Source organism: Zingiber officinale, chromosome 7B, assembly GCF_018446385.1.
Source record: "Zingiber officinale cultivar Zhangliang chromosome 7B, Zo_v1.1, whole genome shotgun sequence".
NCBI classification, from domain to species: Eukaryota; Viridiplantae; Streptophyta; class Magnoliopsida; order Zingiberales; family Zingiberaceae; genus Zingiber; species Zingiber officinale.
This window is the reverse complement of record NC_055999.1, coordinates 91930183-92002083: the sequence shown is the minus strand read 5'-3', so window position 1 is coordinate 92002083 and position 71901 is coordinate 91930183. Positions and strand designations below refer to the sequence as shown.

The window sequence follows — 71901 nt, the reverse complement described above, 5'->3', positions numbered from 1 at the left end:
TTGTAGGCGTCGCGTGAAGTTGCTGCTTCACCTCCAGTCGACAAGAAAGCAAGCAATTGGTAGAGTGCGATTGTATTCATATTGTATTGCTTTTCTTACTGCTCTTGTACTCTTTGTTTGCTGTTGCAAACGTTTGTGGCGAGGTTTCTCCACCCACAAGGAGTATATTGTATTAGCCGGTTCTCCGGGGACTCATCCACCGACGGATTGACCGGACTCGTCCACCTTACGGACACGCCGAGGAGTAGGAGCCCTAATCTCCGAACCTCGTTACATCCTCGTGTTAAGGTTTGGTTTTCTTCTCTTTCGTTTCTTTGTATTTTCCGCTGCGACTAACCTAATTGTAGGAAGAAACGAGAGCGATTTGGGGCGGCTATTCACACCCCCCTCTCTAGCCGTACGAAAGATCCTAACAGGCTGAGCATCCTTATGCATGGCCGAGCGGCCTAAGGCAATGATCATTGTTCGACAGATCGGCGGTCCAGTCAGTCGGACTTTGCCTCCTTCGACTAGACTCGAGAGGAAGGCAAGTGATCCGGCGGTAAAAATCCGGAACCCCATAAGGAGTCAACGCTGAGGGGAGGTCAAAGGGTCTAGTGGTTCGCTAGAAAAGGGCGAGCCGACCGGAATCAGAAGAAAGGGAAATCTGATAGTAAAAGGCACCCTGGTAGGGACCAGGGTTCCGACGCTCAAATAAAACAGTGCGTAATGACCGAGCGGAAGGAGGTGCCGCCCGGACGGCGCAAATAATCAAGCCGTCCGGACGACGTTCATCGCCCGCTCGGCGGGCCGGGCACCCCCGTCAGACGGTGGGTAAAAGACGAGGACGTCTGCTGACAGCCGTCAAGTCGTATGGCTATGCCATACTTCTAGTCTGACAACGGGTGGTCCTGCCGTCCCATCAAAGGACATGGTCGACGGTGGCAGCATGGTGTCAGGTAAGCTCTCTGATAAGTGCATACCGTGGTATGGGTTGTTGACACGTACGCACCTCGGTAGGTGTGCATCAGTTCCTTCTCCATCCTATATAAAGAGGCTATTACTTCGCCGAAGGTACGCATAATAAAAATTTGGCAGCCACTTTCTCCACCACTTACCTGACTTGAGCGTCGGAGGGTCGTCGCCGGGAACCCCTTCCCGGCTAGACTTTGGTGCAGGATCGCCGGAACTTCGTTCGACCAGCCGGAGGTTCACTCCAACGATTGGGAGCGTGCCGCGTGCCCAGTGTCCCTTGGTTCAGCGATTCGGACAGGATCATCATGTAAACCACTGAAAGAAAGCCACAACCATGCCTTTTAGGCAAGACCTAACCATAAAATATATTGTTCTAGGAGATGTAAGGCATATGATCATGCCTGGGAGGCATGACTATGGCATAATTGTTGCTGTTGGAGAGGCATGATAATGTCTTGTGGGTATGAACAAACCATGGAAGATGCTAGAGCCTTCAAATGACACGACCGTGCTTGTGTGGCACAACCATGGCTGGCTGATGATGGCACGATCGTGCCTCATATGCACGACCATGGTTTTTTCTCTCGCCCCAGTATTATCCTTTATACTCCATTTTTGCTCCAAATGCATCCTGTCAATTAAAATATTAAAAGAGTAGATCTCTGAATCAAAATAGTAAAAGTATGACATAATAATAAAATAGAGTGCAATGAGTATAAATCATAATCATGAAATACAAATAGATGTGCGTTAAACGATGCTAAAAAATAGCTATAATCTACGGATATCAGACACATAGCAAAGGAAGTCTGGGTGGATCAACATAACCAAAAACCAAATTAACAAGACATGTCTAAGATATAACTTTCTAGTAAATAAGACTATGAGGGAGAGTCCTTGTATCTGAGACGTAGGCAGTGTTGGTGCAATGGACCTTTCATCAAGGTTGATCAGGCTTGAGTTGCCTCGAGTTGAGTTTTGATATTTAATCATATATTTATTGACAAGAGCAAGTGTTAAGTAGAAGAAGAGTTTGTTGGAGAGGGAGATTGTTAGTGTAATTGAACTTGGACCAGGTTGACGAAGATTGATTTGGTTTGGTTGAGCGATAAGTCTAAGTGAGTCACGGTTAATCCAACACTTGGTAGTCGAAAGTCCAATAAGGAGTTGACAAGTGGAGATGTCCAAGTAGATTATAATTGACCAAACACTTGACGGTTGAAAGTTCAATAGGAAGTTAGTAAAGGCAAAGTTCAAGTAGGTCTTGAAGGACCAAATACTTGATAAGGATGAAATCCAAGTGGCTTATAGTTAATCAGATACTTGGTGATTAGAAGTCTAATATAATGTTTGACAATGATGAAGTTCAAATAGGTTAAGGAGAATCAGATGCTTGGCCATGGTGAAGTCCTGATAGGACAAGGTTTATCAAATGTTAGGCATGAAATAAAAATTATAAACAAGTCAAGAAGGATTGAATTTTGGTAATGGAGAAGTCTTGGCAGGTTATGATTGACTTGATGTTAGACATGAGATAAGAAGTTCTAGTATGGATGTTAGAAAAATGAAATCCTAATAGGTCAAGGTTAATTGGATATTAGGCAGGTGAAATCTTGATAAGTTGAAGTCAACTTAATACTAGACAAGGATGATGCCCTAGTAAGTCAAGGTTAACCTATACTAGTGATACAAGGAAGTTCTAAAGATATAGGACTCTCTTGGCATAAGAAAATTTGATGTGAATAGTATTTTCAATGTTGTCAATAGTTTGTCAGTCGATTTACATATTTACATGGACACAACAGTCAACTACTATGAACAGTATTTTCTGTAATAGTATTTTTTAGTCTGAAATCAAATAGAACTTTTTACAGTCGTCTAATATAGGTTTAATAGTCGATTGATGAGCTTGGAATCATGAGTTTTGGATTTGAGGGGGTTTAAAGGAGTTTGTTGTATATTAGTCTACTGTTGAGTATGAGCAATCGACTATGACACTATTGTAGTAAACAAAATATCCAAAATTTATCTAATCAATTTGATTGATCATCATTAGTCGACTGATGAGTATAAGTAGTCGATTGATGCCACTATTGCAACGAACATAATATTTTGAACTTGACGTGACACTTGATTGTTTTGGCTTTAGTCTATTATAATATGCATTTGACTATTATGATTAAAGCTAACTTGAAAAGAGCCATTCTATGGGTGAAACAGTTGAATTTAGAGGGAGCAATCGATTGATGGGTGCATGCAGTCGGCTGATAAGTAAAAAATAGCCATGAATTGAAGCATATAAAAGAGTGTTTTGTTGTAGGATTTGAACATTGGATTTTGGAGACTTTAAAGAGGAATTGCTACTACATCCCATACATTCAGAAAGTAATTTAAAACAACCAAACAACGACTAAAACAAATATCACTTGTGCAAATTATTATTTATATTGTATTTTATTTTTCATCTTTATCTTTACTTTTGTTTGTGTTGCTTGTATAATAATAAGTATTTGTAAGAAGTTTTTCTACCTCCAAAAGGTCTCTGGCAAGGAGAAAGATAGTGATACTAGCGCTAGGACGGTAGATTGTGGAGTTGGAATTGAGGATTTCAAACCATGTAAAATTGGTTTGTGCTTGTTCTTGTTCATTTTGTTTTTTTTTGTTTCCTTTACATTTTAACTCATTGTAGACAATCATGATGATTAAAAACAATAAAAGTTTTGAATTGCTATACACCTCTTCTAGTGACGTTACCGATCCTAACTGTTGGTGCTATAAGTACCAGATAATCGAACTTGATTTTGATGTTAGTAAAGGTTCAAAGTTAAGACTTACTTGTGATCTAACAAGCTTGACTAAGTGTTTGGAAAATCTTAGTTAAGTCTAGGCAAAGAAGTCTTGGTCAAGTGGACTAGGCAAAGAAGTCTTAGTCAAGTAGATCGGGCAAAGAAATTCTGGTTGAGTGGACTAGAAAGAAGTCTTAGCAGATCGAGGATGTTGGGCAGAAGTCTCAGGGGTCAAGGATACTAGGTGGGAAGCTTTAAGGATCACGGACACTAGGCAAAAGTTCCAAGGATCGAGGACACTAGGTGGGTAGCCTTAGGGGTTGCAGACACCAGGCAGAAGTCTAGGCGAGTCGAGGATCGTACGTCTAGTGGGAAGTCCCGAAGGTCAAGGTCGGATGCTGAGCAAAAGTATGAACAAGTCAGGAGGACCAGATGTTTGGAAATAAATAAATTCTCTAAAGAGGACTAGGTGAGGACGCCTTCCCCATTGAGAGAACAGTAGACGTCGATTTGACCTAGGGTTTCAATAAAATTTAAAAGTCAGGACCGAATAGTCTAAACACTGTCAAAATATTTTATTTCATATTATTATTGTGCTTTTTGTGCTAATTTTGTGATGCAAAAATAAAAAATCCTAGAAATGTTGATAAGGCACCCTAAGCTGATCCATGCACTGGAAGGGATCTAAGTGCCTTGATCAATTAGGCTCGCGGTAGGATGAGGTGTCAGCCTCTAACTAGTTGGTGCACATCAACATCTAGGCGCCTAGAAGGGATCTAGGAGCCTTGGATAGGATAGACTCGACTAGGATTGAATTTTGACAAGATGCTGCCACGTCAGTAGTCTAGGTAGGGGTGGGCATCGGCCGGTTTGGTCCGGTTTTACCCTACTACGGTTTTATTTTTTCGGTTTCGGTTTTAAAGATTTTTGATCCAAAACCAAACCATTTTATTACGGTTCGGTTCGGTTTTTATGTAATACGGTCCGGTTTATACGGTCGGTTATATACGGTTTATACAATGAATTAAATTGATTTTGTGCTACTACAAATATTAGTTTAGAGACAAAGAAAAAGTATCAATTTATTAAAATAATTATGAATTTAAAGTAATATTAAAATTTTGTTATCCGGTAACAATAAGTAAATATAAATATATAATTTGATTATGCTATTATATTATAAATAATTAGAAATTAATCCACTTGTATGATCAAATATCTATAAAAATAATGTTTTAGGTAAAATACGGACGGTTCGGTTTTTTCGGTTTTTTGGGAGTCAAAACCGGAAACCGAACCGAATAACCGAATTTTAAAAAACTTAAACCGAAACCGGCCGAAACACCGAAAAAACCGAACAAAAAAAACCGAAAATTTTCGGTTCGGTCGGTTTTTCCGGTTTGAACCGAATTATGCCCACCCCTAAGTCTAGGCGTCTGGGAGTGGTCCAGATGCCTGTAAGTGGATAAGTTGGTGACGAAGGTGGATCGGATAGACCTCGATGGAAGTTCTTGGAAAGGATCCAAGTGCTTGGAATGACCTATAAAAGAGCCTTTGACCAATAGCTCTAAACATCATTCTTCTACGATCAAATGACTCTTGCACTGTTCTAAAACTCTGTTACAATGTCAGAATGCTACTCCGACAACAACCTCTAAGTCTATACTCTTTTCAGGTTGTTGGTATAATTGTTCTTTTTATCAAAGCTTCACTTCCTCATCTGTATTTTGTATTCTGATCGAGGTCTTAGTGAATTATCCAATGAAAGCACTCAATGAGTGCCAACCTTGGATTAACAGTACGAGCTATGAACCAAGTAAAATAAAGTGTTAGCATTATTTTTATTACTTATTATTCCACTACTTTAACTCATGTTTTCTAAAAAAGTAAAAAAGTGATGCGTACTATTCACCCGCTCTCGGGCTTCTTTTGATCCTACACTAACAAGTAGTATTAGAGGGATGATCACCAAAGGAATACAAAGCTAGAGGAGGAAGAAAGACTTATAAGTTTAAATCCTCAGATACCTAACAATGGTATCAGAATGGATCTCAAAGATGTATTTCAATATGACATTCTAGCTCCACCACCCTTTAGATTAGGTGGCTTTGTTCAATGGAGCGCAAGAATGGAGATCTTCTTCCAAATGGACATAGAAAATTGGTTTGTTATAATGGAAGGATTTGAAGCTCCTACAGACAAAAAGAAGTCTTCTTAGAAGGAGTGAATGGACTAAGGAATAAGTCAAGAGATTCGAGGCACACAATAATGTAATTAAGATTTTGATTAATTTGGTGCCTAATAAGATTTTGTACAAATTAGATGAATACAAGAATACATGTGACTTATAGAGCAAGTTAACTAAACTTCATGAAGATTCATCATTAGCACAAAATGATGAAAAGTCCAAGGAGGGAAGCTCGTTGGTTCAAGAGACAAAGATTTTGGATGTCTAAGGGTGCTTAACATCCAAAATGGAGGAAGATAAAGAATCCTCTGAAAGATCAGAATAGCAATAGAGAGGGGGATAAATATGACTTGTTACAAATCTTTTCTTTTTTGTATTAAGGCAAAATCAAAGTATAACAGTGGAATTAAAATACACATAGAGACTTATGATCCTTGATAGTACCGTTGGGTAATTCACTAAAATTCTTATAATGATGTTTACAAAGGATTATGCAAGCTGAAAATAAATATACCTACAATGAAGATATAAGATGAAGATTGTTGGAGCTCTTCGGCGTTGTAGCTTGTACACAGAGTTAAAACGTAGAACAATAGCATGAATAGAAGGATAGAAGATTAGAAGGTTGCATGGAAATTGTTGTATGTTGACTCGAATCTCGAGGTCTTTTTATAAGCTGCATTTGGTCGATCGAAAAAACCTTTGATTGATTGATCCTTTTGGTTGACCGATCTCTCTATTGGTCGACTGATCAACTATCCTTCCTTCTTCATCGAAATATGATCTTCGTGTCATTAATGTTATTTAATGTTCAGTCGACTGATCACCTTGATTGGTCTACCAATCCCTATGTTTTCCAACTTTATGGAGATCAATCGAATCTTCCTGTTTACCAATTTAGGTTGGTCGATCGATTCTCAGGTTCGGTCGATTGATCCGCCTGACTTTTAAGTTTGCTCTGCCGGATCTAAACCCTGCCACATCAGTTAGGTTCGATCGAGTGAAACTCTTATTCGGTCGACCGATCCTTTGAATTATATAAAACAGAGTTAGTTCTACTTTATAAAAAGTATCCCTACAATATAAAGTTAGCACAGTAGTATAATGCTGCATGAGTAAGAATAGACAGTAAGATCTAAACTTAGAAACCTCGTAATTTTTTAGTTGGATCAATGACCTAGAGGTTATTCCTTTTCGAGATACGTGATAACTATCATTTGGTCATGATATTTTGATTCATATAAGCATACCATTTGATCTTCTCATGTATTAATTCCATATTTTTATCACATTTCATGAGTTGTATTCATTTATTGACTTAATTACAAATTATCTTATATTTACGGTATTTGATGCTAATATTTAGATATATTCTTTGTAGGCATCAAGGGATCATGGATTGAGTCAGATCAGACCAAGTTGGACTCAAATCTGTGTTTAGATGAGAAGATCAAGTTCTGGAGTAATTTAACTGTTCATTCAAGATCCGAGGAGATCTAAGCCATCCATTAATAATATGTTTCATCCCAGTTAAAGAGAGGGTAGATCAGGGCCATTGATCAAGATCTGGAGCTTTTAATCTAGACCTAATGTGATCCAGCCGTTAAATGAGATATGAGTTGATTAGAGCCGTTAGTTCAGATCTTGATCAGATTTAAAAGGGATGAGAAACTACAGTGTTCGTTTGTCAATTTTCTATAGTGGAGGGCGATCGCGCAAAGAAGAGGAGGGGCGATCAGCTTCCTTCCTACCCATCGTCGGTCACCGGAGTTTCACCAAGGTCAAGGGTTCCCTTGTCCATCCTTAGGGCTGTAAATAAACCAAGCGTTCATGAACAAGCTTGGTATTCATCTTTGTAAGAGCTTGTTTATGTTCATTCAATATACATAAGATTAATTAAACAAACAAGCTTGAAAAACTTGTTAAGCCAAATAAATAAGCTTGAACACATATGTGTTTAGCTCGTTAACGTTCGTGAACAACGTTCATGAACAATGTTCATGAACCATATTCATTAATAAAACTCTTTTCAATATGCTAAATAAATAATAAAATAAATAAATAAATAAATAAATATTAAATTATTAAGCTTAATAACCAATCAAACAACTAAAAATTTTAAACAATCAAACAAGTTTGAATTGAGAGCTTGATAGCATCTAAATGAACCAACCTCGAACTAAGCTCAAGTCAAGCTCAAACCAAGCTCAAGCCAAGCTTGAATTGAGAGCTTGATAATATCTAAACGAACCAAGTTCAAGCCAAGCTTCAAACAAGCTCAAGCTCATAAAAAATAAGTCAAGCCAAGCTTGAACACTCATTTCAAAAGCTTAGTTCATTTTAAGCTCGGCTTGGCTTGGTTACCTTATCAAACAAGCTTGAACACCCCAAAGCTCGGCTCGGCTCGGCTTGGCTTGTTTACAGCCCTACCCATCCTCATCTCCATCAGAAGCTCCGGCCACCATCTTCCCCACTCGATCCACTTGATGCCCCTCCATTCAATCTGACTGTCTGTTCCATCAATGCCAACCACAGGCCATCCCATTTCTTCCCTGATCAGTTCTGAGATGAGAGGAAGAAGGTCGGAGTTATGATGAAGATAGGAGTTTACCATTTCCTTTGGAATTCTTTTTCCGTCATCCCATCCATTTCGCCTCCATCTACAACAGAGCTTCCATTTTCCAGCTCCGAGCGTCTCCAAGATCAACCCAATAATAACCCCTCAAGCATCCAACAACAACCTCTTCATCACCAAGATTAGTCTACTTCTTCGATTCAATGTGTTGGTTTGACTGTATTGCTTGTATGAGTCTTGGATCTTCTGTGCTATGAATCTTCATGTTTGATTGATTGTAATTGATGCTAGTTCCATGTTAAAGATTCCATGTACTTGGATTGATTCGGTTGATGCCTATTAAGTGCTTGATGAAATTCCCCATTCATTCACTTGATTTGGTTTATGTAATTTAGATGCTCAAAATTTTGCATTGTTAGTTAATTTTTAGTTGCTTGTTATTTTTTTATTCTATTCAATCAGTGAGTGCTTGTAGGTTAGTTTATAATAGTTTGCTTATCATTCATTTTAGATTGTTTCATGCTTAGTATAGTTTCCTTTATATTAGTGATGTTTGTTACACATTTCAATTGGATTGCAAGTAGTTTAGATTAGAATAGAATACTTTTCATTTATTAGTGTTAGCACTCAAAATCCAACCCCCTTTGAACTCAAAAACCTCAAGCAATAAATGAATCATAGGATTATCAACCTACAGTTACATTTGTTGTGAGAGACGACCCTAGTCATCTCTATGCTACATTAGTTAGAAGGGTTCAATACTTAATATTATTTGTAATGTGTCACAACAACATGTTCTATCAATATGACATTCCCGCCTCTCCACTCTAATTTCTTACTTCAACCTACCTTCCAAACATCAAGTCCTTTAGACCTGCTTGGACTTCAACTCAACATTGGATCCACTCGCCAGGGCTTTTCCTCAATATCAGGTCCTCTAGACCTATCGAGTCCAACTGCCAAGTGTTAGGTCCTTGACCCATTTGGACTTCTTGCCTGACTTCCATGATCTGCTAAGACTTTCTTGCTTAGCCGTGACTATGACTTTTTTCGGTTGAGTAAACATCTTGCACACTTAGTCAATTCATCAGATTACAACAAGACTTAACTTGAACCTTTGATAATATCAAAACTCAGGTTCAATTTTGGTTCACCCTACACCAACAACCTCTACCTCAAGGATTGAGGAGGAGGATAGATCATTAACACCGAAACGAGAGGAACCCTCAACATTCTAAGCCTATGAGGAGGAAACTCATGCCCCCCAGTAGCATGGAAGGTATATCAATTTAATACAATAAATATAAAAATCATATCATATGTTTTAAATATAGGGAGAAGGGACACTATAAGAATAAGTGCCCAAAATTTATTAAGAACAAGTCTCAAGTGACACCTAAGGAGAAGGAAAAGTCAAAGGAAGATGAACATGTGGTACGAAAATGTAAGGATCACATAGTGTGCTTTTTATGCAACCAACGAGCATTACCGGAATCAAGTCCAAGGGGGAGGCATAAAAATAACAACATGGGAGGAAACTCTAACCTATGGAAGCTTATAAGTTAAAACCCAAGGTATCACAATTTAATAAAATTCATTTATTTCATGATAAAAGTCATGTTTGAGTAAATTATTATGATTTAAGTGATTGCTATCATGAAATTAGAAAATATAATAAACCTAAGAACAATTTTAGATTGTCTCATGATATACCCACTTTACCCAAGGATAGGAAGGATCTAGGCAAGAATCCTAAGAAGACTAGATATATTTCTAGAAAGAGAAATAACAAAGGCAAGCACGGAAAATCAAGAATTGATGATGGAAAATCAAGTCTTAAGGTCAACACTTAATCAATTTGATAAGATCCTAGGGTTAGGTAGGCAAGAAATATCTAAGGACAAAAAGAGTTTAGGATACAAACCAAAGTTTAAGGATAGTGTGCCTTCATAACATAGAGTTTTATATAAATATGGAATTAACCCTAGGTCTATAGATAAATTCATGGTTACAAGGGAGGTCATCTCTAGTATTGACCATGATAAAGATAAAATGACTAAAGCTTCTAAGAAGCTCAATAGGTATTGAGTTTTTAAGAGTGTGATCCCTTCACACTAGATGAGTATAGGGTGTGCCAATCTAGATTGGAAGGATAGTTAACCCAATTACAATAAAATTGACATTTTAGGACATTTCAAAGTATAACAATATCTGAAAATGAGACTTAAAATCTTAGAGGATTTTAGAGCGTGCTAATAAGATTTGAGTTCTTGAGTTGATCAAAATTGACATGATCTACAATGTGCCAAGTTTGAGATTTTTGGCACATTCAAGGAAGTTTTTTCAGTTATGTTAAGTTTTACATAATATTAGATGATGACGTTTAGATTGACGATCTAGGTATTTTTATATTATTCGTCTATACTTTCCATGCTTTGTGTGCCATGATACATGTCATGTCATCTCATACATGCATTAGATCTTGTCATGATATCGATTATTTAACTTCATACATGGATGTGATAGTGTCATGCCATGTCACACATGCATCATTCAAATGTGTTAAATTTCTTTTGAAATCTATGCATTTGATATATGTCATGCTCATTTATATGCATTGATTTAATTCCTTACAATTAAGGATAAATGACATTCTTCGACATTCTAGGTAAGATTCAAATTAGTAATACTTAGATAAATATACATGATCTCTTAGTTTCAAGAATACCTCTTTTACATCTTATAAGAATTATAGGATAACTTATGTGTATTGAGATGCACTAGACACAAGTGAGATGTTAAGATGATGAGCTAAGTTTAAGATATTGATTTGATGTATCTAAATGAGTTAAGTTTCATTAAATCACACAGATTTTATGTTAACCAATCATGGTGAAAGCTAATATACAAGTCATATGCATTTAACCTATAGATCATGATTGAAAATTAATTTTCAAAAAGATGTTAAAATTATTTTAAAAAATTGGTGAACTTTATTTATTGATAGAAATCACCATTAATTAGGTTGATACAAAGTTAAAGTGAAACATTAAAAGTTTAGATAGTTTCTAAATTTATGTCATTCTTTGAAAATAAGAGGTATTTTTTTATAAAAAAATTATTTTTCCATGATAATATTTGATATAAGTAATGTCTATATACTTTTTTATTTCAAAAATCATAGAATTACTTATGTATTTCTGAATTTTAATTTGTAAAATATTTATATTATCATATAACAGTCAATTGTTGATGTTATAAGTCAACTATTGGTCATTATCAATTGACTGTTAAGAAGGATTTTAACTGATTTAAATTATTTTAGTCATCTAAGTTTACTCCTAGGTATTTTAACTATTATTAATCCTCTGATATGCTTGATAAGCATTCAATGGAAAAAATTAGTAATAATAAAAATGAGGTGTTAAAATGGAGATGAATGAAGAATTGAGAGGGAGGTTAAGATTCAAGGTTGAATTTTTAACCTCATGACATAGAATTTAAAACTTTCTAAAGGTTTAAAAAGTTCAAAACATTATTGGTGCAATGATTAAATGGAACCATAATTTGAGGGAGAGGTTCACTATAAAGGAATATGAAATGACCTATTATGAGGAGATGGTAGAGTGCTGAAGGCTTAGCTTTTAGAGAAAATGGAAGGTAGGGAACCTCAATTGAGGTGTTGGAATGAGTTTGAAATGGTGGAAGAGAATGAATTTCGAGAAGAGATATTTATAGTGTATGCCAAAGGGGGAGAATGATGAATTTAAGTTAGGAAATCTTCATCTATGTCTTGGAATAATAAGTTGGATGTTGGGCTAATGGGCTAGCCTAACTTAACATAAAAATGAAGGATTATTGGTACAGTCGACCTTTAGTCAAGATTGACCAAGGTCGAGTTCGTTTGAGTTAAGTTTCACTGTTTGATCAATATATTTATTAACGAGAGCGAGACATCAAGTAGCAGGAGTGTTTGTTAGAGAGGAAGATTATTGGTGCAATCGACCATGAGTCATGATGACCAAGATTGATTTGGTTTATTTGAGTGAGAAGTTCAAGTGCATCACGATTGACCAGACATTTGTGTTGGATTTAATTACACATTGGGGGGGGGGGGGGGGGGAGTGAATAACGTTTACAATTTTACGAGGTGATAAATTGATAAATGAAAGTAATTCTAAACCAAAACACGAGTGTGCAACAGAGATTAAACTTGGAACAAGCAAGAACAAAACCTAACTTAATTGTGCAAGATTTGTAATTAATCAATTATTTGAACAAACTTAGCATGCAAGGATTTGTAAAGTACTGAGTACAGATATGTAACAGATCAAGCAATTACTTGACCAAACTTAGCATGCAAGAATTTGTAAAGTATTAGCACAGTAAACATACTTGATCAAAGAAATGCTAAGTAAAGACTAGTACTCAAGATTTTAAAACAATATTTTTATTTTAAAAAATTATTCTTTCTAGAAAATCTTTAGAGGTGGAGAAACCTTTTAAAAGAATCTCAAATTAAAAAGGTAAACACAAAAATATAAAAGATGTACGATAGCTAATAATGAAAATAATTTACATTTTGAGTTGTTGATTGAAGTTGAAGTTCACGAGCGCACCACGTCACTGTAGGAGCATTAGAATGACACATTTTTGAAAGCAGAAATAGAGATTTTATATATGAACAAGTGCCTCGAGCCTCCTTTTATAGAGCCCAAGTCGATGTTGACATGACACTATTTCGATCGACTGAAAGTCGATTCTAATCCTTTTGGCATTATTTTCCATGATGATAATCAAAAGTCTGGATATGATGTGATAGTCAAAAGGAAAATTATCAACACTCGCTATATGGATGACGATGTTTTGATGACCTTGAGACTTAGGGAGGATATTAATTGGATGCTGATCGAGTAGGATGGACTAAGTTTCTGAACATGAAGTACCCTACCTACCTTATAATCACTCTCAAGTTTCTAAGTTCTATTGAAGTGAATATCTTGCAAGGGGAAGGATGTGCTGAAGGACTTATTACATTTTAATTATTTAATGATTAGAATAATTGGACTTTGATAAAATTTAATTCTATTCATGCAGTAAAATATGATAACCCTTATCCTGGGTCCTTCCAGGACTGCCCCACATGATCTGAAAGGGAGATAAATCACAGAGGACTTTGCCCAGCACAAGGACCCTTTGTGTGCTTACAAATAAATTTAATTCTATTTATGAGTTACCATTAGGTGGGGAAAGGTGGGCGCCTAATAATTTTCAAGATTATAATTTTTGGGCAGAACTTACAAATGAAGGGAGATATGATGCTTCTAGGGCAAAAGTGACTGACCTCTGGAATCCATGTTTTTGCTACCTTCACTGTGTTATGGTACATATGATTTTTGGACATGGAGATAGCAATGGGGTAGTATGCCAAAGTGAATTAATATTTTTGTGGGCCATGTTATACAAGTTCAAATTTAGTGAAACACCTTGTCAAGATTGATAGAATCTCGCCAAGGGTGGAGAGCATTTTCAGAGAGGGAGGAGTACTACTGCATGATGGAGGGATACCACCAGTAGATGGAGACATGTATCACAAGGTCATTTTCCTCCATTTCCTACTCCTCTATAATAGATTTTTTTTGTTCTTTTTCTTTTTTAGTTGACATGACCGTGTTCAACATTGTGGTTGGATTGTACCAGCCCATGAGCAACATGTCCGATAGTGTTCTCCAACACGACTGTGGCACATGTGGTTGCCTACCTGGTCCATGACAATAACCCTAATTTAGGGAGCTGCCTTTAAGAAGTCGAGATATTTTGCTTGCCAAGGAGCACATGGAGTTCTTCCAGAAGCATCGAGATCATCTACAATTGAGTTCTTTCTAAACTACATTCTTATTTCAAGTTACAGAATGATTTTCTCTATGGTGATGAATGGTATGTAACTCCATTGTTATAGAGTAGTCTCCCCGATTCTAGGATTAGAGAGTAACTTAAAATTTATTTGATAGTATTTATGCATTGTTCCTCTTCATATTTGTGATGCGTATGATACTTGATTGGTTCTATCTCGCTCTCTTTCTTCCATCTTTGTTGCTGGGTTAACTTACACATTAACCTCTTTGGGATAAACCGAGTGGTCAACCCTAATCCATAACCAAGGCATATAAACATACGATTGCATTCATAGAGAATACGGGACAGACCTAACAGTGAACCCTAATCTTTGACCTATAGAATCGACTTGAGAGTTTCTCACACTAAGTAAGGGTAGTGTCTAGAGGATTGATGTGTGTAGAATATACCTATTTTAAGCATCATTTAACATATATCTTGTTATATTTCATGAGCATGATTTGCATTTGCATATCCTATTTCTATGTGATTTCATTACTTTTATTCTTTTAGTTCAGAGAATTACTCTTTGCATATTTTTATTGACAAGACATATTTTAGAATAAAAATAGAGTTAATCGGACGTTGGAGCAAGTTTGAAAGAAAAGCATCACACACCGGTGTGCCTCATAGGCACACGATCGTGTGTTCCATAGGCAGACTGTGCCTCTAAGGCATAGTTGTCTCTAAGGCTTGAACATGCCTTACATCTCCTAGGAGAAGCATGTTTTATATTCAGGTCGTGCCCAAAGGCATAATTGTGCCCCTTTTTAGTGACTTATATGGTTTGGCCGTGCCTCCCTAGAACGACTGTGCCTCCTCTAGAGTAATTTCCCATTAGAAGGTTGTGCCCAAAAGGCACGACTAAGCCTCACATCCAAGGGCTCTTATTCCACAACCCTGCCTAAAAGGCACAGCCGTGCCTCCACTAGAGGCTCTTATGGCACGGTCATGCCCAAAAGGCACGATCATGCCCAAAGGCATGACTGTGCCTTCATTCCAGTGGCAATTATGCCATGGTCGTGCCTAGGAGGCATGATCGTGTGGCGTGATTCACACGCCTTTGTGGGCCTATAAAAGGGTCAATAAGCCCTTCTTTTGGGGTATCTTGGGTTTGGGGCTCTGCCCCTTTCCTTGGGGAAGGGTTCTCCCCTTGTGGGGAACCCTAGATCTACAATCCAAGAGCCGTCGCGATGATTCATCTACCTCCAGAGCAAGGAAACATCCCGAAGATATCGACAATCTCCATGTAAAGTATTTCTTCTCCTCCATTCTCAGATTTGGGTTGTAAGAATACTTTCTTTCATGTCTTTGGTTTGTTCTTCCTTCTCCATGGAGTAAACCTCCAAACTCTAAGATGTAGGGAGTAGTTGTGATGTGATGTGGTGCATAAACTATGAACTTGTCTATTTCCTTATTCTATGATATGTTTATGACTTAATCTATTATGTTGTGCCTTGTTTGTGTTTGCTTAAATATTTGTGTAGTAAATGCATATGGATGTAAAGAATTTGTCACCATATAGAAGAGGTGCTTTGGATTGTATGACCGGGGGCTCTTAGTGACAGAGGGTATCATTTTAACCAGACTTTCTAGAATATTGCTTGAAGTGGGGGATCATTCTCTACAAGGGATTAGCTAATTAGAGTCTAATGGATTTTCTCCAACTTAATATTAGGAAGTGACTTGTATAATCTAGACTGTATGACCAAAGGACCCTCATGTAACAGGGGGTATCCCTTTAACCAGACTTTCTATGTTAACTCTTTACTTATAACATTAATCTAACGTTAGGAAGTAAATGAGAAAACTCTAGAAAGTAGGACCATGGGGCTCTTAGTGACAGAAGATATTTCTTTAAGTGAACTTTCTAGAGTTACTTCTTTACTTAATGGTGTTGGAAATTAGTGTAAACACTCCGGTGTAACCTTAATAGGTCCATTCTGATAATTTGATTAGAATTCCTACAAGAATATAAGCATGAAGGAAAGGAAATGGATAATGCATAGGAACATTAACTAGCATTATAGTGAACTGAAATCCTGGAATCGCTCCCCAAAGCCAACTTATCTCTTTCTCACTTGCTCTCTCTCTCTCTCTCGTTTGTAACCAACACGACTTTCGATTGTCTAGATATCTTACCATGCGAACTTGGCTAGTGCTTAATCAACAATATCCATAGATTCGATATTTTATTACTTAAAGACTTAACTAGTTAACTGTGCATTTGTGGTGAGACAACATGGATCATAGGGTTCACATGATAGGAGCCTCTCTAAGAAAATGTTCTCTAGTATGGTTACTACAAAAGTAGTTGAACTCTCTTGAGGCTTGCATGATTTGTCTTAAAACTTAAATGGACCATCCTAATTCACTTTATGAGTTGCAATTAGGGTAGACACGTTAGTATTTTCTTTCTTTTCTTCTTCCAAAAGACACATTTTATTACCTTTGGACAAATCCATTCAACATAATCTTACATTGAAACAGAAGAATTACATTCGTTAATAATTATTGTAGTGAAGTCGAAGTTCTAATATTATCTTTAAAACCAATTTTCTCACCGTTTTCTTTTGATCACTATTAGTTCTCTTCCCACACATCTTTTCTTGTTTGTCTAGATAACCACCTTTGTGAATATTTTGGTACTTAATAATACGATCCTAGTAGATGATATTTTATTACTTGACGATAATCATACACTTGTAAAAATTGCACATCACCTACTTAAACAAATCTACATTAATTTATAATGACCAAACAACTATCTACAATTATTTTTGTAACATTTTCAATTATTGCATTGTAATTTATTATTTAGTTATTTTTAGTGTATTTTTGTATGCTTTGTATTTTCGGCAATTTACCAAATCACGCACCTAAATATCTTAATTGACTAAAAGACGTATGCTACTTTGGTATTTACCAAAGGACGCACTTTTTTAAATGCACTTCCTTTTTATCCTTCTGACCAATCAAACTTTTTTTTTTGTCATTTTTCTTTTCTCCCTCTGCTCTTTCCTATCTCCTCTTTCATCAACGACATTTAAAATTTAGTTAATTTTTTGATAACATTTTAATACATTTAGATAAGCTAAAATAAACTATGAATAGCAAATTTGAACTCCTTGCAACATCAGGAATCTACAGAAACTGAAATGGGTGTAATATGAGGTCTCTAGGTCCATCAGTGGGTTTCGGTCAAAACCCACTGATGGACCTAGAGAGCTCCGATTGCACCCATTTCAGTTTCTATGGATTCCTGGTGTTACAAGGAGTTCAAATTTGCTACCCATTATTTATTTTGACTTTTAGAAGGTGTTAAAATACAAGAAGAAAGAATCAGTAAAAAAAATTCATATCAGGCCAACGTTGGGTCTGATATGAATCATATCAGGCCCACGTTGGGCCTGATATGGAATCATATCAGGCCTAACGTAGAGCCTTTTTGTTGATTCTTTCTTCTTATATTTTAACACCTTCTAAAAGTCAAAATAAGCAATGGATAGCAAATTTGAACTCCTTGCAACATCAGGAATCTACAGGAACTGAAATGAGTGTAATCTAAGGTCTCTAGGTCCATCAGTGGGTTTCGGTCAAAACCCACTGATGGACCTAGAGAGCTCCGATTGCACCCATTTCAGTTTCTATAGATTCCTGGTGTTGCAAGGAATTCAAATTTGCTATCCATTATTTATTTTGACTTTTAGAAAATGTTAAAATACAAGAAGAAAGAATCAGCAAAAAGGCTCCACGTTATGCCTGATATGAATCATATCAGGCCCACGTTGGGCCTGATATGATTCCATATCAGGCCCAACGTGGATCTCACTCTATTAGGAATGCTCAACTGTTTTAGGAACTCTTCATTTCATAATGGATGTGTTTATGATTGCTCTAAGTAAAAAATAGATAAGGGCATCAATGTATATCCTCCTACATAAATGTTTCAGCTAGTGATGAAATCAAGTGGAAAAAGGCAGTAGCAAAACGTTGAGAGTTCTCTGACAAATTAGAGAATGTATAATGTTTCATTACCTATAAGAAATACATATGCAAACACTTAGAACAAATAGTCATAGTATAGTTATTGAAAAAAGAGAAGATACGTATAATTCCAATAAATAGAATTGACACAATACCAGATAGACCTAATTCTTTTATTAGCATGTAACTGCAAATAAGTCATGACTCACTTATTTCTTCTTTCTTTGTAAAAGAAAATTAATCCAGAAAATGAGATCACTTATGAGAAATAAGGGAAAAGGACAAAGAGACACCACTCCAAATTTTGAAGGCTGAAAGAAAAGTGTGTCAATTATTTAAATGGGAAAAAGATACCAAGCAAAAGGTAGAGGAATTGCAAAAATCATTACTTTTCAATATCCAATCCAACATATTTGAAGAGGTATTCAACAGTTAAGGTTTTTTCGTATAATTTTTCAAACCCCCAACAAAGACATACATCATGAACTGAGATTTAAGTCAAAATAAAATGCTACATTGGAAATGAAGAGTTCCTAAAACAATTGAGAATTCTTAATAGAGTGATATCCATATTGGGCCTGATATGGAATCATATCAGGCCCAACGTGGGCCTGATATGATTCATATCAGTCTTAACGTGGAGTCTTTTTGCTAATTCTTTCTTCTTATATTTTAACACCTTCTAAAAGTCAAAATAAACAATGGATAGCAAATTTGAACTCTTTGCAATATCAGGAATCTACAGGAACTGAAATGGGTGTAATCTGAGGTCTCTAGGTCCATCAGTGGGTTTCGATCAAAACCCACTTATGGACCTAGAGAGCTCCGATTGCACCCATTTCAGTTTCTATGGATTCCTGGTGTTGCAAGGAGTTCAAATTTGCTATCCATTATTTATTTTAATTTTTAGAAGGTGTTACAATACAAGAAGAAAGAATCAGCAAAAACAATTCATATCAGGCCCACGTTGGGCCTGATATGAATCATATCAGGCCCACGTTGGGCCTGATATGATTCATATCAGGCCTAATGTAGAGCCTTTTTACTGATTCTTTCTTCTTGTATTTTAACGCCTTCTAAAAGTCAAAATAAATAATGGATAGCAAATTTAAATTCCTTGCAACACCAGGAATTCATAGAAACTGAAATGGGTGCAATCGGAGCTCTCTAGGTCCATTAGTGGGTTTTGACCGAAACCCACTGATGGATCTAGAGATCTCAGATTACACCCATTTCAGTTCCTGTAGATTCCTGATGTTGCAAGGAGTTCAAATTTGCTATCCATTGTTTATTTTGACTTTTAGAAGGTGTTAAAATACAAGAAGAAAGAATCAGCAAACGTGGGCCTGATATGAATCATATCAGGCCCAACGTGGGCCTGATATGAATTATTTTTGCTGATTCTTTCTTCTTGTATTGTAACACCTTCTAAAAGTCAAAATAAATAATGGATAGCAAATTTAAACTCCTTGCAACACCAGGAATCCATAGAAACTGAAATGGGTGCAATCGGAGCTCTCTAGGTCCATTAGTGGGTTTTGACCGAAACCCACTGGTGGACCTAAAGACCTCCGATTACACCCATTTCAGTTCCTGTAGATTTCTGATGTTGCAAGGAGTTTAAATTTACTATTCATAGTTTATTTTAGCTTATCTAAATGTATTAAAATGTTTTCAAAAAATTAACTAAATTTTAAATGTCGTTGATGAAAGAGGAGATAGGAAAGAGAGGAGGGAGAAAAGAAAAATGACAAAAAAAAAGTTTGATTAGTCAGAAGGATAAAAAGGGAAGTGCACTTGAAAAAGTGCGTCCTTTGGTAAATACCAAAGTAGCATACGTCTTTTGATCAATTAAGATATTTAGGTGCATGATTTGATAAATTGCCGTTGTATTTTCTATAAGAATATGAATTGTCAGAGATTTCTTATCCTATGAAAATTGTCTTAAAAAGGTAAAAAGATAATAGAGTTAGTAGGGTTGACCCATAGAAGTGTCATAGATCGTATAGTTTACTCTCTGCGTGTCAGTACTTTTTAATTTTATTCCACTTATTTTTCTATTTCTGCTGCATTGTAATAGTTTTTTAGAAAAGCAAACGATCAATCTAACGAATGTAAAAATCCACACGTGCATCTAGAGGTGAGTATTCAGTTAAAATCGAACCGATTTATTTTCAAACTAATTAAATCAACCAAATTAAAAAAAATCGAATAAACTGAACCGATAAAATATTGGTTAATTTGATAAAAACTAAATTAATCGAATTTTTTTAATTAAGGCTTAAACATTTAGTTTTGTTTAATAAAATTTGGTTTCGGTCTTAAAAATAGTCTAAAAATTTAGTTTAACTGAATAATAAATTTTATAATCGAACCTGAACCGAATTAATTATTTTTTTAGTAAAAAAAATTAAAATTTTAAATAAATCAAACCAAATTTAAAAATTTAGTTGGTTTTTTTATGTGGAGCAAAGGATTTAAGTTAAAACCTTCTGTGTTACTGATGTAGTCATGAAATTAAATATATACGAACTAGACAGAATACACACTAGCTTGAGAGCTTGATTTAGTGAGACCAGCCCCCAGGGTTATGGTGGGGTGGAAGGGTGTTTAGTTGTTGCTTAAATGCCCACAGTTTGATTGCTCGTTATGGTATATTTGTAAGAATTTTTTCTCCAAATAAGATGTAAAACTAAGGAATGTTCAACTTTTGGTTCGTCCACCATGAGCGCTTCTCGATTTATCCTGATGGTCAATGGGATATTTTTATAAGGCTGAATCGATCATCTAGGTCCGATGATATTTGACCTAGTTATTTATTTATTTATTTTTATTTATTTTTGATAGGTGAGACCAAGTTAGTATTGGATCATTTGCTCAACAATTGACAGTAAGATAAGGATGGTACGACACATGCAAGGTACTACACGAAAGGTACTACACGAAAAACAAAAGCAAGAGGTGGATTATATACGCAGATGATTAAAGGATAACACGTAGAATAAACTGAGAGTTTAGTGCTTCTAAGGAACTGAGAAACGATGAGAGATGGCCCCTTTAGCAAGCAAAGCTATAATAGATGAACCCTTACGTGACTTGTGAAAGTCCAATGACCTATACTTTAGAGTTTAGGTGGATACTGATTTAGGTGAAGACTCGATCATAGTTTAATTGTTAGTCGATTGGTGTACTGAGTTGACTAGGGAGTCAACTTAGGATGAACTACTCATAGACAATATATTTCTATTTGAAGTGGAGTTGACTTGGAAATCGACTATCAAATTGATTCAACTGAATCCCTAACATAAATGAGAACCAAGATTATTGATTTGGAAAAGAAAATCTATAAGCATCAGATGGCTCACACAATAATGTAGTACTTAGTCTAATTGAATCAGAGTTGACTCAACTGAAGGATCCATCTCGATATAGAACAGTCAACTTTAATCAAGCTGAGTAAACAGAGGGATTTATTGTCAGGTACAATAAGAATGAAATTGTAAAAATAGTTAGGGGGTGTTTGGTTGATGAGTTTGAGAATGAGGGAATGGAATGATAGTAAAAGATAGTGTTTGGATTGTGGGTTGTTTGGGAATGACATTTTGAGAATGATTACTAGATTTATGGGAATCAACCAAACCTATATAATTTGATAGATTTCATTTCCATTCCTATTCCCATTCCATCCTACTATCAAATCCATACTCATAGTGATTCTCATTATTTAACCAAACGCCCTTTTAATTTTAAAAAGGTTGACTTGCAAGAGTACTACATAAGAACAAAGTGAAGCTTATTTAAAAGGAACTTGGAGGCTATAAATTAAGAACCAAAATCAATTTATCAAGGATGACAAAATAGCGCTAAATTTCAACATTCTTATGCTCTCATTGTTGTTTATTGTTTTTCTCATTGTAAGAAGATTTCTTGTAAGAGATTTCTGTATCTCTAAGAAAGAAAAAGTTAATGAAATTTGGGAGTCACTCACCTTGAGTTATAGGCCATGAAGTAGGAACTAGTGAATGAATCATGTAAAATCTCATGTGTCAGCACTTGTTTCTATTGTTATATATTTTCATTTTAACTAACTTGATTGATGGACCATAATTACTATTAGCAAGTTAACACATCATAATTACTATTAGCAAGTTAACACATCATGTAATCTTCCTCACTCCACTTGTGCCAACTTTTGAATTCCTAGCTCCCCAACATGCACTTCCCTGGCCACGTCTCTCACCAACCTTCCCTCTATATGATCAAAAACTGTCAACCGAAGTGCTCATGCGGGCGGACCAAAAGCTGAACACTTTTACGTCTCATTTGAAATTTTTTTTTCCATGAATACATTGTAGCAAGCAATCAAACTGTGTATATCTGAGTAATAATTGAACACCCTTCCATCCCATCATAACCCTAGGAATTGGGCTCACCAAGTCATGCTCCCAAGCTGGTGTGCATTCTGTCTAGTTCGTATATATTCAATTTCATGTCTACATCAGTGATCCTGTCCGAGAGTGAGTAGATGGACGCTGGGTAGATGACGCTCACGTTGACTGGCTACCGACCGAAGATGACGAGAGCGAGTAAACGGACGCTGGGTAGATGACGCTTACGTTGACTCGCTGCCGACCGAAGATGACGTGATCCTCCGACGAGCTAAGCGTACAACCACAAGTCGTTAGTGCCGAGCCAGGGAGGGGTTCCCCGACGATGACCCTCCGACGCTCAAGTCAATCACTAGCAGGCGAATGAATAATGAAGTAGAAAGAAGCAACGTAACTGTAGCTACAGTGATCCAATCATACCTCCGATGAAGCTTTGGGGCTTCTTATATAGAGCTCCCGGGAGGCGCGTGCACACTTCTCGAGACGTGCATGCTTCCCAAAGTATACCTGGAAAGGTCGTGTCAGAAAAGCGTGTCTGACGCCATATCTGAACAGGCCGAGCATATCCCTGGCATGGCAGTGGAAGCTTCCACCGTACGATCCTCTACCTGGCCCTGCCGTTGATCATGTCGGCTGTTGATGACACTGGTCCCTAGGAAGATATTGCTAACGGCTCCCTTTGTTTGCTATTAGGCTGAGTGGGAGAGCCGCTCGGCCAGTCCGCCGTTCAGGTGATGCGACGGCAGGGCCGAGCATCCGCTCGACCCATGAGCTGCTGTCCGGCTCCACCCAATCAAGCAAGGGAGCCCCAACTGCCGGGTCGAAGCCGCACTATAACAAAATCGCTCATAGACATCAGTGGAACAACAACGATTTTAGGCTAAAACCGAAGTCTTTGAATATTTTACACCGATTTTTCTAAAAATCGGTGTCTATGAGCGCAGATTTTAGCTCATAGACATCGGTTTTTTAGGCGATGTCTATGAGCGCCCTTTTTTTGGTTAATAGACACCGATTTTAACATCGGTTTTTAAAATCCGATGTTAATGAACCCAAATAATATTTTAATTTTTCCCCACAAGCCAAAATCTGCACACTGTGAATTCCCTCCAAACCTAAATCTTTATCCCGCCCTTCCTCCGCGCGACATCTCTCTCGCGATAACCTAAACCTCCGACCATCCGACCATTCGACCATCTCTCTCAGTCTAAACCTAAACCTCCGACCATCTCTCTCAACCTCATCTCCCTCTTCCCCCCTTCCTAGATCCTTTCCCGATCAGGATCAAGACACGATGAACTTGCTTCTCCGTCCAACCACACCGCATCTCCTCCAACTCCTCCATTTGGTTGAGAAGAGGAGGCCTTGGTAGCGTACAACATTCCCACCCGCGCGTCCAGAGCCACCGGCACCACCTCCTCCGCCACCTCTGCAAACAGCGGGCTGAACCGCAGCAGGTACGGCTCCCGGCACGTCGTCCCCTCCGGGCACACCGCCAGGCCCCCCTCCATCGCCAGCAGCCGCCGCATCGTCGCCGCGTCTCGTCCCCTGTCCCGGGTCAGCCGCACAGTCCGCATCGGCGCCAACGCCTCCGACACCCGGATCGTCTCCGCATCGATTTTTCGCTCTTTAATTCTACTGCCAGATCCTCTGTGATCGGATTCGGTTAAGGGTTTCGGTTTGTAGATCGACTGGTTCTACTGCCAGATCGTTTTCATTCAACACAGAGCATGAAAACGATCGGCTTATTTGGGATTTTCTTCAAAATCTTGTTTGCTAAAATGATCTAGTTGGGAAAAATAAAGAGTATAGAAGAAAATGGAATTTTCTTTCTTTGTTCTCGAATAGGGTTTCCGATTTCCATCACATCCGACGGCAGCTATTTTCCATTTGGCATTTCCGTCCATCGCCGGCAGGCAGGATCATGGCCGTCCAAGCCCAGGCGGCCGCCGAAGCGGCGCTTCTCCAATCGCTGAATTGCAACAGCACAGTTCCGGTGGCGGAATTGCTCGCCGCAGCTCGATTTCTGCTCACGGTAAGAGTTGATTCCGTCATTTCACTTTTAAAAGGTTTTCTTGTCTCCCTCAATTACTGCTCTTTTGTGTCATTCCAGAAAATAAAAATACAAGATGCATCTTTGCAAGCTCGATGTTAATTTTAGGAAAAAATTTATTGCACCGACCTATAAGATTTATCTGTTCTTTAAATATATCTTACAATAACTACTAACATTTAACAGTGACTTAAATGGAATGATGAAAAATGGGGCAAATGCTTGTTCCAGTTTTCAAACTTAAGGGGTTTTTTGACGATCTTAGAACACTAAAAGCGTTTTTGAAAGTAGATAAACCTTCTGGTAAAATGAAAGTTTCCTTTTAATCTTGTCAGGAACCGAACCAGTGCCCTTCCATGCCTTTAGGACCCAGGAGTGTGGGCCTATGGGCATAACTGCTCACCAGAATTCTTTAAGATGGTTGATATGGACCACCATGGGGCTTTTTGATTCTTCTTACTCCTCCCTTCTGGAATTGCAAGCCATGATCCGAAAATTTATTCAACTAGTCTGTTAGTCTGGTTTTGAAATAGGAAGTAGGAGCAGTTTACTGAAAAAAACTTTCTCACTTTCACCTCATTACACTCCCCAAATCAGACAGAAAAATTACTGTTCATGTGTTTCCGTCCAATTTAGCTTCCAGTTTTTTTGATAAATTTATATTTACAAACACTTTTTAAAAATGTTTTTAATCATCCAGCCTTAGAAAATTAAAAGTTTCCTTCTTTCGTATCCTAGTACTATGTAGTCTTGCATTGATCAATATCTGACCCTGTGTTGGTCAGGTGGCAATGCTAGCTGGTCTCTTTTGTTATCTTCCCTCTTTGTTCACGAACATGGTATCCATTGATGTTTCTGAACTTTTGCTGAACAATCATTGTTTGGCTAAGGGACAAACATTAGTTATTCAACTTTTTTGCTATGAATTGTGGATGGAAAAAAGGGTGTCTTGATGTTCTGCTGTCTGTAGACAATTTCAATAGCTTTGTAAAATCATGTCAAATATACATTGGCATTTTAAGGATGTAGGTCTTGCGGATGGTTTATGCTGCATTCTAGTGGATGCACCTTGTTGAAATTCTAGATAATTTAATTTGTGTTTTCTTAGTGAAATTCAACTCGCTGCAAAACGTAGTGTTTGTGCAAAATGACGCAAGTTTAAGTTTGGAAACCTTTCTTGACTTTTTTGCATTCAACACTAATGTTGCTAAAGAAGACTAATACTTCTCAATTGAATGACTTTTGCATTCAGGACCTAGTCAATAAGATGCCTGAGGTCCAGCTTGGCCAGAAGAGTGAGTACTTAGAAGAAGATGGAGACAGGGATAGCGATGGGGATGGCAAGGGAGACAAAGATGGAGATTCGGAGGGAGGAGGAGAGGAGCACTCGGAGGAAGACAATGTGGGCCGTGAAAACCCAAATGATGCGAACAGCAATGAAGCTGCAGGAGGTGATGAGGATGATGATGGAGGCAAACCAGATGAGAATGAAGGGGAAGAGCCTGAAGATCAGGATCCCAATGACAACAATGAACAAGATGATGACGATGACGACGATGATGATAGTGGTAATGCTGAGGATGAGGGGGAAGAGGAGGAAGAGGAGGAAGAGGATGATGAAGAAGAGGTTGAAGACATAATTCAACGCCCAAAAAAGAGAAAGAAATGAATGATCAAGTTTGACATTTAGCTACTGTTATTCACCTTGCTTTGTTCAGCCGTTTTAAGTCATTAATCTTGGAGAATTATCATGTAATGGACCAGAACAAACTTTGATTTTTGAGAATATACAACCTCATTTTGCTTTCTCAGGTACAGAAGATCTCTAGATAAAGTTATTCCAAAAACAAATCTTATGATCAATGTGGTTGGGATAAAATCTTGGTGATGGCCAGTTAATAAAAAGTGACCATAAAAGGTTGAAATTTGATCCTGGCAGATCAGATGGTTAGAAGATTTGGTTGATTTCCAGTCACTAGTTTTTCTAGCTTTGGAATACTGATCTTGATATGCTATCAATTATTTCAGATATCAGATGAAGGGGGTGGCATACCAAGAAGTGGTCTTCCAAAGATTTTCACATATCTCTATAGCACTGCTAAAAATCCACTCGAGGAAAACGATGAAGGAAGCTCAGATGGAGTAATTATGGCTGGTTATGGTTATGGGCTTCCAATTAGTCGTCTCTATGCTCGCTATTTTGGTGGTGATTTACAAATTATCTCTATGGAAGGATATGGTAAATCCAATTCTTTCTTTATGCAATACTTAATCTCAAGTTCAATTTGTCCTGCTTGAATTCCAATATGGCTCATTCATTGCCTATTATGTTGCCAATACTTATTCGTGATTTACAAACTCATGCTTGCTATGATTTTTTGATACAAACCGGATGCTATGCTTTTGTTACAATGATTTTTTTTATACAAACCGAATACTATGCTTTTGTTACAAACCATATACTAGTTGGAGACTAAATGATTGCCTAAGAAGAAAGGAATTAGAGATTAGGAGATGCAGTGAGTAGAGTGGCTGGATAAGCTATCTTAAATGGTAACCTTAGGATTAAAGGATTGATACTCGAATTTAACCTAACCTATTAAGATAAATGGGTAATCAATACTAATCCTTATTTTAATTGTTTAAATGTTGGGCTTCATCTCCTTGCTGTTGACATTTAGTCAGGACCAGATCGTGAAAATCTGCGTGCCGAAGGCAGTTGCAGATTCTATGCTGCCATGTCGCCCTGATGCAGAGTCAACTGGCAGAAATAAAAGGCGGCTGCTCGCGCTGGTGCTGACGGAGTCACACCTGAAGCGCAGGATTTTAGCTACTGGTGATTCAGTGGTTGAATGCCCCCCAGTGAGTGCACAGCAACTTCCAATTCTCTGATTGTTTGGTTGAAAATAATCTATTGTAAACAAAATCTAAGAAGCTTTCACTAAAATGTTCAGTTGCGATTGTTGGTGCAACCTTAGGTCAAGGTTGACCTGGTTGACCCGACTCGAGTTGACGTGACTCGAGTTGTATTTTGATGTTTGACTTGGGAAGATTGTCGGTGCAACCTTAGGTCAAGGTTGACCTAGTTGTGTTGCATGTTGATGTTTGACACTCGTGAGAGAGTTCTATTCTTGATGTGGGACAAGAATAGATGTTTGGGAGATTATTGGTGCAACCGTAGGTCAGGGTTGACCTGGTTGACCTGATTCGGGAAAAGTCCAAGTATGGAGACTTGGCACGGAAAAGTCCAAGTAGGGAGCTTGGCACTGGAAAAGTCCAAGTATGGAGACTTGGCACGGAAAAGTCCAAGCAGGGGGCGCGCGAAAAGTCCAAGTATGGAGACTTGCGGAAAAGTCCAAGTATGGAGACTTGGCTGGAAAAGTCCAAGTATGGAGACTTGGCACGGGAAAGTCCCGTGAGTGAAGTCAGGCGGTGGGAAAGTCCTAACCGGGATGTTAGGCGGTTGGAAAGTCGTGAGTGAAGCCGAGCGGTGAGAAAGTCCTAACGGGATGTTAGGCGGTGTGAAAATCCGAGTGAAGCAGGTGAAAGTCCCGTGAGTGAAGCCGGGCAAGGGAAAATCCAGATGGATCGGGGATGATCGGACTTCCGGTGTTGGAAAGTCCAAGTAGGTCAAAGGATTGACCGGACACTTGGCGAGAGTTCTAGCAGTCAAGGAGTGACCGGATGCTTGGGATGAAGTACCAATAGGTCAAGGTTGACCGGATATTGGTTTGAAGTCTTGGAACTTGGTTTGGGCAAAAACCAAGCTCGGATCGGTCACCGACCGATCCGGATACCTGTTTGCTACGATCGGTCGTGACCGATCGGATAGAACTCTGTTGATTCTTGATCGATCGTGGACCGATCGCCAGCAGAGGCGAAAAGAAGCGGTGATCGGTCCACGCATCTGATCGATGTGCGTCCGGGACCGATCAGAGACGATGTCGCGGAAGCCTGATCGGTCCACGCACGAGCCGTTGCGACGATTCTATGAACTTCCGATCGGTCCGGGGACCGATGGGCCTGATCGGTCCGTAGACCGATCAGGGTTCTCTTCGCCCGAACGCCAGTTTCTTCGCTGTCTTCTTCGTAGGTATAAAGGGGTCGAGGGCTGCTGCTGCGCGTGAACTTCTTCTTCTTCCTTCCTGTTGCGAAGTGCTGTTGTGCTTGAGCTTTGTTGAGCTCCTCCTTGTCGAAGCTTTGCGTGAGCTTCATTCCACGACTGGATCAGCTGCTGCTGAGTTGCTTGTTGCATCCGGGACCCCAGTCGACGAGAAGGCAAGCTACTGTGTTTACATTCCTGTTGTATTTTGTTCTTGCTATTCTCTTGTACTCTTAGCTTGCTGTTGCAAGTGATTGTGGCGAGATTTCTCCACCCACAAGGAGTTGATATTAGCCGGTTCTCCGGTGACTCATCCACCGACGGATTGATAGGGCTCGTCCACCTTACGGACACGCCGAAGAGTAGGAGTATCATCTCCGAACCTCGTTACATCCTTGCGTTAAGGTTTGATTTCTTCTCCTGTTTTCTTTCTGCATTTAGTTTCCGCTGCGCTAACCCTAGTTTGTAGAAAGAAACGCGAGCAATTGGGGTCGGCTATTCACACCCCCCTCTCTAGCCGTACGAAGAGATCCTAACAAGTGGTATCAGAGTGAGGCCGCTCTTCGACGGATCAACACTCGTGGGAGCAAAGCTAGAGAATGGATCTCTATGAAGAAGATGTCACCATTCCACCTTTCTACGAATGCGGCGACTTCGCGTATTGGAAGGTAAGGATGAAGTATTTTCTTATGACTAACATAATGAATTGGTTTTGTGTACAAGAAGGTTTTACTCCTCCGGTGGATGAAGAAGGAAAACCACTTGAGAAGAAGGAGTGGACGAAGGAACAAGTCCACCAATCCACGATCAACAATGAGGTAACTAAAACAATTGAATTTTCATTACCTACTAATATTTTGTGTAAGATAGGTAAATACAACAATGCCAAGGAGTTGTGGGATAACTTGGCCAAGTACCATGAGGAGAGCTCCACTTCAAGCCATGAAGAGGAGCCTAGTGAGCCAAGTAGCTCACATCATGGAGGGAGCGAATTAGAAGTTGAGGGTTACTCAACATCTAAGGACAAAGAGGAGGAGAGTTCTTCTTCAAGTTCGGAGCAAGAAGAAGAAGCTTCTACCTCCGAAAGGGATGAAGAAGAGAGCTCGCATCCACCCTCAACCCTAGGTAACTCAAGCAATTTAAGTTCAATTAAATTACACATTATGTGCTTTGAGTGTAGGGAACATGGACATTACAAGAGTAAGTGTCCAAAGAGGGTAAGAAAGACTCCACCGGCGCCAAAGGTCAAGGAAGCCGGAGTTCCGATACGCAAAGGCAAGGAGCACGTGGTGTGCTTCCAATGCAAGTGAAGGGGACATTATCGGAGTCATTGTCCGAGGGGGAGGCAACCTCACAAGGGCAAGAGACCGAGCACTTCTATAGGGGGAGCTAAGGCAAACCCTAAGGTATCATTTAAGTCTCATTCGTGCAATACTAGTAAGATGCATGCTAGAAATTTTATTGCACTAGTCAATAATGATAAGCATGATAACATTAGAAATCGATACACATGCTTAGGTGCCAAACATGTGAGCCTAGATAAGGATAACACTAGGAAAGCCAACCCTAGAATTACCTCATCTAAGGTTAAGGAGAACCTAGGTAGGAATCCCAAATCAACTAGACACATGCCTAGGAATGCCTCAAAGAAAAATGACAAATCAAAAATTGAGGTATTAGAGAAGGAGAATCAAGTCTTGAGGTCAAGACTTGATACTTTGGAAAAGGCTCTTAAGAACTTGGAGAAGTCATCTCTAGGGTTTAAGAGTCAAAAACCCAAGTCCAAGGACAAGAAAGGTTTGGGTCACAAACCTAAGTCCCAAATGGTCAAGCCCACTTACCACAATGTTCCATTTGATTATGGAACAAAACCTAGGGCTAGGAAGACCATTACCAAGGTTACAAGGGGAGTCACCCCTATAGTTGACCTTGATGAGACCCAAATGACCAAGGCCTCAAAGCCTAAGAGGGTCATTAGGAGGGTTGCTAGGGAAGTTATCCCTAGTGAATATTTAGTGAACCCGATGAGCTCTAATAGGTATTGGGTTCCTAGGAGCATCTTCTCTACCCCATAGATGGGTTAGAGAGTGTCAACTCCAATTAGAAGGGTAGTTAACCCAACTTTGAGGAAATTGACACTCAAGGAGCATTTTCAAGGTTTTGATAACCTTTGAAAATGAAAAAGAATTATTATTTACTCCTTAAAGAGTAAATTGTGCCATATTTGAAAAATATCGATTTCAATCTTATTTGGCACAATTTAAGAAAACCTAGAGAAATACCATAATTGGGATTTTGGTTTTCTCTTAGGGATATATGGGCAATCTAGGGTTAGATTTTAAGTTAGCAAAGTGGTTAAGGATACTTAGATAGGTAATCTAGGTATATTTATCTATGCTAACTTACCATGATTGGTTGCCATATGCCATGCCATGACATCATATTTATCTTATTATCATTTGAAATGTCATGATAATGCTTAGGTTATCTATATGTCATGCTCTAGTCAAGTTTCATACTTTATGCCATGACATCATGACTTTGGCACATGTTTTCCATTTATGATATCATTTATGCCATGTCATCATCTCTTGCATTAATAATCAATGAATTTGATTTAAGGATAAAAACACATTTGATATTGAGATCAAAGTGTAGTTTAGCAAATGCATGAGAACTTAGTCTAAGATAACCTAAACCCATATCTCACATCAAAATTGACTTGGATGTGTTTGATACACTTTAGATGTGTGTGAGATATTAGGATCATGAGTTAGGATCAAGGTACATAGGTCTTGTACCTAGATGAGCCTAATTCAAGAAATGAAGGATCATAGGGAAAGCTTGTGTACAAGTCATGTACATTTAGCTCTAAGATTATGGTCCTAAATTCAAATGGTTTTAAAAGCATTTTAAAATTGATTTGAAAAACCTTGATGAAGCTTTCATAGTGATAGCATTCATCATTGAACATTGTGATACAAAGTTGACTTAACTTTGAACTATTTCAAAGCTTTTGAATTTTGTATCAAGATTGAAAAATGGAAACTATTTTCATAGAAAACTATTTTTCCATGATAGTGTATGTTATGAGGAATGTATCCTCAAAATTTCATGATTTTTGGAATTTTCTGGAATTTATTAGGAGTTTCTGAATTTCCGGAAGGGGAAATCAGAAATTCTGATTTCAGTGGCTGGATCGGTCCGGGGACCGATCCAGGGAAGATCTGATCGGTCTGGTGACCGATCAGTGACGATCCAGAAAGCGTGGATCGGTCTGGGGACCGATCCATGGGGTTCCTGATCGGTCTGGGGACCGATCAGTGCGTGCCAGTTTCTGATTTTCAGCTGTTGGTCTGAAATTTCAGCTGGAAGTTGGGTTTTGTGGATTTCTAAAGGTTTGAAACTCGCCAAGACATTGTTGGTGCAATGGTCAAGGGGGAGTTGACCTTTAGGGGAAGTTTTACCTAATTGTCAAGGGGGAGTTGACTTTTAGGGGGAGTTTTTACTCCAAAAGACTTTTAAGGATTAGTGATATGGGATTATCACTAAGTTGATTGTTGAGTTTAGTATCAAGGGGGAAATTAAGAGTTTCAAATGAAAGGTATGGGACTTTCATTAGGAAGAAACTCTTGACCTTGATACCCTCCTTTTTCTTTTTGATGTGTGTCAAAAAGGGGAGAGTAGTCATTGGAGAATTATTGGAGAACCCAAGTTAGGTTATCGGGTTAACCTAAGCTAGGGAAGAATGTCAAGGAATGTTCAAGGAAGAACATTGGAATTCTTTTTGATGTGTGTCAAAAAGGGGGAGAATTATTGGGGAACCCAAGTTAGGTTATCGGGTTAACCTAAGTTTGGGGGAGAAACGTTCAAGGGAGAATATTGGAGTTTGGAAAGAATGTTCAAGGAAGAACATTGGAAAACCTGAGTTAAGGTTATCGGTTTAACCTAACTTGATTATGGTTTTGTCAAACATCAAAAAGGGGGAGATTGTTGGTGCAACAACTTAGGTCAAGGTTGACAATGCTCAGGTTGGCTTGAGTTAGAGTTGTTTTGATGTTTGACTTGGGAAGATTGTCGGTGCAACCTTAGGTCAAGGTTGACCTAGTTGTGTTGCATGTTGATGTTTGACACTCGTGAGAGAGTTCTATTCTTGATGTGGGACAAGAATAGATGTTTGGGAGATTATTGGTGCAACCGTAGGTCAGGGTTGACCTGGTTGACCTGATTCGGGAAAAGTCCAAGTATGGAGACTTGGCACGGAAAAGTCCAAGTAGGGAGCTTGGCACTGGAAAAGTCCAAGTATGGAGACTTGGCACGGAAAAGTCCAAGCAGGGAGCTTGGCACGCGAAAAGTCCAAGTATGGAGACTTCGCACTGGAAAAGTCCAAGTATGGAGACTTGAGCGAAAAGTCCAAGTATGGAGACTTGCACGGGAAAAGTCCCGTGAGTGAAGTCAGGCGATGGGAAAGTCCTAATGGATGTTAGGCGGTTGGAAAGTCCCGTGAGTGAAGCCAGCAGGAGAAAGTCCTAACTAGGATGTTAGGCAGTTGTGAAAATCCGTGAGTGAAGCGGTGAAAGTCCCGTGAGTGAAGCCGTGCAAGGGAAAATCCAGATGGATCGGGGATGATCGGACTTACGGTGTTGGAAAGTCCAAGTAGATCAAAGGGATTGACCGGACACTTGGAGTGGTAGCAGGTCAAGGAGTGACCGGATGCTTGGGATGGTACCAACAGGTCAAGGTTGACCGGATATTGGTTCGAAGTCTTGGAACTTGGTTTGGGCAAAAACCAAGCTCGGATCGGTCACCGCATCGATCCGATACCTTGTTGCTCGATCGGTCGGTGACCGATCGACATCAATAAACTCTACATCGATTCGGCCCGTGACCGATCGCCAGTTAACAGAGGCGAAAAGAAAGGCAGGCTGATCGGTCTACGGACCGATCAGGCCATGTCCTGATCGGTCTGGGGACCGATCAGGAGACGATGTCGCGGAAGCCTGATCGGTCCACAGACCGATCAGAGTACGCACAGAAGGTTCTGTGCACTAACTGATCGGTCTGGGGACCGATCAGCACAGGGCCTGATCGGTCCGTAGACCGATCAGGGTTCTAGCCGTTGCGACGCAACGGCTAGTTTCTTCGCTGTCTTCTTCGCAGGTATAAAGGGGTCGAGGGCTGCTGCTGCGCGTGAACTTCTTCTTCTTCCTTCCTGTTGCGAAGTGCTGTTGTGCTTGAGCTTTGTTGAGCTCCTCCTTGTCGAAGCTTCGCGTGAGCTTCATTCCACGACTGGATCAGCTGCTGCTGAGTTGCTTGTTGCATCTGTCCGTGAAGCTGCTACTTCATCCGGGACCCCAGTCGACGAGAAGGCAAGCTACTGTGTTTACATTCCTGTTGTATTTTGTTCTTGCTATTCTCTTGTACTCTTAGCTTGCTGTTGCAAGTGATTGTGGCGAGGTTTCTCCACCCACAAGGAGTTGATATTAGCCGGTTCTCCGGGGACTCATCCACCGACGGATTGATAGGGCTCGTCCACCTTACGGACACGCCGAGGAGTAGGAGTATCATCTCCGAACCTCGTTACATCCTTGCGTTAAGGTTTGATTTCTTCTCCTTTCCGCTGCGCTAACCCTAGTTTGTAGAAAGAAACGCGAGCAATTGGGGTCGGCTATTCACACCCCCCTCTCTAGCCGTACGAAGAGATCCTAACAGCGATCACTTGTAGGAAAAGGAGCAACTGATTACTGCCACAGGCTTGCACCAGTTGCACATTCTGATCTTCTTTTTGGCTGAGTTTCATGTGGTAAATAGTGCTCTTATAATGGTCCTTGGAAGAGCAAAGGTGAATCTGCAGTGACAGAGTAGTGGATTACATTATGTATCATTCTGAATAATTCCATAGCATTGCCTGAGGATGATTTAGTTTAGCTGTTGTAGTATCCACTTTGCATTGATAATCTTCTCTTGGGCAGATACACAGATGGAAGGACTGGTTAAAGGATACGACATCGGCTGAGTATGCCTTCACGACTAGTATATATATGTTCACTATTCTATGTTTTTTTGTCCCAGATTTGCATCCTTGGATCCTAGTTTGAGTGGTAAAAGTGCAGAACCAGTATATCGTGATGCAAAAGGTTTGAGTTCTCTGACACAGCATTGAATTTGAAATTTTTTCATGTACATTTGGAAGCCCAGATTCTACCGATTTTGTAGTTTTATATTTGCATGTTTCTGACTGCTGAGTGACTGAATTATTTTCTGCAGGGAAAGCTATTTCAAAGGAAGAGCTACTGAAACCAAAGGAGGAAGAGAAACCAAAGGTATTTTTCACACACTTCATCTTTGATTTGGTGGTCATGTTTACCATACGTGTCAGTTAATTCCCAAGAGCTATATTTTTTTGTTTCACTTTTATTGTTAGCTATATGAGCACAACATGCTATGCTTTTGATTTATTATTACAGCTATTTATCAGAAAGGAGAATTATTGGTACACTTTTGATTGTTTAATTATAGGCTCTCTTAGTTGGAAGCAAGTGTAGTGCTAATTGTGTAGGAGTGATTTGTAACCCTTATTATTATTTATTAGTTTTTGCACAATTTTTTATGTTGGATCCATTGCTGTCTAGTTGATTTTTATTTGCTCTTTTTGTTTCTTTAAGTTCACTTCCATTTGCAATCTCTTCATATATTAGTGACTAATGGTTGGTTGCTGTTCCTGGATTTGTTATAGCGCTATTGGTTGTTTCTACTAAAGAAAGTTAACTTTTATCAGGAATATTCTTCTGTGATCTTCCTACACAATTGAGAGACTTTGTAAAACCAAAGTAACTAATTTATTAGGTTGAAATGATAGATAGATGAGTGATCTCAGTCTTGGCATGACTAACATTTTTTTTTTTATGTTCAAAACCTTTCATTTTGTTTTGTATGGTTCTCTCTAAGAGCATGGACCTAGCAGTTATCTTTTGACAGCTGAATATGATTCTTTTACTTCATTTGTAATTGCAAATTCAACTTTCTGATACCTTGTGAATCACTGAAGATCCTTATTGCAAGCATTGAAGTAAGCATTGATGTGGTTGAGATAAATGATGAATAGGTCTCTTTTTAAGCATTCAAATTAGTCATCTTGTTACCTGGTGCTCTTACTACTTTTTCAACTATGATTTTTGGTCTTGATTTACTAATATATTATTTATGTGTTTTTACAGTTTACGAATCTCAAGTACTCCAGAGTTGAAATTGATGAAGTGCGGTTCGAGTGGGCTGAATGCATGCTAGATTACATTTGAGACAGTTGTACCTTAATGTGTTAACAGAATGTTATACTTTGATTTTGATATCTATTAGTTAGCTTTTGATGTAAAAAGAATGTTTGGGTATTTTATGGATATTGTTGTAAGAAGATTATTTATATAATTTGTGAATATTTGTGTATTTTATGGATATTATTGAATGAAGAATATTTGTACAATTTGTGAATATTTGTGTATTTTTTTTTGTTATTGTCGGTTTTAAAATCAAATCTGTGCTGTTAGAAAAAATACATATTACATCGGTTTTCCACCGATGTAAAACCGGTGTTATAAAGTAATATTACATCGGTCATTTACCGCTGCCAAAACTGGTGTTATTAACATACTATATTACATCGGTTTTACACCGTGTATGAAACGGTGTCGTTAAGTGATACTACACCGGTTAATAGCCGATTCGAAAATCGGTGTCGTTAAGTGATACTACACCGGTTTTAACCCGATGTCTAAAATGGCAGACTTTTAACATCGGCTTCATAGACATCGGTCGAAAATCAAATAGACACCGGTGGAAAACCGATGTCTATGAGCGATTTTGTTGTAGTGCCGTGCCCCTTGCTTAGCTGAGCGGGATGCCCGCTCGGCCTTCGTTTCTTCCCGCTTTGCCTTATGAGTGTCGGAAGCTCGGCGTCCGGCCGAGCTGTCGAAGTGTCGGGCCGGCGTCCGACCGAGCTGTCAAAATATCGGGCCGACTATTCTTCCTGCTGATCGGGAAGGTAGCTTGACCGATCGGACGCATACCTCGGATGTTGACCACTTTGACCTCCTGTCGGGCGGGCCCTACCTTACTACCGGATCACGTGCCTCCCCCTCAAGTCTAGTCAAAGGAGGCTGCAAGTCTGACTGACTGGACAAGTAGTCTGGTGAACGGTTGGCCGGTCAGCTAATAGGTGAGTTGGATCCCGCTCGGTCTCTGTAGGACTGATCTTTCTCTCCCGGTCGGTGCCTCGAGCCTTTGTACTTGGATATTTTTCCTCATCGCTTTCGGAGGACACGAGCCGGACAGTCGATGCTGACGCCACCTGAATCTCCTCATGATACACGCAAATCACCTTCATTAAGGCCGAGCACGCACCCTTTAAATGCTGCCCTGTGGGAGGATGCCATATGTCTCAGGCGCAGCCACCGCACATCCGAGGTGACAACTGCTGATGTGACGTTTGACGGTTCGAATTCAATGGTTGGATGTGCACTCCGATTCCTGTGCCCTAGATCGGACGACTCCAGTCGGCCGCGTCTATCTTTATAAAGCCTCAGCGGCGCCCTTTCCTCCTTTACGTTTTCTCCGTGTCATCCGACAGTTCTGTTTCGGCGATTCTTCTACGTCTAGTGCTCCGGCGGTTCTTCCGTGTTCAGTGCTCCGGCGATCTCCTCCCTCTTGTAAGCTTTCACTTTCCATCTCTATTGTGCTTTCCTGTTGCTCCTTTTCAATCACCGTACTTTCCAGTCTTGTGTTTTTTGGCCATCTTTCCTTTCGTATCCTCTACCTTTTTGTTTTTCGTCAATGGCGAACTCCTCGCAGCCGTCCGACCTCGCTCCTGGTCTCTGGTATACTACCATGGAGACTCGGTTCGACGCGGGCGACGCTGCGAGTCTCATAAACATCTACGACATCCCCTCTGACCATGAAATAATTTTAGTCTCCTCGTCCGATCGACCCAATGACCCACCGGTCAGCACAGTTTGTTTTTTCGAGATCAGTTCGTGGCCAGTCTTCGATTTCCCATCCACCCCTTCATAACCGAGGTTTGCAATTACTTTTGCATCCTACTCGCCTTGCTCGTCCCCAACTCTTTCCGCCTGCTATGTGGTGTGGTAGTATTGTTCCGAGTTCACAACATTCAACTGCCTCCTCAGGTCTTCCATTACTTCTACTATCCTAAGCAGTCCGAGCTGGACACATACCTTTTCCAATCTCGGATCGGTCTCGTCTTCTTCGATAAAATACCTACCTCTAACAAGCACTGAAAGGAGTACTTGTTCTTCCTGAGACTCCCCGAGCGGCCCTGCTTCCGGACCAAGTGGCAGGTCGGGCTCCCTACTCAGCCAGATCTAAAGAGATACAAAACCCGACCGAATTATCTCCACGCTGCTAATATGCTAGCCGACCTAAAGTTCGACATTCACAAGCTGCTGCCAGAGGGAGTGATGTACGCGTTCGGGCTAAGTCCGATCCGAACGAAGCTCCCGAACAGCCTAGGTATGAAATTTCTCAACCTTCTTCCTTTGAGTCTAACTGATTCTGTTTTTCTTTTGCAGCCGACATCATGATGCGCGCCCAAGCAGCCGGCATTATGAAGGACAATGAAGTCGAGATTGAAGCAGCCATTGCCAAGGAGATGGAACGGCTCGGCCTGCCTCCGGTCGACTCACAGGAGGGCACAGCTGGGGAAACAGCAACTGCGGTCAACGAGACTGCCGAGCGGACGCCCAGCGTGGGAGGGACGACGGACCCAGGATAGATCCGAGCAGCGCCACCCGTCATCCTTGCCGAGGGTTCAGGGTCCTCAGGCGATGAAGTGCCGCTTTCCCGCAAGAGACGCCGAACGAACACACCTTCCCGTTCCGCTACCTCGACCGTCCAAGCCTCTGTAGGGGAGGCATCCCCTCCCTGGCTCCTGCAACAGTTGAGTCTACGTCCTCCGATCGGACGCCGTCGGTGACTGAGCTATCAGAGCCGCTTGCTGTGCAACCGATCACTTCCTTGCCCCCAGCTAAGCGGAAGATAACCCGCTCCGCTGTCCTTCCAGTTCCCCCTGCCCACACTTCGGGACCGAGCGCTTCTTCTCACTCGGTGCCGAGCGGGCGACGATCCGTCACTACCACTCTTTGCTTGCCGATGGAGGACTTTCTTACGCCAGGCGACCAGCCCAACTCTCCCCAGCATCACATTTATTTTCTTGGTCGGCTCGCTCGAATCTGGGAAGAAGCGAGGGCCCGAACGACCATGAAACCCCCAGGCGCGCTCATTGATAGCCATATGGAGATGTCCACCAGGGTTAGTATTTTCAACAATCAATTCATAAGTTACCTCCGCTCGGTACTAATATTTGCTTGCTGTACTGGGTGGAGAATATTGTCATGTGTCAACGACTGGCGCAAGTGGAGGACGAGTTGAAGAGACTCAAAATTTATGGAGAAGCCTCCTCCCAGGGGTTGACGACCGACCGTTTGCAGGCCGATTTGAAGAAGGCCCAACATCTCCTCACGGAAGAGCAGCAGAAGTCGGCCGAACATACCAGTAGGATGGGCCAGATCGAGGTGCAATTGAAGACCTACGATCATAAACTCGAGCTGGCTAGCAAAAGGAAACAGCGAGCCATCGCCGACCTAGAGTAGAAAAACCAGGATGCTCGGCAGTTGGCCGAGAAGCTGAAGAAGGCGGAGGACTTTCTTGCTAGCAGGATCCGGCCAGCAGGATCTTCCTTGCTAACGACCGACCGCCCGGGTGCCCTCCACAAGAGCCTTGGTGTACTTCTTGTAGTATATAATCAGCATCCTTTGATCTGACACATTTAAGCAATGGCCTGGAGAAGGTCTTCTTGTAGAGCTGGTCCCCGACTAAGGTGAAGCGACCGACCCTTCTTCTCAGTAAGTGAGCTTCCTCCCGATCGGAAGGGATAGCTCCCGATCGCAGGAACTCTATTATAGTCGTTCTCCAATCGCCTAAGAAAGTGAGCCCCTCCATCCGATCAATGTGCGCCACGAAGGATACTTGCTTGATCGGTTGAGTAATGACGATCGACGAGAGTGAGCTCGCTAATTTGGCCAGCTCATCCGCTGCTTGGTTCTCCGCTCGGGGGATCTTTTGGATGACTACCTCCTAAAAGCTGGCCTTCATCTTTTCGAAGGCTTCGGCGTACAACTTAAGCTGCGTGTTGCTGATCTCAAAGGCTCCAGTTAGCTGTTGAACAGCTAATTGAGAATATGAGTAGATAAGAACCTTGCCGGCGCTGACATGCCGAGCGGCTTGCAAGTCGGTTATGAGAGCCTCGTACTCGACTTCATTGTTAGTTGCCCGGTACTCTAGCCGAATGGACAACTGCACCCACTCTTCTTGTGGGGAAATAAGCAGTATGCTGATTCCACTACCTTGCCGTATGGATGACCCATCCACATATATTTTCCATACTGAGTCGGGCTCAGGGTTTTGCACCTCCGTGACAAAGTCGGCTAAGGCCTGCTCTTTGATGGTCGTTCGGGGATGATATTGGATATCAAACTCACTGAGTTCTGTTGTCCATTTGATCAGCCGGCCAGATGCCTCTGGGTTAAGCAGGACTCTTCCCAGAAGGCTGTTGGTCATCACTACAATAATGTGAGCGAGGAAATAAGGAAGAAACCTCCGAGCGGCGAGTACCAATGCGAATGCTAGCTTCTCAAGACAGGTGTAGCGAGATTCAACATCCTTTAATATATGCCTTAAGAAGTACATTGGCTGTTCTTCGCCGTTCTACCGAACCAACGCCGAGCCGACAGCGTGTTCGGTTGAAGACAAATAAATCTGGAGCAGCTCACCGGCAGTAGGCTTAGCTAGTACAGGTAGTGAGTTTAGATATACTTTGAGTTCCTCGAAATCCCGGTTATACTCCTCGTCCCACTGAAACTTGGTGGCTCGGCGTAAAATTTTGAAAAAGGGAAGGCTCCGGTTGGACGACTTGGAGATGAATTGTGACAATGCTGTTATCCGCCCAGTAAGGTGTTGCACTTCCTTCAAGTTTCTTGGTGGTGACATATCTTGGAGTGCTTTTATCTTGCTGGGGTTTGCCTCAATGCCCCGCTCGATGATGAGATAGCCCAGGAAGTGCCCGCTTTTAGCGTCGAACAGACACTTCTGAGGATTTAACTTTATTCCGTACATCCGAAGGGTCTGGCAGGTCTCCTTGATGTCTACACAGAGATCGGCGACTCGGAGGGATTTAATTAATATGTCGTCGACATATACCTCCATGTTGCGGCCGATCTGCCGCCGGAAGACTTTGTTCATTAGCTGCTGGTAGGTGGCTCCCGCATTCTTCAAGCCGAACAACATTACGTTGTAGCAGTACGTGCCGTCGGCAGTGATGAAGCTGACTTTCTCTTGGTCTTCACGGGTGAGCGGCACTTGATGATACCCCTGATAGGCGTCCAGCATGCATATCAGCTAGCACACGGCCGTGGAGTCTATCATCTGATCGATCCTGGGCAAGGGATAGAAGTCCTTCAGGCATGCCTTGTTAAGATCTCGAAAGTCGATGTAGACTCTCCATTTGTTGCCCGGCTTGGAGACCAGCACCACATTAGCGAGCCAGCTCGGAAACTAGACCTCGCGTATATGGACGACCTTCAACAGTTTCTCAATCTTCACCCGGATGATTAGGTTTTGCTCGGCGCTGAAGTCCCTCTTCCTCTGCTTCATCGGCCGAGCGTCCGGTCGGACGTGGAGCTCATGTTGTGCGACGTTCAGGGAAATGCCGGGCAGCTCATGAGTAGACCAGGTGAACACGTCATGATTCTGCTGAAGGCATCTGATCAGCTCGGCCTTCTGTTCAGCCTCCAAGTCAGATGCTATAAAAGTCGTCGCCTCCATTCGGCTCGGATGTATCTATACTTCCTCTTTTTTCATAAATTAAAGTGGGGGGTTTCTCGATTATGGTGTTTACCTCCATCCGGGGTGTCTTCCGAGCGGTGTTTACCTCGGTCTTGACCATCTCGACATAGCATCTCCGAGCAGCCAGCTGATCCCCCTTTACTTCTCCAACTTGATATTCTACCGGGAACTTAATCTTCTGGCAAAAGGTTGAAACGACTGCTCGAAATTCATTGAGGGTCGGGCGACCCAAAATGACATTCTAGGCTGAGGGGGCATCTACTATGATGAAGTTCGTGACCCTTGTCCTCCGGAGTGGTTCCTCCCCGAGCGAGATGACCATCTTGATCTGGCCGATCGGCAAGACTTCATTGCCGGTGAACCCGTATAGAGGGGTCGCCATTGGCAACAGTTCACCTCTGTCAATTTGGAGTTGGTCAAACGCCTTCTTGAAAATGATATTGACCGAGCTGCCAGTGTCAACGAATATATGATGAATAGTATAATTGGCGATTACCGCTCGAATAATGAGTGCATCGTCGTGCGACACTTCAACTCCTTCGAGATCACGTGGACTGAAGCTGATCTCGGGTCCGCTGGCCTGCTCCCGACTGCAGCCCACTGCATGGATTTCTAATCGCCGGGCGTGTGACTTCAGGGCCCGATTGGAATCCCTGCCAGTCAGCCCATCGGCTATGATGTTGATCTCGCCTCGAGCAGCATTGTTCCAGTTTTCTTCCTCCCGAGTGGACGACCTGCTTTGCTCGCGCCCAGCTCTTGTCGGCTCCGTGCTTTTATGATGAGGCCGCCTTGGTGATCGCCTTGCTTCTTTGTGTCGATCGGCCCGAGGATGCTCGTGTCGCCGATCGGGCGAAGGGGATCAGCGTCGATAACTTCTAGGCGCCGGTTGGGCGACAGGATCGAGCCCGCGACAGTCGCGGGTGTTGTGAGATGCAGACTGGTGGAATGAGCAGAATAAAGGGGTCCATACCTTCCCCTTGATCTTCGGCCGTTCTGCGGCAACATGTTGGATGACATGTGACCTTGCTTCCTGGTGTGGGTGTACTCCCTCAGCTTGGGGCCCTCTTGATGGTTGATGGCTGGACGACGGACGACACTCGGTCGGTGCCGATGGTTAGGATGGAGCCTCCTTCCTCCGGGCCGCCTGGGCATCTTCCACGTTTATGTACTCATTGGCCTTTTTTAGCATGTGGTCGTAATCGCGGGGCGGCTTCCTAATGAGTGATCAGAAGAAGTCCCCATCCACGAGCCCTTGCTTGAACGCATTCATCATGGTCTCGAACGAGACCGAGGGGATATCCATCGCCACCTGGTTGAAGCGCTGGATGTAGGCTCGTAGAGTTTCCCTCTAGCCCTGCTTCATGGACAACAGGCTGACGCTTGTTTTCTGATAGCGCCTGCTGCTCGCGAAATGGTGAAGAAAGGTCGTTCGGAAGTCTTTTAAGCTTCGGACAGACTCGTCCAGCAACCTTCGGAACCACCGTTGAGTCAAGCTAGAGAGAGTGGTGAGGAACACTCGGCACTTGACTCCATCTGTATACTGATGAAGAGTGGCGGTGTTATTAAACTTACCGAGGTGGTCGTCTGGATTAGTCGACCCGTTATACTCCCTGATCGCCAAGGGAGCGTAGTGCCTCGGCAGCGGATCTTGCAAAATGGCTTCGGAGAACTGTCTGTCGATCCGCTCGGGCGACGAATCAGCTCGGGGCGCTTTGCCTTTTCTTTCATCCCGAGCGGGGGCCTCATCTGAGGAACCCCTATCCTGGTTGGCCTGAGCAATTTCTGAGGGCGTCTGAAATAACGGCCGATGAAATGGAATGGGCGCTAGCGAAACTTCTCTAGGAGTGCCGGTCGGCATCTTGTTCTGTCCCCATATGGAGAGTTGCTCCGGCCGGTCTTCGTGCGCCGCTCGGCCTCCCGAGGCCGATGTTGCCTGTTATGCCAGCCGATCAACCAACGCCTTTTGTTGCTGCTGTTCGACTAATTTCGTCGCTCATATTTGAATGAGCGCGCCAAGCTCTTTCTGAGTGAGCGTCATGGTGTGAAGACGTCCAACTTCCTCCATCTTCTCCGCTCAGATTCATGTGCGTTCCCACAGACGACGCCAAATTTGATCCTGTTTGTGAGTGAGTAGATGGACGCTGGGTAGACGACGCTCATGTTGACTGGCTGCCGACCGAAGATGACGAGAGCGAGTAGACGGATGTTGGGTAGATGACGCTCACGTTGACTGGCTGCCGACCGAAGATGGCGTGATCCTCCGACGAGCTAAGCCTGCAACCACAAGTTGTTAGTACCGAGTCAGGGAGGGGTTCCCCGGCGATGACCCTCCGACGCTCAAGTCAATCACTAGCAGGTGAATGAAGAATGAAGTAGAAAGGAGCAGCATAACTGTAGCTACAGTGATCAAATCATACCTCCGATGAAGCTTTGGGGCTTCTTATATAGAGCTCCCGGGAGGCGCGTGCATGCTTCTCGAGACGTGTACGCTTCCCAAAGTATACTTGGAAAGGTCATGTCGGAAAAGCGTGTCTGACGCCATACCTGAACAGGATGAGCATATCCCTGGCATGGCAGTGGAAGCTTCCATCGCACGATCGTCTGCTTGGCCCTGCCGTTGATCATGTCGGCTGTCGATGACACTAGTCCCTAAGAAGATATTGCCAACTGCTCCCTTTGTCTGCTATTAGGCCGAGTGGGAGAGCCTCTCGGCTAGTCTGCCGTTCAGGTGATGCGACGGCAGGGCCGAGCGTCCGCTCGGCCCATGAGCTGCTGTCCGGCTCCACCCAGTCGAGCAAGGGAGCCCCAACTGTTGGGTCGAAGCCGTGCCCCTTGCTTAGCTGAGCGGGATGTCCGCTCGGTCTTCGTTTCTTCCCGCTTTGCCTTATGAGCGTTGGAAGCTCGGCGTCCGACCGAGCTGTCGAAGTGTCGGGTCAGCTACTCTTCCTGCTGATTGGGAAGGTAACTCGACCGATCGGACGCATACCTCGGATGTTGACCACTTTAACCTCCTACTAAGCGGATCTTACCTTATTACCAGATCAATCAGTAACATACAAGGTTTTAACTTAAAGTCTTTGCTCCACATATAAAAAAATAACTTGATAGACCATGATCATATACGAGTTAGCAAAATACATAACTAAATATGATAAGTAACAGCATACAAAATTTAATCTATCAACATGATAATATAATTTTATATATTTTAGGAGTTAATAATTAATTTATTAATTTTAAAAAAATATAATAGATTTACCGATCAATAAAGATTTTACTTAGTGAAAGTGCTAAGTTATAATTCTATTAGAATCAACATCTAAACCAACATTTTAACATGCATTAATCTTAATCTTCCGGGCAGCAGCGCGCCTCCGGTGGCGCCCATCACATAAGATTACATGCGTTGGGGTTATCATCGCTGAACATGTCAGGTGGGGGCGGCAACTGCATCGGTACTAGCGAGCTCAGGTCCGACGAACCGTAGTACTGGAACTCCGGGGGAGGCGGGTATGACATATAAACGTGGTCCTGCGGAGTTGACGCCGGCGGAGGTGGGGCATAGTAGGTCTGGCTATGGCTCCGTTGCGCCATGTTATAGGCCATCGCATACGCAGGCTGCGGCGGCTGTGCTGGTTGTGTGGGGTAAGAATATGGAGGAGGTGGTGGAGGATTGACGGTTGCAGAATCCGAACTCGTCCCGACGCTCTCTTTCTCTTTCTGGGCTTTTCTCTCTTTCTTCTTACCGCCGCCTTTGGCATTGTCGGCTTCGCCAGCAGCGGAATTCTTCTCATTGCTCTCAACTCTGTCGGCCGGCTTCTGGATTGTCTCCCCGGTTTTGGCGTCCAATTTCTCCGGCTCTGCAGGGGATTTGGCTAAAGAATCGATTTTGCTCTCTTCGGAAGGTTTAGTCGGGGCGACGGAGGGTGAGTTACTCTCAGAGGGGTTCGGGCTTGGCTTCTCCTTCTCTTCTTTCTCCGAAGTTTCTACAGCATCTTTCTTTTTAGAGCCGGCCCCGCCGTCCTTGGAGCTTTGATATCCGGGCTTCTTATCCGGCAATGGCCAAATAGAAGCGTGCTTCCCGGACTTTTCCAGCCTCCTTAAGATCGTTTCGGCGTCGGTGCTGGCCTTCACTGTCACCTTGTGCTGCCTTGCGTCGATCTCCGTATCGTAAACACCTTCATAGAAGACACAAGGCAATCAATCAATCAATCAATCAATCTCCTTCATAGAAAGCAGAGTGAATTGGTTTTTGGATACGGTGGATGTACCTGGAATGTTTGCAAGGATCTTCTTCACTTTCTTCTTGCATCCTTCACAGTGGATGGACACTTTGAACACCAAAAGCTGACCAAAAACCATACTAAAATTTTAACAGGTTGAAGCTTTATGAAGCAGAGCAATTAAAACATTTCTGGATCTTAACCTTGTACTTCAGAGATTCTGAGGGTGCTTCTCCTGATGCCATCGCTGAATTGAGTTGGATCGATGAGAAGGACAAGGAAAGAAAGTTATATGGACAGGTTAGAGAGAGGGATTGGCATTTGGTTGTAATTGGTGGACATTTAAGTGGATTTTTGGTAGAAAGATGTCATGATGAGTTATCATCAATTTCTGGTTGATGAGTAGAAATCCATTCACACATATCATGAACAGACTGTGTATAAAAAGTTGAGGGATGTGGATTGACCAACCACAAGCACTAATATAGTGCTTGAATACAAATTGATACAGTAGAGTTTGGAACTTGCGCGATACTTTCTTGATGTTAGTGGATAAAGATATTATGTAGCAAAGTAATCTATAAAAGATACAATATGATTTCTCATTTCAGTAGACATAGCATAAAAAATAATCATATTCATTATAATTCTATGATTTCTGAATATTTTGTATTAATAATTTTATAATTATAAACAATAGCTTAAAAATATTATTATGTAAAAAACTAATCCTTAAGAATATGTTAAATGATGTAATAAGTAGTAATATAAAAAAATATTATGATGATGGGAATAGATTTCTACATTTTATATTTTTATTATGAGATAGTAGGAGGTGATGTTGAAATTGATGACGTCGGTAGAGGGAATGAATAGTACTTTACTTCACTCATTTGATTTTGTGTATAGTAGGTTAGTATGTAGTAGGATGAAGAAGATAAATCAAACAATATAACAGACGACGGGGAATGAATAGTTGTTTACTTCACTCATTTGATTTTGTGTGTAGTAGGTTAAGTATGTAGTAGAATGAAGAAGATAAATCAAACAATATAACAAAAACAAATCCAAAATCAATTTTACATTGTTTGGAACCATCGATTTTGACTTTATGATTTAGTACTAACAACACTTTGCTAATTTTCTCCTTGTTAGAGACCTTCCGAAGGTGTAGAAATTTATTACAACCTGTTCTTTATATAGTAACACAAGTAAGATAAAGATACAAATAGAAATATACACTAACAATATAAATGAAATACTTTACAACATTGAATCTTTATTTTGATCGTTATTGATTGCTTTGGATTCTCTTGAATATCTGGAATGCACCAGCCCTTCTCCTTCAAAGTCTCCAAAAACTGACACTAAAGACCTCTATGAATCCTTCTTTTATAGCCTTCAGATATGACTAATTTTTGTCTAATAGTTAATTGATAACAACCATCAATTGATTGCTCCATTGAATTTGAGTGTTGCACCCACATAATTGTACGATCGAAAAACTCAAAGGAAGGGGGAGGGTGAATATCACTAGGTAAAACAGAGTTAGAAGTATATAATTATGCATGAATCAAACTGATAGTTAATACTGTCCAATTTTGACTTAGAAACCTTCGCTAGTTTCTTCAATCGGATCAATATCTAAAAGTGGTCCCAACTGGGATACGTTCTCACTACCTTCTAGAACGAAAAAACCTCTCTATGACTTACTTTAGTTATCCATCAACATTTATTCCTGTTGATTTGTCTGGACTTTTTCTGCTTAGTGTATGAAACATTTAGTCTTGCGGATCTGTTTGGACTTCTTCTGCTTACTGTATGATCGACCCACTAAGACTTTCTTTACTTGATGTCTAATTTAGTTGACCCATCAAATGTTTTGCCAGATTAACTCATCTGGTTCGACCTGGTATCTGATCTTTCTGATCTATTAAGACTCTCTTGTCTTGTGTCTGGTGCTTTTGACCCACTAGAACTTTTGATGCCTAATGTCTACTTTCTCTGATCCATTAGGACTTTCCATGTTAAGCGACATGCACACTTAACTCTCATATCAAACACATAATCCCTAACTTTAAACCCTTTTCAGACATCAAAAATACAAGTTTGATTTTCAGTGTTGCTTGCACCAATAATCTCACATTTTTTGACGTTTGATAACATATTTTAAAGCTAGAGAAAATATACCCTCTCTAATGTAGTTTAACATGCTTTTATAGAAATTCAACTCAATTTAAAGCTGTTAAACTTAGATTAACATTTGAATAACAAAGATTAGCTAACTTAAACTTAGGTTACAATGTTAAAGTTTAAGTTAAAACTAGATCAAGACTTGATGACTTAACAACTTAAACTATAACAAAGATAGTAAGTAAGTAATTCAAGCTTTAAGTTTAAAGTTCAACCAACTTGAAATAACTAACTTAAACTTAACTTCAATCTAAGTCTAAGTTCAAGTTTAGCAAGTGATCTTGTCCGAAAGTCGATGAGATGGATGTTGGGGATGTGACACTCCAACTGACCTCCCGTGGACCTCGCTCCTGTCTGCAACACAAGCAATGTCAGTATCGAGCCAGGGAAGGGGTCCCCGGCGATGGCCCTACGACGCTCAAGTTAGTCTTCGGTGACACAAGAAGAAAGAAGAAGCAACGAGAACTGTAGCGCAATAGTAGAAATCGCGTGTAAAGCATACCTCCGTCGATACTTGGACCCCCTTTATATAGAGCTTTGGAAGTGCGCATGCACACTTCCCAAGGCGAGCACGTATCTCAAACCTTTTTCTGAAAAGACATGTCAGTAAAGTGTCCCTGACACAATGCCTTAATGGGCCGAACATATATCTGAAGTGTCAGTGAAAATTTTCGTCATACGATTTTCTGTCTGACCATGCCGCCTGTCAGCGACACTAGCTCCCAAAAGGATGTCAAAAGATATCCTGTCGTGTCTGTTGCTTGGCCGAGAAGAATAGCCGCTCAACCAGAATTCTACTATCCCAGCGTTGTCTGCTGTGGCACTGAGCGGGATAGCTGTTCGACCAAAAGTCCACTACCCGTGTATTGTCTGCTGTCAGGCCGAGTGGGATAACCGCTCGGCTAGAAGTCTGATGCCCGAGCACCGTCTGCTGTCGGACCGAGTGGGATAGCCGCTCGGCCGGAAGTACTCTGTCCTCGTGATCTATCGCTGGGCTGAGCCGGATAGCCGCTCGGTCGGAAGCTCACTGTCCGCGCTCTCGGCTGATGTTGAGTATGCTACTTGGCCGAGCGGGGTAGCCGCTCGGCTTGGCCTCTGCACGCCGTTCTCCCTTGAGCGTCGGGTGTTTGAATGTTGTGTCGAAGTTGACGACGGATCGGGGCCTTCCCTGATTGGGGAGTGTTCCGCCCGATAGGCTGATGCCATCCACTCGTTGATCGTCTTGACTTTGAAGATCTTTGACCTCCACCATGGAAGCGGGGTGGGGCCCCTCATCATTACCGCATCATAAGCCTCCCCCTCAAGTCTAGTCGAATAAGGCTATAAGTCCGACTGACTGGACAATTGTGTGAGCAGATTTACTCCCGATCGGCCTTCGACCTTGTGTGGTCTCTGAGCGGGATAAGATCGATCCTCGCCGATCACACTGTCGGAGCTTGTCGCTTGGGCATAAGTGTGCTACCTCGATCCGATCGACCTGACGAAGGTTTGCACTTATAAAAATTCATCTCGGGCTATCTCGGGCGAGCGCGGGTTAGGTTGACGGCACCCAAATTTCTTGGGAATTGTGCAAATCCCTGCTTATTAAGGTCGAATATGTTCCCACGCCTTCATTAATTGTCGACCCGTGGTGATGCGCCATGTGTCATGCCCGCTGTCGCCACACGCCTGACGTGACAGGCCTGGGTTTGGGTTTCCGCGACCTAGATCGGACGGCTCCAGTCGACTGAGCCCGATCCTTATAAGCCCGTTGCGCCGCTTCATTTGCACACTTTACGTTTTGAGTTCCGGCGACCATCTGTGTTCCTGTGCGATCCACTCTCCGGCGATCTTCCGTGGCTCTTCTCCGGCAGCCCTTCTCCCTTAAGCTTTCTCCCTATCGTATCTCGTCTTGAGGCTTTTCGTCCTTCTTGTGCTCCGGCGATACTCCAGCGACCTTTTTCTTCCTTCGATAGTATTTCTTTTCTGTTTCATCTATTTTTGCGATGGCCAACTCTTCTCAGTCGCTTACTCTTATCCTTGGACTTTGGTACACATCCATGGAGTCTAGGTTGATGGGGGCGACTCTGAGAGCCTGCACGATACTTTTGAAATTCCTTCCGATCATCAGATCATTTTGCCTTCTTTGTCCGATCAGCCCAACTCCCCCCCGACCGGCTGCCTTTATTTCTTCCGAGACCAATTTATCGCCGGTCTGTGGTTCCCCCTTCATCCTTTTATTCCAGCAGTTTGTAAATATTTTCGCATTTACCTTCCTCAACTTGTGCTGAACTCCTTTCGGCTGCTGTGCGGAGTCATCATCTTATTCCGTCTGCACGACATTCCTTTCACCCTCGGATCTTTCATTATTTTTATTACCCTAAGCTGTCCGATCTGGGGACATTTCTTTTCCAGTCGCGAGTCGGTTTGGTATTCTTCGACAAGATGCCGACCTCCAACAAGCACGGGAAAGAGTATTTTTTTTTATTTATGCGTCTTCCCGAGCGGCCAAACTTCCCAACCAGCTGGCAGCTCGAAGTGGCGCCTCAACCTCCTCTGATGAGCTACAAGAGCCGATCAGACTACTTGCACGCAACCTCCATGTTGATCGGTCAGAAATACGACATCTATAGGCTGTTGCTGGAGGGTGTCCTGTACATCTTCGGAGTCCGATCCGCACCCGGCTGCCGACCAGCCTAGGAATGAAGCTCATTTAGTTCTTCCTTTGATGCTAACTGATTTCTATTTTCCTCTTGCAGCCGAAGTCATGATGCAAGCACGTGTAGCCGACAAGGCGAAGCTTAAGGATGTCGCGATCGATGCGGTGGCCAATGAAGAACTGGCGAGCCGAGGTCTGCAACCGGTCGGCTCACATGATGATCCGTTCGGCATGAGCGAGGAGACGCCCATTGTTATGGGCGAAGGCGAGGCCAGCCATGCGCCGAGCGGAGGAGCCATCCCGGGCTCACAACCTCCAGCAGAGCGACAACCCATCATTCCCATGGAGGAGCCGTCAGGCTCGGTCTCCCCCGAGGTGCCACTGAACAGGCGTAAGAGGCGCTGAGCTGAACCCCCATCGCATTCCACCACTTCGGGGGTGCAATCGACCGAGCTGGTCGAAACTTCGACCCCAACTCCGGTTCAACAAACGGCGACCTCCGTGTCGTCTGATCGGATGTCGTCCCTTGCCGATCTACCACAAGGGCCTCTCGCCGCGCCGCCAATAGCCTTCATGCCACCGACTTCGAAGCCCTTGAAGGTTCAGAAGTCTCGTATCCACCTGACGACGGTGTCTCGTCCTCAAGTCAAGCAACCTCGGCACAGTCAGCCCCGAGCAGCCAGCGCCACATCACTGCGATCCTCCATTTGCACACCGAAGAGTACAGGGAACCAAGTGTCGAGTATCGAGGCCTTATGCATCAGATCATTATCCAGGGACCGCTCGCCAAGATCTGGGAGGACGCACAAGCCCGTGCGACGATGATGCCTCTGGGCGCTCTCACGAACAGTCACACCCAAATGTTCACTGGAGTAAGTACTTTAATGTAAATTCATAATTTACCTCCGATCGGGACTCACGAACTCTTTTTTGCTTGTCTGCAGTACTGGGTGGAGAGTCTGGCCATGTGGCACAGGTTCACATTTTTGGAGGAGGAAGTAAAACAACTGAAGGTGTCGAGCGACCAATCCTCCACCATTTAGGAAAAGACAGACATCGAGGTGGCCAGACTCCGAGCCGCTCTGGAGAAGAGCGATAAGCTGCTCGAGGCCGAACATGCCAAGAGCACAGGACAGGCCACCATGCTGGAGCGGTTGAATAAGAAGGTCACCACTTTCGATAATAAGATCGAGTCAGCGAACGTGAGGAAGAACCGAGCTATCGCCGACCTCGACGAGAAGAATAAGGAGGCCCGAGGCCTCGCCCAAAAGCTTAAGGAGGTCGAGGACTTCTTGATCGCCGAGCGAGACAGTCGCTTGGCCGAAGAAATGACCCTCCGCGGCCAAATTGCCTCCAAGGACGCTGCGCTAGCTGCCGCCAAGGACGAGCTGGAGGGCTCCTGAGCAGCCTTGAGGATTTATCAGGATGCCGAGGGGAGTAAGTTTGATGCCATGAAGCAAGCCTATATCTGCTCGGATGCATTCTGTGACAAAGTCGTCGACCGGGCCATCCGACTATTTGACTTGGAGATCGACAGGATGATCGATTAGCTTCACGAGGGAGGCCACCTGTCGGCCGATCTGACTAGCAAGGTCATAAGCTAGGACAAGCTCACCACCTCTCTGCCGGATGACACCTTAGATTATCTTGAGTGAGAGGCTGAGAGTCTCTGTAATTCTGAAGTTTTGTAAAAATTTTGAAGTTGAAATGCATGCTCGTCCGTTCGGACGAGCTTTACCTCCTTGCATGTTTTTTCGCCTCCTTGTAAAAGTTTTGTAAAAATTTTGAAGTTGAAAATCTCTTAGCTTCGTTCATCATTTTTTTATCAGTCGACTGCCCCCTCTAGTAGTCGGTGCCCACGATTTCGCGATCTCCCGCTCAACTCGGGAGTATTTTGAAGAATAGCACCAAACGATCGCCATATTTTGAAGAATTTGGATTTTTGGCCGGCTATTCACTGATGCTTGCCCGCTCAGTGAGCTTTCGAAGGCTGCTCGACCTTGAACGGGGAAGACAAGGAAACCCATGTGCTAGTCCGACCTCTCGACCCTGAACGGGGGAGACATGAGATCCGATAAGCCGATCCAAAACCATGAAGACTGCTCGACCCCCGAACGGGGGAGATATGAGATCCAAATGTTGAGTCCGTGATTTAAATACAATTCAAACCCGGTCGAGCGGCACGGGAGTCTCTGACTCAATGGTTTATAGTCACCACTAGACTGTTGATAAAGATCCGGGTTTTAGGTCGCCGCTCGATCGTTGATGAAGAATATGCGAAGACTCAAGTTTAAGGTCGTCGCTCGACCGTCGATGGAGATAAGAGTTTAACGTTGTCGCTCGACGACTTGATGTAGACTCGCGTTTAACGTCGCCGCTCGATGATTTGAGGTAGGCCCGCGTTAAATGTCGCTGCTTGACGGTCAATGGAGACAAGGTTTTAACGTCGTCGCTCGACGGTTTGATGTGAACACGCGTTTAACATCGCCACTCGACGATTTGAAGTAGACCCACATTTAACGTTAAACGTCGCCGCTTGACGGTCGATGGAGACAAGGTTTTAACGTCACACTCGACGGTTGATGGAGACAAGGTTTTAACGTCGTCGCTCGACGATTTAAGGTAAACCCGCATTTAATGTCGCCGCTCGACGGTCTGTGGAGACAAGGTTTTAATGTCACCGCTCGACGATTTGATGTAGACCCTTGTTTAACGTCGCCGCTTGACGATCAGTGGAAACAAGGTTTTAACATTACTGCTCGACGATTTGAGGTAAACCCGCGTTTAAGGTCGTCGCTTGGCAGTCAATGGAGACAAGGTTTTAACATCGCCACTCGATGATTTGACCTAGTCCTGGGTTTAAGGTCGCCGCTCGACCGTTGATGAAGACAAGAGTTTAATGCCGCCGCTCGATGATTTGCTGTGGTATTGGATTTAAGGTCACCACTCGACCGTTTGTTGAGACAAGAGTTTAATGTCGCCGCTCGATGATTTGATACAGACCTGGTTTAACATCGCCGCTCAACGACTAGTGGAAACTCAGGTTTAAGGTCACCGCTTGACCGTTGTCATGAACTCGAGTTTAAGGTCACCGCTCGACCGTTGGTGGAGATACACTTGAGAGGCTTTTGCTTTTTTATTCAAACTTTGCCTTGCGTTCGGCAAACATACAACAGATACAAAGTACAGGATTCATTTGCGCACCTCTCATCCAGCCCTGTAGGGTTGTAGATGATTCAGCTTCATGGCCTCTCGAGCTGCCTCCCCTCTTCATCCTCCAGATAGTAAGCGCCCGAACGGAGCTTCTACACGACCTTGAATGGTCCTGCCCATGGTGCCTCGAGCTTGGCGACGTCGCCGACCGGCTTCACTTTCTTCCAGACGAGATCGTCGACCTGGAAGAATCTCGGGATTACTCGTTGGTTGTAGTTCTTCTTTATTGGCTGTCGGTACGCCGTTAGCCGAACAACTGCTTTAGCGCACGTCTCGTCCACCAGATCTAGTTCCATCAGCCTCCATTCGATGTTCCCTTCATCGTAGAGCTGCACCCGATCGAATTCTACTCCGATTTCCACAGGGACAACTGCTTCACTGCCGTACATCAACTGGAATGGGGTTACGTCGGGTGCCTCCTTTGGACTCATGCAGAGATCCCACAACACACTAGAGAGCTCGTCGACCTAGATGCCTCCCATGTGGTCGAGCCGCACATGTAAGACTCTGAGGATCTCCGATTGGTGACTTCGGTCTGCCCGTTGCCCTGAGGGTAGGCTACCGAGGTGAAGACTTGTTGGATGTCATAGCTCTCACAACATTCTCTAAGCTCTCGACCGGTGAACTGCCTTCCGTTATTGGATACGAGTTGATGTGGGATTTCGAACCAGCAGATAATGTTCTGTCTCATGAATTTGATGACCATCTGCTCGGTTATTTTTACCAGCGGCTCAGCTTCCACCCACTTAGAGAAGTAGTCGACCGCAACGAGCAAAAACTTCCGCTGATAGGTTGTTATTGGGAATGGTCCAACGATATCCATGCCCTATTGGTTGAACGAGCATGATACCGTGGACACTTTCATTTCTTCGGTTGGTTGGTGCGGCAGGTTGTGATACTTCTGGCAGGACAAGAAGGTGGGCACCGTCCGAGTGGCATCATCCTGGAGGGTCAGCCAAAAATATCCGGCCAGGAGTATCTTACAGGCTAGCGTTCGGCTGCCCGGGTGACCTTCGCAAGAGCCTTGGTGCACCTCCTTTAGGATGTACTCGACGTCTTCCGATCTGACGCACTTGAGGAGAGGCTGGAAAATACTCTCTTGTAGAGATGATCCCTAATCAAGGTGAACCGCCTGACTCTCTTCTTCAGCAAGCCAGCTTCTTCTGGATCGATAGGTGAAGCTCCCGACCATAAGAACTCTGTCAATGGCGTCCTCCAGTTGTTTGGGACTGTTATTCCCTCCATCCGGTCGATGCACGCCATAAGTGAGACTTGCTCGATTGGCTGACCTATGACAATCGACGTCAACGAACTAGCTAGCTTCGCTAACTCATCCGCTGCCTAGTTCTCCGATCGGAGAATCTTCTGTATAGCGACCTCCTAGAAGTTGGTCTTCAGCTTCTCGAAAGCCTTTGCATAGAGCCTTAGTCGAGCGTTGCTTATCTCAAATGTCCCGGATAGCTGTTGGGCAGCGAGCTAGGAGTCCGAGTGGATGAGGATTTTAACCGCTCTCATGTGCCGAGCTGCATAGGCTGGCTATCAACGTCTCATACTCTGCTTCGTTGTTAGTGGCTCGGTAGTCCAACCGAATGGATAGCTGCATCCGGTCCTCCCGCGGTGAGATAAGCAATATGTCGATCCCGCTGCCTTGCCGAGTGGATGAGCCGTCCACATATATTTTCCATGTTGTTGTCGGCTCGTCACTCTGGACTTCTATGACAAAATCTGCCAAGGCTTGAGCTTTGATCGCCACTCGGGGTTGATATTGAATGTCGAACTCACTAAGTTCTGTCGTCCACTTAATCAGCCGTCCGGAAGTTTTCGAATTGAGGAAGACCCTTTCCAAAGTGCTGTTAGTCATCATAATTATCGAGTGCACCAGAAAGTACGGATGAAGCCTCCAAGTGGCTAGAATCATAGCATAGGCTAGTATTTCGAGATCGGTGTAGCGAGATTCATCATCCTTCAATATATGATTCAGAAAATATACAGGTTGCTGATCTTGGCCATTCTACCTGACCAAAGTCGATCCAACGACATGTTCGTTGGATGACAAATAAATCCAGAGTGGTTCACCCAACTGGCTTGGCTAACATAGGCAGTGAGTTCAGATACCCCTTCAGCTCCTCCAGTGCTCGGTCGCACTCGGTGTCCCATTGGAATTTTGTAGCTCGACGTAGTATCTTGAAGAATGGCAAGCTTTGATCAGACGACTTGGATATGAACCTGGATATCGCCGTGATCCGACTGGTCAGCCTCTGAGCTTCCTTTAAATTTCGAGGCGGAGGCATGTTCTGCAAAGCTTGGACCTTACTCGGATTGGCTTCGATGCCCCGCTCGGTGACTATGTAGCCCAGGAAGCGACCACTTTTCGCGCCAAACAAATACTTACTCGGGTTCAGCTTTATTCCATATGTTCTCAGTGTCTGGCAAGTTTTGCTGATATCTGCGCATAGGTCAACAGCTCGAAGGGATTTAATTAGTATGTCATCGACGTATACCTCCATATTACGACCGATCTATCGTCGGAACATTTTGTTCATTAGCCTTTGGTAGGTGGCTCCAACGTTCTTTAATCCGAATGACATGACATTGTAGCAGTATGTTCTGTCGGCCGTAATGAAGCTGACCTTCTCTTGATCCTTCCAGGCGAGCGGCACTTGGTGGTACCCTAGATATGCGTCGAGCATGCAGATGAGCTCGCAGCCCGCCGTTGAGTCCACCATTTGATCTATCATAGGCAGGAGATAGAAGTCCTTTGGGCAGGCCTTGTTAAGATCACGGAAGTCGATGCAGACCCACCATTTGTTGCCCGACTTGGAGACTAGCACAACATTTGCTAGCCAGCTCGGGAATTGGACTTTCCTGATATGGCCGACCTCCAGTAGCTTCTCTATCTCTACCCGGATGATCATGTTCTACTCTGTGCTGAAATCCCTTTTCCTTTGTTTAACCAGCCGAGTGTCAGGTCGGATGTGAAGCTCGTGCTGAGCCACGCTCGGGGAGATGGCGGGCAGCTTGTGTGTCGACCAAGCGAACACATCGTGATTTTGTTTGAGGCAGGTGATTAGCTTTGCCTTCTTCTTCTCCTCCAGGTCGACAATGATGAAGGTCGTGGCTTTCGACCGGCTTGGGGGGATCTGGACCTCCTCCTTTTCTTTATATAATAAAGTGGGAGGTTTTTCGGTGATAGCATTTACCTCTAGCCGTGGAGTCTTCCGAGCAGCTTTGGCCTCGGTCTTGACCATCTCCACATAGTAGCGCCGAGCGACCAATTGGTTGCCCTTAACCTCGCTCACTTGGTTGTCCACTGAGAACTTTATCTTCTGACAGTAAGTTGACACTACCAGTCCGAACTCGTTGAGTGTCGGTCGACCCAAGAGACATTGTAGGCCGATGGTGCACCCACCACTATGAAGTTGGTGGTCCGGGTCCTCCTCAATGACTCTTCTCCCAGTGAGATGGCCAACCTTGCCTGGTCGATCGATAAAACTTCATTGCCTGTGAATTCGTAAAGCGGGGTCGCCATGGGCAGCAGCTCGCTTTAATCAATCTGTAGCTGATCGAACGCCTTCTTGAAAATGATGTTCACCGAACTCCCTGTGTCGACGAAGGTCTGGTGAATGGTGTAGTTGACGATCACCGCTCGGATGATCAATGCATCATCATGAGAGATCTCTACACCCTCCATATCGTTGGGGCCGAAGCCGATATGAGGCTCATCGACCTTCTCCTTGCTGTACCCCACAACTTGGATCTCCAACCGCCGAGCGTATGACTTCCTGGCTCGGTTGGAGTTGTTGCCGGTCGGTCCACCGGCTATCATGCCTATCTCACCTCGAGAAGCATTATTCCTGTTTTCTTCTTCCCGAGCAGATGGTCTACCCCGCTCAGCTGGGGCTAGGGACGGATCAGTGTCTTCCCTCCACTAATGTTGGCGATGGTGGTGCCGTTCGGGTGCCCTTCTGTCGTCCCGATGCTCAGCAGATTTGGGCCATGGTCGCCGATCGGGCGAAGGTGATCGATGGTGATATCCTCTTGGAGCCGGTCGGCTGACGATCGGTGTCAGTCCCCGGCAGTCCCGCGTGTTGTGCGTCGTCGACTGGTGGAAGGAACAAAACATAGGCGTCCATACCTTGCCCTTCGACGCCTTAGGTCGTCCGGACGCCACATGCTGTATGACATGTGCCCTAGTCTCCTGGTGCTGCCGCGCTCCTCAGCCCTCGGCCCCTTGGGCAACAGATGGCTGCTTGCCGGTCGGCGATTGGTCGGTGCCATATTCTCGGTCAACGCCTCCTTTCTTCTGGCAGCTTGGGCCTCTTCCACATTGATGTACTTGTTAGCCTTCTTGAGCATGTGGTCGAAGTCCCTGGGCGGCTTCCTGATGAGTGACCGGAAGAAATCTCCCTCAGCGAGCCCCTGGGTGAAGGCATTCATCATGGTCTTGGAAGAGACCGAGGGGATGCCCATGGACACTTGATTGAAGTGCTGAATGCACTCTAGGAGCGCTTCCTTGGGCCCTTGCTTCAGGGCGAAGAGGCTGATGCTTGTCTTCTGGTAGCGTTGACGGCTGACGAAGTGGTGCTGGAATATGGTTCGAAAATCCTTGAAGCTTCGTATCGAGCCGTCTGAAAACCTTCTGAACCAGCGCTGTGCCGATCCGGAGAGAGTCGTGAGGAAGACTCTGCACTTCACTTCGTCCGTGTATTGACGCAGCGTAGCTTCATTATCGAATCGATCCAAATGATCATCTGGGTCGGTCGACCCGTTGTACATCCCAATCGCCAATGGGGTGTAGTGTCGGGACAGAGGGTCTTGTAAGATCTCCTTTGAGGACTGCCTGTTGATCCGTTTGGGAGACGTGTTGCTTCGGGGCGCTTTTCCTTTACGTGCATCCTGAACAGGTGCATCGTCTGAAGACGATCCTCACTCCTGATGCGCTTGGGCTATCTCCGAGGGGGTTTGGAACAGGGCTTGATGGAAGGGGATCAGTGCGGGTGACGCTTCCCCTGGGTGCCGGTCGGCCTTCGGTTCTGTCCCCATACGGAGAGTTGCTCCGCTCAGTTTTCTTGCCCTGCTCGCCTATCGACCACTGATGTTGCAGGCTACGGTGCTAGCTGATCGGCTAGCGCCTGTTGTTGTTGTTGCTCTATCATTTTTGCTGCTCATGCTTGCATGAGCATCTCCAGCTCCTCCTGAGTGAGCTTCACGGTGGTTAGTCGTCCAACATCTTCCATCTTCTCGGCTTAGATTCAGGTGACGTTCCTACAGACGACGCCAAATATAAGGATCGGGCTCGGCCGACCGGAGCCATCCGATCTAGGTTGCGGAAACCTAGGCCAAGATCTCACCGTTGAATTCAATCTACCAAACGTCACATCACGCTTGTCAAGTCAGGTGTGTGGCGTCAACGGGCGGGGCACGCGGCGCATCACCACGGGTCGACAATTAATGAAGGCGTGAGAACATGTTCAGCCTTAATGAGTGGGAATTTGCATGATTCCCAAGAAATCTGGGTGACGTCAGCTTAACCCGCGCTCGCCTGAGACAACCCGATCGAGATGAATTTTATAAGTGCAAACCTTCATCAGGCCGATTGTTTCGAGGTAGCACACTTATGGCTGAGCGATAAGCTCCGACAGTGCAATCGGCGAGGATCAGTCTTATCTTGCTTGGAGACCACACAAGGTGGAACGTCGATCGGGAGGAAATCTACGCACACAATTGTCCAGTTAGTCGGACTTATAGCCTTCTTCGACTATACTTGAAGGGGAGGTTTGTGATGAGATGATGATGAGGGGCCCCACCCCGCTGCCACGGTGGGGGTCAAAGGAGGTCAAAGTCAAGATGGTCAACGAGTGGATGACATCGGCTGATCGAGAAGAACACTCCCCGATAAGGTAAGGCCCCAATCCGTCGTCAACTTCGACACAACATTCAAACACCCGACGCTCAAGGGAGAACGACGTACAGAAGCCGAGCCGAGCGTCTATCCCGCTCGGCCGAGCAGCATACTCAATATCAGCCGAGCACACGGACAGTGAGCTTCCGGCCGAGCGACTATCCTGCTCGGCCCAGCCACAGATCACGAGGACAGAATACTTCCGACCGAGCGGCTTTCTCGCTCGGTCCAACAGCAGACGGTGCTCGGGCATCGGACTTCCGGCTGAGCGGTTATCTCGCTCGGCCTGATAGCAGACAGTACACGGGCAATGGACTTCTGGCCGAACGACTATCCCACTCAGTGCGATAGCAGACAACGCTGGGATAGCAGAATTCTGGCTGAGTGGCTAGTTTGCTTGGACAAGCAACAGACCCAGCAGGATATCTTTTGACATTCTTTTGGGAGCTAGTGCCGTTGACAGACAGCATAGTCAGATAGAAGATCGTACGACGAAAGCTTCTACTATCACTTTAAAGATATTCTCATCCCGTTAAGGTACTGTGTCAGGGCCACTTTACTAACACATCTTTTCAGGGAAAGCTTTGAGATACATGCTCACCTTGGGAAGAATGCACGCGCGCTTCTGGAGCTCTATATAAAGGGGGTCTAAGCATTGGCGGAGGTATGCTTTACACACGATTTATACTTTTGCACTACAGTTCTCGTTATTTCTTCTTTCTTCTTGCTTCGCCGGAGACTGACTTGAGTGTCGGAGGGCCATCTACGGAGACCCCTTCCCTAGCTCGACACTTACGCTGCTTGTGTTGCAGGCGGGAGCGAGGTCCACAGGAGATTAGTAGGAGCGCCACATCCCCAGCATTCATCTTATCAACTTTCGGACAGGATCAACAAATTTAAATTTTCTAAGTCCATATTTTCTCTCAGGTCAATTTTAAATTTATCGCTCCCCTTTGATACATATAATATAAAAAAATAGGGATCATTGCAAATTTTTAAAGAAAACTTGAAACAACTTGAAATAGATGGGAGGAATAGGTAGGCTAAGGCCTCCTTCAAATTGACCTACAAAAAAAAAGTGGTCATCCCAGGGGGAGGCTGTTGAGAACGTTACAAGGAGTTAGGAATTATCAGGTCGATATCTTATGTCATATATTCATCCTTATAAGTTGTAAAAGGGTGAGAGAGGTCTCCTCGGATGGGTCTAATGACTATCGCATGAGGTGTTGTCATAATGAGCTCTGGGATTCGAATCTCGGCAAAGCCAAGGTAAATACCTTCCTTATGTGTTAGTCAATATTCCAAAAGCTAGTAGCCGTCCGTGATTTACCTCCTCCGTGTTGGCCCTGGGACGGGTTGGCGGGGGCGCTGGGGGCGAGCGTATTCACCTTTTTTTTTTGCCATAAAAAGGGTGAGAGAGTCCATCTTGCTCTCTATAGTTTCAAACCAGGGATGGAGAGGGACAAAAGGATTCTTGGTTCGAAGATGGGGAGCAGAAAAAGCGGCCATGAAAACAAGTATAAGGAAGTGAAGATACAAAATACTTACTAGAAAGAAGATGAAAAACTGTCGACGAGGAGGGAACAATGAAGGGAGCGGGACAAAGGGATAGTGAAGAAGAAGAAGAAGAAGAAGAAGGAGGAGGAGGAGGAGGAGGTTAGGGTTTGGGGACGTAATGGCAATGGAAGAAAAGGCGGCAAAAAAAAAAAAAAGGAAATGGGTTACACGAATCTAAAAGTCGTTGGAGCATTATAATAGGGCAAAGCATGAATCTTAAAGCATGTCAAGGTTGCCTTTGATTTATGATACAATCTTGCTCCGATAAGGGCATCAATGTAGATCTGATAACTAATATTCAACTTCCTAGGCAAACAATTAGGGTCTTGAGGTGGATTTGAGCGGGATTCATATGCCTTGATAAGTTTAAAGTCAAATTTAGATATTTAAGTGTGAAACAAGCATATCACATAATGGATTGTTGGGATTTAATTACAAAAGTGACTACTTGTATGGGGGTTAATGTTTCTACATTACGAGCTTAAGGAAAAAGATGTTATTACAACTTACGGGAATAAGGTGAGAAACGTGCATTCAAACCCATGATTTTAGACAAAAGTGTTACTTTCCTTGAATGAGAAAAGGAAAGTTAGCTAGGCCATATGTCTTTTAGACCTGCTTGCAGCGTATGTGATTAATACATCAAAATAGTGTTCAGTTGCAGTAACTCTTTGGGGTCGGGAAGATTCTTCTCGCAGAAGCAACTTGATCGATTTCTTCCTTTATCTCTGCTACATCGTTTTTCTCCTGCCCCACCTGAAGAGACGATATATCCATCTCCCTCGGTACAATCCATTGATAATCACGAGCCAAGTTTAATTGGACTTGGTAAAAATTCAGAACTAAGATCAAAGATCGCAAACATGCATATGATTTTTAAGATATCATTCACTCAAGTTATGAAAATTTTCTTTCATTGTTCATAAGAAATTTAGAACTTGGGTGCCAATAAAAACATGTCACACTAGTTTGAAAAAACATGTTAATTTCTTGGGAACATGAAATACAAAGCTAGTCAGGAGAAGATACCAAACAAAGGAAGGAAGACGAGCGTGATGACTAGTTTAGTGTCCTAGGGTTTTTCCTAGGTTAATCTCCTCCTCTGACCCTAGAATTCTTCAGCCGATCCAGAGTTTTTTCTGTAGCTGCCTCGGCCTCTGCCACTCATTTGTGTAGATTGATAAGTTCAACGTAGATTACTCTATATCTTTGGAGTGTTGCCTCCAACACGCTCACAACCTGAACTTGCATCTGCTCCATGGCCTTTGTCCTGGTGAGGGCTATATGCAGTTGGATATCTTAGTAAAGGAGGACATTTAGATGGGTAGATTGAGAATCTGGTTGGGAATTGATCAGGGTCCGTGTGTGGAACTCCTCCCAGTCCCTGCATAGAATGGAAAAATCGATGAATAGGGGTAATAGGATATCAAATCTTTCCTAGATGTGAGCAGTTGGATGAGAGAGTGGAGGCGAGTCTTGAGAAGACTCTTCAAAGGAGTTAGGTACCAATTCAGTAGGCCATTTTATGCAAAAGGAAGGCGATGTTCTCAACCGACTCTAACACAACATAAGAGGAGAAGGACATGATACAGATGTCGAAGAAATTTGGTAGTTGATGTTGGGTGTTTCTATGCGCATTTAAAAAATTTATTTAGTAAATAAGTAGTGGAAGTATAATAATTTCTTAAATTATTACAATACGTGCATCACACATATAAGATACATGTAACAACCCGACCCATTTGGCGGCCCTCGGGTCATCGACCGTCGACCGTCGACCGTCGGCCGTGCCGTTACTCACTAGGACTTTCCACCTCTGGCTAGTGAATTTTTGCCTCTCCCAGGATTCGAACTCTAGACCTCCAGGCTTAAGTACTATAGTTTATGAATCCTGGTAACCAAGTGAGAGGCGCTCACTTGGCTACCAAGATTCATAAACTCTAGTACTTAAACTTGGAGGTCTAGAGTTCGAATCCTGGGGAAGGCAAAAATCCACTGGCCAGGGGTGGAAAGTCCTAGTAAGTAACGGCACGACCAAAGGATCGTCGGTCGACGACATTAGAGGTCGCCAAATGGGCCGACGACATGAGGGCTGCCAGTAGGCCGCCGCAAGGGTCGGCCAAGAGGCCAAAGGGTCGGGTCGTTACAATAAAAAGACGCCTTTTATTATAACGACCTGGCCCTTTGGCCTCTTGGGCGACCCTTGCGGCGGCCCACTGGCGGCCCTTATGTCGTCGGCCCATTTGGCGACCTCTCATGTCGTCGACCGACGACCCTTTGGCCGTGTCGTTACTCACTAGGACTTTCCACCCCTGGCAGTGGATTTTTGCCTTCCCCAGGATTCAAACTCTAGACCTCCAAGCTAAGTAGTAGAGTTTATGAATCCTGGTAGCCAAGTGAGCGCCTTTTTATTGTAACGACCCGGCCCTTTGGCCTCTTGGCTGACCCTTGCGGTGGCCTACTGGCGACCCTCATGTCGTCGGCCCATTTGGCGACCTCTAATGTCGTCGACCGATGACCCTTTGGCCGTGCCGTTACTCACTAGGACTTTCCACCCCTGGCCAGTGGATTTTTGCCTTCCCCAGGATTCGAACTCTAGACCTCCAGGCTTAAGTACTAGAGTTTATGAATCCTGATAGCCAAGTGAGAGGCTACCAGGATTCATAAACTCTAGTACTTAAGCCTGGAGGTCTAGAGTTCGAATCTTGGGGAAGGTAAAAATCCACTAGCCAGGGGTGGAAAGTCCTAGTGAGTAACGACATGACCAAAGGGTCGTCGGTCTACGACATTAGAAGTCGCCAAATGGGCCGACGACATGAGGGCCGCTAGTAGGCCGCCGCAAGGGTCGGCCAAGAGGCCAAAGGGCCGGGTCGTTACAATACACACATACGCAAATATAGCCATGGAACAAAAATTTCAAAACTACATTATACCTGCTGGATGACGTTAAGTGGGAACGACATTAACTATTAAACTTAACCAAGTTTGCCTCTATCGATATCTACGTAGAGATACCATTGAGACTGTTTCATTAAGACACAAGTTGTCATCTCCGATTTGGTACTAGCCAAACGAAGAGACGATGTGATCCGAGAGAGGATAACCTGACTTAACTCGGTGCTCGATGACGCAAGGCAACCTGACGACACAAGAGAGGTGGATGGCAACCCCTTGGCTGTTGTCTGGTGACACCTGAGGCTACTGTCAGTGGCTGTGGACGATGATGGAGGGCTGTCTGGGAGTTAGGGCTGCTGGCAACCTAGGAGGGACAACAACCTTGCTATCTGGTGGCCCAAAAGCTTACTGTCCGACAGCAACAACTACTGTTTGATGGCTTGGGGCATGCTATCGACTATTGTTGCTGGCTGTAGATGGTCGGAAGGACAGGGCTAGTGGTTTTGTCACAGTTGGTACAAATTGTCAAATTTAGATTTTGATGAATAACAAATGGTTAAAGTTAGGTTATACGTGATCTAATGTTCTTATCAAGTGTGCAGGACTTGACGAGTCTGGAGGACCTGACACCAGGATAAAATTCAGTTGGGTCAATTAGAACTGATAGCTGGTGGAAAGTCCAGATAGGTTAAAGAGTTACTCGATATCCGGCAGAAAGCCCAACTGAGTCTACGGGACCTGATAGTTGACCGAATCTAGTTGGATCTGTGGACTTGACAATTGACGGGAAGACCTGGTGGGTCAAGAGGCGAGTCAAGTGACTATATATGGTAAGTAAAAGTAAGCAATTGAAGGAGAGATCTAGTGAGGATGCATTCCTGATTGAGGGAACCGTAAGCGTCGGTCGGATCTAAAGTTTCAGCAAACTTAAAGTCATGCTAGACAGTCCGAAGACTATCAAATATTGCTCTTCTTTTAATATTATTGTCTGTTGTGTTAACCTAGTGATGCAGAAAAATCATGTGGCTAAAAAAGGAGCTCCAGGCGCTCAGACACAGTCTAGGCGCCTAGAGTTCTGGGCGACCGAAGGGGTTCTAGGCGCCCGGGCAAGGAGGCGAAGCAGCGGGCGACTGGATGAGGGGGTGCATGCTGATTGACCAGCCTATGCCACAGTCCGAGCACCCGGGTGGGTCTGGGAACCTAGAGAAGGATACACTTTCAGAGATAAAGTTTTGCTGAGGAGCCGCCACGTCAGTAACCTAGGCACCCAGGCGCCTGGGGATGGTCCGGGCATTCAGAACAAGATAAGTCAGTGATGGATCAGGCATTGTTGGAGGCACTCGGGGTTGGTTCGGACGCTCAAAAATAACCTAAAAAAGGCCTTTGACCAGCAGCTTCTACACCACATCTGCTACGACTTTTGTTCTTGCGTGGTGTAGGTTCATTGCGCTAGAGGGGGGGTGAATAGCGCTCGTGACTTTCGCGTTATTTTATAACACGATCGAATAAAACATAGTGGAATATAAGTTAAGTAAAAATAAGCAATCGCTAACACTTTGATTTACTTGGTTTGGAACCTGTGACGACTCCTACTCCAAGGCCCGTACTCGTTGAATGCTTTTGATGGACAATCAACTAGTAGTTCGAAGAAAGGTTACAAGTATTATGTATAAGAACTACAATGATAATACTATAAACAAAACTATACCGGCAACATGTAAAGATCTGAAGTTGCGAGCCTTCGGTTATCAGAGCAACATTTAAGTGTCATGGAAGCATTTTCTGAGCAGCGCACAAGAGAGAAACTTCCTTGAATTGACGTGTCGAAGCTGCTGGTCGAAGTCTCCTTTTATAGCCTCGTCCGGACACTTAAATCCTCTCCTGGGCGCTTGGAATATGTTGACGTGGCGAGTTCTCGTCAAAACTTTATCCTCAAAGTTTATCCATGTCTGATGCCCAGACCCCCTTCGGGCGCCTAGACCGCTGACGTGGGTCATCTAGTCATTGCGCTCCAGCTCAGTGTGAAGATAAATTTTTGATCGTCTAGGCCCTAGAGCACCTCCGGGGGCCCGGACCGCCCGAGTTCTTGGCCAGGCACCCGCCCGGTGCTTCCTCAGCAATGAAACTTGTCTAGGTGCCTATAGCAACTCTGGGCACCCGGATCCCTTCCGGACACCCAGACTAACTTTTTACCAACCTCTTCTTCCTATAAAATAAAGTTAGTCCAGACAATAACAAATGAAGTATAATTAAGTTTTGACAACCATCGAATTGTCCGGTCCTGACTTTGAGTTTCGCTGAAACTCTAGGTCGGACCGAAGCTTACTGTTTCCTCTTCGAAAAATGCGTCCTCACCTACTCCTCTTAAGAGAAATTATCTTTTGCTAGACTGGCCCTTTAGATCATTTAGACTTTTGCTCAATGTTTGAGATATCAGGACTTCATGCTGGATGTCCGATTCCTGATCCGCCCAGTCTTCCACCTGGTGTTCACAACCCCCAGGATTTTCACCTAGCGTCCTCAACTCTAGGATTTCATCCAACGTCCTTGACCTGCTAAGACTTTGCCCAGTCCCCTAGACTCGCACTCCGTTGCCTAACCATAGCTAGGACTTTTCACCTGCCTAGCCTCAATTAGGACTTTCCTTTGCCTAAGATCACTTAGGACTTTTCTACACACTCAGTTCAACTTGTTAGAACAACAACACAGCTTAACTTTAAACCTTTGCAAATATCAAAACACAAGTTTGATTAGCTAATGCTTCCTGCATCAATAATCTCCCTTTTTTTTATTTATGATAATATAATTCAAAGTTAAGTAAAAACATACAAAAATAGTAAGGCATGTAGAACAAATAACAAGTAAAATTTCAAGTTTCAAGTGACATTTTTCAAGACAAAAATAAAATGTTACTCACTCCCCTTTAAGTATTACTTTTTTCTCAAAATAAAGCTTTTTTATTTTACTTTTAACACCTTTCTCCCTCTTTGACATATATTAAAAAACAACTAAGTAGAGAGAAAAATTGTTAACTAAAAAAACTTTAAATTTTAAAGGTTAACATTTTAATATTTTTTCCTTTAAGGCCCCCCTTAAAGTAGCACTTAAATTTCTTTTCAAAAGAATGTGTTTAGCTTTAAAAAGAGTTTCTTTGAAAAAAAAACTTAGCTAAATATTTAGCTTTGAAAAGAATTTCTTTAAAAAATACTTAGCTAAACACATAGCTTTAAAAAGAGTTTCTTTGAAAAAAAATAACTTAGCTAATTTCTTTGAAAAATACTTAGCTAACACTTAGCTTTAAAAAGAGTTTTTTGAAAAAAAAATTAGCTAAATATTGAACTTTGAAAAGGATTTCTTTAAAAAATATTTAGCTAAACACTTAGTTTTAAAAAGAATTTCTTGAAAAAAAAACTTAGCTAAATACTTAGCTTTAAAAATATTTTTCTTGTAAAAAAAAACTTAGTTAAATACATAGCTTTAAAAAAAATTCTTTTAAAATTTTGAAGAAGTAATTGATTTTGAAAGAGCTTAACTTATAAACTTTCTTTTGAAATATAACCCCAAAAGAAAACTTAATTTTTGTAAATATTTAAATTTTGAAAAAAAATTTAACTCCCCATTTCTCCCCTCTTAAAAAGTTTAAGTAATTTGTAGGGGGCAGTGAGCTTAATAATTTAATTAATGTCTTGATTAATGACTATGACCCTAGAATCTAAGCATGCAAAATATAGGTTTCTTTTAAAAAAATATAAAAATAATTATCTATTTTCCTGATTTTCCATCTCACCCTTTTAAAGTTATCAAATATATTAAACTTATGAGTTTGCGTGAGATAGAGTTAATTTTTTAAAGTTAATTTTTTAAGTTTGAATTTTAGGCAATAATTAAGTTTAAATTTTAAAAAATATTTAAGTTTTAATTTTAAAAAATATATAAGTTTGAATTTCAGAATATTTGAGTTTAAATTTTAAAATAATTAAGTTTTAATTTCAAAATATTTTAGAATATTTAGGTTTGAATAGTTAAATTTTAAATTTTGAAACTTTTAATTAAGATTTGAAAATAATTAATATTTAAAAATAAGTAAGATTTTGAAATTAATTATGATTTAAAAATTAATTAACATTTAAAAACAAGTAAGATTTTAAAATAAATTAAAATTTGAAAATGAATTAACATTTAAAAATAAGTAAGATTTTAAAATAAATTAAAATTTGAAAATGAATTAACATTTAAAAATAAGTAAGATTTTAAAATTAATTAAAATTTAAAAATTAATTATGATTTAAAAATTAATTAATATTTGAAAATATGTAAGATTTTGAAATTAATTAAAATTTTAAAAAATAATTTATGAAGATTAAATTAAGTTTAATTTGATTCAGTTTAAGTTTGGTTAAGTTTAGGTTAAATTTGATTAATTTAAATTATATTTGTTTTGATTTAAATATAAAGTTAGATTTAAGTTTTAATTAAGTAATTTTAAATATAAATCCATCTCACCATTTTTCTAGATTATCAATTAGGGAACCTTATATATTTTGTGAGATGGTTAATTTTATCTTCAATTTAGATTAAAATTGTAAAATATCATAAAATAATAATAATAAAATAATAAAGTTTAATGGACGAATAATCTTACCAGAATTTTAGAAATTTTTTGAGAATTTTTCGGAGCCCGTTTGACATATTTTAAGGGGATTAATTATTGGGCTATGGGAAAGCTTGTTTGGAGTACCCGAAAATAGGAGTTGATTGAGGAATAAACTTAGGTTTTGATTTTCATAAAACCTAAGTTCAAATTATATAAAACCTAATCCTTTTTATTTCCCTTCTCCTTCTCCGTCTCACGCCGACTCCCCTCACTCGCGCTCGATTCTTCCCCTCTCGCCCGACGCCGCCTCTCCCTCGGCATGGAGCGCCGACCGTCGCCCTCTCCACTCGACTTCTCCTCCTCCCCTATTCATCGCCGACCTTTCCCGAGCCCCTCACGACTTCTCCTCTCTCGCGACGTCGAGCCACCACCGATTCCCCTCATCTCTGTTGGTGCAATTTCCAGTAGGTCAAGGTTGACCTAGTTGACCAAGCGTAAACCTTGGTCATGGTTTCGATGTTTGAAAATACAGAAAGACATGTAGACATGGACAATGCAGGTGCAGTTGTCCATGCGGAGAGATACTGATCAGGGTCTGATCAGGTTGGATGAAGAAGAGTTAAGTAGGTCAAGGTTGACCGGATACTTGACTGGGAAGTCCTAACTGGGATGTTAGGCAGTTCGGAAAGTCCTGGTGAGTGAAGCCAGGCAGTTCAGAAAGTCCTGGTGAGTGAAGCCAGGCAGTCGGGAAATCCTGGTGAGTAAAGCCAGGTGAAAATCCTAGTGAGTGAAGCTAGGTGAAAGTGAAAGTCCTGGTGAGTGAAGCCAGGCAGGGGAAAGACCTAGTGAGTGAAGCTAGGCAGTTTGGAAATCCTGGTGAGTAAAGCCAAGTGAAGATCCTAGTAAGTGAAGCTAGGTGAAAGTGAAAGTCCTGGTGAGTGAAGCCAGGCAGGGGAAAGACCTAGTGAGTGAAGCTAGGCAGTTTGGAAGTCCTGGTGAGTGAAGCCAGGCAGATGGAAAGTCCTGGTGAGTGAAGCCAGGCAGTTGGAAAGTCCTGGTGAGTGAAGCCAGGCAAGGGAAATCTAGATAGGTCAAGGTTGACCAGACATCTGGTGAAAAGTCCAAGCAGGGAGCTTGGCACGAGAAAAGTCTAAGTATGGAGACTTGGCAAGGAAAAGTCCAAGCAGGGAGCTTGGCACGGGAGAAGTCCAAGTATGGAAGCTTGGCATGGGAAGTCAGAGAGGGCTCGGCAGCTCGGTAGCTCGGTAGCTCGGTAGCCCGGTAGCTCGGCAGCTCGGCAGCTCGGTAGCTCGGTAGCCCGGACTAGGTCAGAGAGGGCTCGGTAGCTCGTTCTCTTGACCGGATGGAGTCGGAGAGGGCTCGGTAGCTCGTAGCTCGGTAGCTCGGTAGCTCATTCTCTGGACCGGACGAAGTCGGAGAGGGCTTGGCAGCTCGTTCTCCGGACTAGGTCAGAGAGGGCTCGGTAGCTCGGTAGCTACCGATCGGTCCGTGACCGATCGGAACCAAACAGAATGTACGTGGATTATCGATCGGTGCGAGACCGATCGAAGCAAAGAAGAAGAAGAAGGAGAAGGCTGATCGGTCCGTGGACCGATCAGACTCCTCTTGGACCGATCAGACATAGGGACGTGCATGTTGATCGGTCCCCAAGACCGATCGGGACCTGTGGATCGATCGGGATGAAGCCCGATCGGTCCACGTCCTAGCCGTTAACAGCTAGTTTCTTCTGTGTCTTCTTCGCAGGTTATAAAAGGGGTTGAGGAGCTACTATTGCAATGAGTTACTTCTTCCTTCTTGCCCCTGATTCTTGCTGCACTTGAGCTTTGCTGAGCTCTCTGATTCGTGAAGCTTCGTGTGAGCTTCCCCGGCTGGTCAGCTGCTGCTGTTCTTCCGTGAAGTTGCTGCTTTGACAACGGAAACCAGTCTAAGGCAAGCAAGGTGTTTTACATTCATATTGTTTGTAGTTCTTGCTGTATTTCTATCTTGTTGTTGCAAGTTATTGTGGCGAGGTTTTTCCACCCAGAAGGAGTTGTTATTAGCCGGTTTTCCGGGGACTCATCCACCGACGGATTGATAGGCTTCGTCCACCTTACGGACACGCCGAGGAGTAGGAGTTTATCTCCGAACCTCGTTACATCGCTGCGTGTTGAGGTTTGATCTTCTTGTCTTTGTTTCTTTGTTTTATTTCCGCTGCGCTAACGTCAACTTGTAGAAAGAAATGAAGACTTGGGGTCGGCTATTCACACCCCCCTCTCTAGCCGCGATCATCGATCCTAACAAGTGGTATCAGAGCAAGGTTGCTATTCGTCGGATTAACACCCGGGGGAGCACAAGCTAGAGAATGGATCGACTCGGAGAAGACATCACGATTCCACCCTTCTACGAGTGCTACGACTTCGTGGATTGGAAGGTAAGAATGAAGTATTTTCTTATGACTAACCTAGCAAATTGGAATTGTGTACAAGTAGGTTTTATTCCTCCGGTGGATAGAAAGGGAGAACTTCTCAAGAAAAAGAAGTGTACGAAAGAACAAATCCACCAATCCTCAATCAACGACGAGGTAACGAAAATCTTTGAATTTTCATTACCTAGTGATGTATTGCGTAAGATAGGTGGATACAACGATGCCAATGAGTTGTGGAACAACTTGGCTAAGCTCCATGAGGAGAGCTCCACTTCAAGTCATGAAGAGGAGTCAAGTGAGCCAAGTAGCTCACATCAGGGAGGAAAGGAATTAGAAGTTGAGGGCTACTCAACATCTAAGGAAGAAGAGGAGGAGAGTTCTTCTTCAAGATTGGAGCAAGAAGAAGAAGTCTCTACTTCCG

The 71901-nt window shown here is 42.9% G+C and overlaps 2 protein-coding genes and 1 long non-coding RNA gene across 7 annotated transcripts; 1 reads left to right on the top strand and 2 right to left on the bottom strand.

The window, feature by feature from the left end:
• Positions 1-24036: 24036 nt before the first annotated feature.
• LOC122006256 (MLO-like protein 7) lies at positions 24037-36176 on the top strand. 5 transcript variants are annotated; one of them, XR_006118664.1, is made up of 6 exons: positions 24037-24808; positions 26079-26773; positions 26855-27065; positions 34901-35065; positions 35196-35251; positions 36146-36176. XR_006118664.1 is itself a non-coding variant. In XM_042561687.1 (5 exons), the coding sequence occupies exons 1-2, from the start codon at positions 24698-24700 to the stop codon at positions 26493-26495; spliced, it is 528 nt and encodes a 175-aa protein (XP_042417621.1). In that variant the 5' UTR covers positions 24047-24697; the 3' UTR covers positions 26496-26744; positions 26855-27065; positions 34901-35065; positions 35196-35252. The 5 variants fall into 5 exon arrangements, 4 of the variants coding, with proteins under 4 accessions (XP_042417621.1, XP_042417620.1, XP_042417619.1 ...); XM_042561687.1 differs by lacking the exon at positions 36146-36176 and having other exon boundaries at positions 24047-24808; positions 26079-26744; positions 35196-35252; XM_042561686.1 differs by lacking the exon at positions 36146-36176 and having other exon boundaries at positions 24047-24808; positions 35001-35065; positions 35196-35252.
• An 8936-nt stretch (positions 36177-45112) lies between these two features.
• Positions 45113-46494, bottom strand: LOC122006255 (heavy metal-associated isoprenylated plant protein 35-like). The gene is made up of 3 exons (XM_042561684.1): positions 46267-46494; positions 46112-46187; positions 45113-46018 (listed from the first exon to the last, which is right to left on the bottom strand). The coding sequence occupies exons 1-3, from the start codon at positions 46306-46308 to the stop codon at positions 45228-45230; spliced, it is 909 nt and encodes a 302-aa protein (XP_042417618.1). The 5' UTR covers positions 46309-46494; the 3' UTR covers positions 45113-45227.
• A 15969-nt stretch (positions 46495-62463) lies between these two features.
• On the bottom strand, positions 62464-63150 carry LOC122003929. The gene is made up of 2 exons (XR_006118164.1): positions 63073-63150; positions 62464-62950 (listed from the first exon to the last, which is right to left on the bottom strand). It is a non-coding gene; the product is annotated as an uncharacterized LOC122003929 (long non-coding RNA).
• Between the last annotated feature and the right edge of the window lie 8751 nt (positions 63151-71901).

Coding starts and splice junctions, on each gene's coding strand:
- LOC122006256 (XM_042561687.1), top strand. CDS start 24,698: ATGGCCGTCCAAGCCCAGGCGGCCGCCGAAGCGGCGCTTCTCCAATCG. Junction 24,809..26,078: donor CAGCTCGATTTCTGCTCACG/GTAAGAGTTGAT, acceptor TTTTGCATTCAG/GACCTAGTCAATAAGATGCC.
- LOC122006255 (XM_042561684.1), bottom strand. CDS start 46,308: ATGGCATCAGGAGAAGCACCCTCAGAATCTCTGAAGTACAAG. Junction 46,188..46,266: donor CAGAATCTCTGAAGTACAAG/GTTAAGATCCAG, acceptor GTTTTTGGTCAG/CTTTTGGTGTTCAAAGTGTC. Junction 46,019..46,111: donor GATCCTTGCAAACATTCCAG/GTACATCCACCG, acceptor TCTTCTATGAAG/GTGTTTACGATACGGAGATC.